At 42.1% G+C, this 60,948-nt stretch overlaps 2 protein-coding genes and 1 long non-coding RNA gene across 3 annotated transcripts in view; 2 read left to right on the top strand and 1 right to left on the bottom strand.

The window, feature by feature from the left end:
* The first annotated feature begins 550 nt into the window (after positions 1 to 550).
* LOC114642379 (probable N-acetyltransferase CML1) lies at positions 551 to 27,043 on the top strand. Its single transcript, XM_028791301.2, has 2 exons — positions 551 to 629; positions 25,998 to 27,043. The coding sequence occupies exon 2, from the start codon at positions 26,006 to 26,008 to the stop codon at positions 26,855 to 26,857; it is 852 nt and encodes a 283-aa protein (XP_028647134.1). The 5' UTR covers positions 551 to 629; positions 25,998 to 26,005; the 3' UTR covers positions 26,858 to 27,043.
* Positions 27,044 to 38,229: 11,186 nt separating this feature from the next.
* Positions 38,230 to 41,183, top strand: LOC127526567 (uncharacterized). Its single transcript, XR_007934058.1, has 4 exons — positions 38,230 to 38,364; positions 39,386 to 39,813; positions 40,137 to 40,318; positions 40,788 to 41,183. It is a non-coding gene; the product is annotated as an uncharacterized LOC127526567 (long non-coding RNA).
* A 16,195-nt stretch (positions 41,184 to 57,378) lies between these two features.
* thtpa (thiamine triphosphatase) overlaps positions 57,379 to 60,948 on the bottom strand; it is a 7,953-nt gene continuing 4,383 nt past the window's right edge. Inside the window, exon 4 of the mRNA XM_028793690.2 lies at positions 57,379 to 57,644. Within this exon, the coding sequence (XP_028649523.1) occupies positions 57,538 to 57,644 (107 nt within the window). The 3' untranslated portion in view covers positions 57,379 to 57,537. The remainder of the gene's footprint in view (positions 57,645 to 60,948) is intronic.

Raw genomic sequence — 60,948 nt, 5'->3', positions numbered from 1 at the left:
AAAGGTGCCAGAGTCTTACCTTAGAACGATGCATTAGGGGGATCATTTTTGGTTCCCAAAAGACCCAACCGCATGAAGGTTTATTTTTTTAAATTTATTTTAAACGGATTGAATAATCCTCGTTCGAAAATGAGGACGGGACAAGGCCAATGAAAAGCTCTGCGTGTTTTGCCTTGGCCGTTTGGTTCCCTGAGGTCAAATCATCAACGGGGACATGGAAGACAGAATGGCAACCACAGAGACTGCTGCATGTTCAAGGCTACCGACAAGGCACCTCAGCTGCTCCAGCATGCAGTCTGATGCGATCGTACAGCACAATTGTACACTGGACGCGTCTTTAATACAGAATTACATTTTAAAAAATACATCGCAGGTGCTCTTGTCAAAATTTTGAATATGACTCATTAAAGACCAAGCGTGAACAATTCTGAAGTCCCAGAAACTCATTTGAAAAAACACGCCCACATCTGAGCAACTGACATGCTGTTCCACCAATCAGATGGCTTGTGCTGTCAGACTGCTATTCTCACCCTTCCTGTTTTACAGTCTCAGGCCGCTGATAAATGCGCGCACTGTAAAGCCACGACATCTGCCGGGCGCTCAGACTCTCTGCACACCTAAATCTTTCGGTATGTAAATATATCTACTTTATACCACCACCTCATTCTATAGATAGATAGATAGATACTTCTATACTCAAAAAGTTATCGCTGGCCTTAAGTAAAAATGCGATATGAATTTTTGGAAATGCGGAGTCTTGGAGTCTGATATGCACATTTTGAATCTTAATATAACCAATTTGAAATTTGATAATGTTTCATGTCCTCAGGAAAGACCCTTAGGGCTTCGAAATGATCACAGCGTTTTGAATTCTGATAAAGAGGTGAATTCGGAGCTATAACAGACGGAATGATTATGCCTTTGTTATTTTTCAGAACCACGATGGTTTTAAGATGAAGGTCAAGTTCATGCTGACTTGTAGCTGATGTTAAATGAAATTCGAATGCCTTAAGTCTCATTCCTAAGGATCCTCAGTGGCTGCATGTTTTTTGTTCCTATTATATTTCCCAATCAGTGAGTCTTTTTTACCTCAGACTGTTGTCTTTTGATTCACTGGTATTTTTATATTCTGTTATTCTACGTTTACAAACTCCCAGCAGTGTTACATTTATATTTATAAGACATTCAGAAATATTTGTAATTTTGCTTCAGCGTTACAAGCTTATCTCCATTGTGTTGTTTAAGTTGCCCTTTTTCAGTGTACAGTAGTAATAATGATAACAAGAAGCAGAACAGCGCTTGTAAATTAGACACTCGACTTGAACAAGTCTTGCTTGCCAGGCTCAGTCGGTTCCACGAACGCCAAGTGTTCGTCAAACTTGTGGAGTTTGCATGTTCTCCCCGTGTCTGCGTGGGTTTCCTCCGGGCGCTCCGGTTTCCTCCCACAGTCCAAAGACATGCAGGATAGGTGGATTGGCGATTCTAAATTGGCCCTAGTGTGTGCTTGGTGTTTGTGTGTGTCCTGCGGTGGGTTGGCACCCTGCCCGGGATTGGTTCCCTGCCTTGTGCCCTGTGTTGGCTGGGATTGGCTCCAGCAGACCCCCGTGACCCTGTGTTCGGATTCAGCGGGTTGGAAAATGGATGGATGGATAAGAATCTGAAAAACTAACACCATTAAAGTTCGATAAATTCTGAAAAGAATGATACCAATCATATATATTTAGGTTTTAAAATAAGCCTGATTTAAAGCGTGACAAAAACGTCACATAAAATCGTTGCACAAAATCGTTGCACCTTTAGGCTTAGGATTTTATTTACAGTACAGTCATATGAAAAAGTTTGAGAACCCCTCTTAATTTTTTGGATTTTTGTTCATCATTGGCTGAGCTTTCAAAGTAGAAACTTCCTTTTAATATATGACATGCCTTATGGAAACAGTAGTATTTCAGCAGTGACATTAAATTTATTGGATTAACAGAAAATATGCAATATGCATCATAATAAAATTAGACAGGTGCATAAATGTGGGCACCCCAACAGAGATATTACATCAATACTTAGTTGAGGCTCCTTTTGCAAATGTAACAGCCTCTAGACGCCTCCTATAGCCTTTGATGAGTGTCTGGATTCTGGATGGTGGTATTTTTAACAATTCTTCCATACAAAATCTCTCCAGTTCAGTTATATTTGATGGCTGCCGAGCCTTGGACAGCCTGCTTCAAATCATCCCATAGATTTTCAATGATATTCAAGTCCAGAACATTGTACTTCTCCCTCTGCATGAACGCCTTTGTAGATTTCGAACTGTGTTTTGGGTCATTGTCTTGTTGGAATATCCAACCCCTGCGTAACTTCAACTTTGTGACTGATGCTTGAACATTATCCTGAAGAATTTGTTGATATTGGGTTGAATTCATCCGACCCTCGACTTTAACAAGGGCCCCAGTCCCTGAACTAGCCACACAGCCCCACAGCATGATGGAACCTCCACCAAATTTGACAGTAGGTAGCAGGTGTTTTTCTTGGAATGCAGTGTTCTTCTTCTGCCATGCAAAGCGCTTTTTGTTATGACCAAATAACTCAATTTTTGTCTCATCAGTCCAAAGCACTTTATTCCAAAATGAATCTGGCTTGTCAAAATGAGTATTTGCATACAACAAGCGACTCTGTTTGTGGCGTGAGTGCAGAAAGGGCTTCTTTATCATCACCCTGCCATACAGATGTTCTTTGTGCAAATTGTGCTGAATTGTAGAACGATGTACAGATGCACCATCTGCAGCAAGATGTTCTTGCAGGACTTTGGAGGTGATCTGTGGGTTGTTTGTAACCATTCTCACAATCCTGCACATATGCCACTCCTGTATTTTTCTTGGCCTGCCAGACCTGCTGGGTTTAACAGCAACTGTGCCTGTGGCCTTCCATTTCCTGATTACATTCCTTACAGTTGAAAATGACAGTTTAAACCTCAGAGATAGCTTTTTGTAGCCTTCCCCTAAACCAGGAGACTCAACAATCTTTGTCTTCAGATCTTTTGAGAGTCAAAGGGAAGCACAACTTGCTATTGACCACCTTAAATACCTTTTATATCTCATGATTGGACACACCTGTCTATGAAGTTCAAGGCTTAACGAGCTAATCCACCAATTTAGTGTTACAAGTAATCAGCATTGAGCAGTGACAGGAATTCAAATCAGCAAAATGACAAGGGGACCCAAATTTGTGCACAGCCAATTTTTCACATGTGGCTTAATTACATACAACTAAATACTGCTTCACTAAAAATCTTTGTTCAGAAAACACCGCAGTACTCAGATGTTCCTAGGAAATGAAAGACATACCACTGTTATCTTTTTTGTTGAAAGGAGAGGAAATTATTATGCAGGCTGAGAGGGGTTCCCAGACTTTTTCATATGACTGTATAGAGAGTAGACATTGCGCATTTAGCGACCAAAAGGAAAACTGCAGCTTCTGTCAAATCTTAAGTTTTGCCCTCGTCAAAATGTCTGATTGCACAATACATTGGGCCCGAGATGGCAATGTCTCTTGAAATGATTGACCTGCACTCTGATGCTCTGACTTGTAGTTTGCACACTCAGCCTGGGACTTTAGTCAGTTGTGTCTCTGAGGTTTGGGAAGCTTAAATACCTTTATCAAGTGTGACGGATACAGCTTTGGTTAAATGCATTTTACATTGATTCACTTATCAAAACAAAAAAAAAAAGACAAATGGTGCAGATGGTTTGCTTGATGGACTTCGCATTGTAGCCTGTGACTTAAACTAATTGCATATAAAGATTTTTTTTTTAATTTGTTGTTGTCGGAAATGCCAGGGTGTCAGTGCTGTTATGCACAAAAGGAGCTCGTTCATTCATGGAGTTTTCAAAAGAGTACACACGCCTTCAAGGTTGCTGATGGCAATCGTACATTCAATGCATTGAATGTCAGAGGAGGATTTAATGATTTGGGGACTGAATCCCATTGATTTTCTGTACTTATTAGTGTAAAGCAGGGGTGGAAAGACTTTTTGGAAGCAGGAGAAATTGTTAATAATGACTCATGCAGTGGGCTTATAAAATCCAGGTGTGTCTGTGAACCTTGGCAAAGTAGCAAATTAATCTCAAACATTAATTTTAAAAGTAGTTGTTTTAAACAAAAGGTTTGAATTCTAACACTTACTAAAAGCTGTTAAAAGCAATGCTCAAACAGTAACCAGTAACAGTAATTTATGCTTTTTCTGGTCATAAAGCCGCTTGCTTTTGCACAAATAGTGACTATCAAGTGAAATGCTGGAAGCTGGAACAATTTATTGAAAAAATGGGTATTTGTTAGTACACTTCTTTGCATGCTTTTAAGTAATTTCATTTGTTAAAAGACCTGCATACAATTGAAAATGATGCCATGCCAGTATGTTTGCAAAGCCTTAGGAAAAAAAATATCTAGCAATGTGCACAGTGTTTCGAAATCCTGAAAAGAAACTTTATTTTGAATGTGCCCTGCTGCCGGGGAGTTCAGTTACTTTCAGCTGCAAAACGTTTTGTCCACATTAACTGCAAAAAGAGATGAAAAAATTGAAATAATTGTCTCACGGCTCTCAAAGTCCATCCATCCATCCATTATCCAACCTGCTATATCCTAAATACAGGGTCACGGGGGACTGCTGGCGCCAATCCCAGCCAGCACAGGGCGCAAGGCAGGAAACAAACCCCGGGCAGGGTGCCAGCCCACCGCAGGATGCACACACACACACACACACACACCCACACACCAAGCACACACTAGGGACAATTTAGAATCGCCAATGCACCTAACCTGCATGTCTTTGGACTGTGGGAGGAAACTGGAGCACCCGGAGGAAACCCACGCAGACACGGGGAGAACATGCAAACTCCACACAGGGAGGACCCGGGAAGCGAAGCTCTCAAAGTCCTGAAATGAAAATTCAGACTCTCAATGAAGGATGGCAATCTGAACTGCATGTCTGACAAGTACAGGAATAATCCATTACTATAGATCTGCTTTTAACCTGCCCACATTTAATATTAGAAAACGGCGCTCTTTATGCTCTATCCCTCATGCTACAGTATGTGCAAAACTAAGAGGGACAGAGCTTTTGCAACTGCATCTGTGGAATTCTTTATCTTCCTACATTAAGGAGTCAACTTCAATGAAACTGTTTCAAAGTAGACGACCGAAGACGCAGTTCTGTTCTCTAGCTTCCTGTGACCTTCAGTGATTCCCTCCATTTGGTCATTTGTTTGTTTCAATTTACTGCTGTTTATATTGGTTTTGTTGTATTTTATTCTATTTATTTTATTTATATTTATTTTATGTTTTAATGTAAAGCACTTTGGCTACAGCATTACTCATGTTGTTTAAATGTGCTCCATAAATAAATTAACATTGACATTATTTTATGCACAGAGGAACAGTGACACCTGAGGTTCCTCTTTCAGGGTGCTGCTACCAACAAAATACATCATTGATAAAAATCACCCAGTGCAAACTAATATCCTTTAAAAATATGCATGCAAGACAATGAAAAGCAAGCAGCTAAAAACATTGACCTTTATCCCTCAGCAGACTTTCCCAGTCCCTATGGTAAAAGCTTGGTTTCTTTGGATGACACTGCTTGGCAACTTACCTCAGCGAAGTGCAGCATTATTTTGTTAAGGGCACCATGTGAGTTATGGAATATTAAAATATGCTGGCTGTTTGCAGCTGCACCACAGATCGTATGATAGAAATAATACAGAAGTCAAATTCATTTAATTATTGAAGTGTGTAATTGAATCTTAATATATGTTACTCTTATTTTACAATGCACATACACATACTACTATCATGACTTACATCAAAAATGACAGTGGGCTTCCTTTTTTAATTGTTATTTGTTTTATCCTCACAGGTGGTGCAGCGGTAGTGCTGCTGCTTTGCAGTAAGGAGATTGTGAGTTCGCTTTTCGGGTCCTCCCTGTGTGGAGAGCGCTAGTGTGGAGAGTAGTGAGAAAAGCGCTATGTAAAGAATTACTATTAAAAGCTTTAGAACGCGAGGGCAGGAGCACAGCTTGGTTTTCTTGTACCTTACATTCCTATGAACATCTTTGTGTTACTTTTGATTATGTCGTGCTACATAATTTTGTGGCGAATTTCAGTTGTGGCCTTACTGGAGGGATGTGCTGTGTGTTCATAAGAGCTAACAATCAATGGCTGCTCATCTTCTAGTTCAATGCATAGAATTTAGCGAGGAATTAGGAGCACACATGTTTTGAACCTCACCAACAGAGAGGCTTGTCTTTCAGATGTATCTTGATTTACATACTAAGACAGAATGGAAAAATAAAAATAAGGGTCGAAACTGATCCTTAGTACCGTGCAATGAGCTGGTGCAGCACCCAGGGAATGTTCCTGCCTAACGCTCTATGCTTGCTAGGACTGGCGCCACCCTGGTTGGATGGGTAGAATAATTAAACATGTACAACAAAGATTTTTCAGTATTCCTTAAAGGTTTTGAAGAACTGATATTCTAAGCTTACAGCTGGTTTTACATTTATTACAGACACTTATTGTGTAGTGATTGGTTATGTGTAGAAAGAAAACGGAAGGACAGGAAATGGGGGCTGGTAAGTTTGACAGAGACAGTACTGCTGCTTTAAATTATTCATTTATCCCTCATTGCTCATCTCTATCCCCCTAATGTTTAATACATGCTTTAATGCATTTTATTATGAATTAAAAGTGAAAATAAGTGTACACGTTCAGAGAGCTGTAATATCATGAATGTAATGCTTTCAGTGTGGCGATCACTACCTGTGTCCTCCTGTCAGCATTAGAGAAAGCTCATTTAAGAATCACGTAATGATTAGCGACTGGGCTGGGGAACACTTAGAATACGAAGCATTTAATGTGCTACTGTAGTTACAATAGGTTTGAGAAACTCTAGTCAGCATTGATTGTAAGATAAAGTTTACGATGTTCTACCTTAATGACAAAATAAACTATAAAATTAAAATGAACCTTTTGTTCCTCACTGTGCCCCTATTTTTTTTTTCATCTTTGTGGCCCTCATATGCTTCCAATACTCAGACGTTCACCTTTTCTCCAACCATTTTGACATCTGACCACTTCTTTTTTATTTTGGGTTCTTTTGGGCACTGTGCTACTTTCTGAACTTGAACGTTTGAGTGCCACCCCGTCAATTTGCTTTTGTTGCTCATATCACTGCCTGAGCCTCCAATAGTAAGTTTTTCCTTGCCTGCACTTCAATGTGTAGGACCTCCATTTTGCATTCACTGAAATTCTTCTTTTTCACACGTGCTTTTGCCATTGTCTTTTAACAAAACACTGAACCGAAGGGGCTATTTATATTGATTTGCATATTTAAAGAGGAATCGGGATGGGGCTGTTGGCAAGTGCAAGTGTGTTAAAATTTGTGTTGATTGGGATTTACTGTATAAAGGGGAAGTGTATGGGACTTTGTTTAGGCACAGTTTTATGCATCTGAATTTTTTTGTCTATACGCCATGCTTTAATGTGAATTCTATGCACAGCGTTATACATGAGGCTCCTGCTGTATGTACGGTCGTAGATGTACAGAGTGAAGAGAGAAGGAGACAGGACTGTTCCTTATGGTGCTTCCATGTTGCTCACACAGTCTTTGAGCTATACAAACTGTGGTCTGTCTGACAGAGAGTCCATTACCCAGGACACCATGGGCACATCCACCTTCATATCTCTGAGTTTACCCCTTAACACTGGTAGGTGGTACTGAAGACACTGGAGAAACCAAAAAACATAATTCTCACAGTTCTGCCAGCATTGTCCAGGTGTGAATAAGCCTTGTGGAGCAGACAGATAATTGTATCCTCCACTCCAATCCTTGTCCGAAAGTAAAACTGCAGTGTGCCCAGGTGGTCTACCACAAGAGGACTCATATAGTTTAGCACCAGTCTCTTAAAGGTCTTCATGATGTGAGACGTAAGTACCACTGGTCTGTAATCATTAGGTGAAGAGGTGCCTGCCTTCTTTGGAACAGGAACAAAGCAGGATGTTTTCCACAGCAGTGTCACTTTCTGAAGCCTTAGGGACAAAATAAACAGGTGACAGGTTCCACCACAAAGCTTGTCAGCACTGCACAGATATGAGCTGTAGTACAGTAATGCATTCCTTTTAAGATATGGCAGGGTGAATGATGTCATGCTTGATCACCAGAGGTTCTGATTTCTTGAAAATATTTTACTGTAAATAGAGAGTTGTTGGGGGAGGTGGGACATGGGACTAAATAAAAGTAAGGAAACCAGTATGTAGGAAAGATGACCAAAAAAATCTTTTAACACAGTTACCCCAAGGCAAGTATAACAACGTCAAGTTTGGCTTAATGGCCTTGACATTGGACATTTGTTAACTGGCAATTCAATTTGTGGTTGACTGGACCCCATTAAGGGTAGGCCCTGTTTTACAGCCAAGGCTTTGACATCCCCCATAGTCTATAACTGGGCTTAATGGTTAGAGAATAAGTGGATGGCAATCAATATGTATGTAAGGAGCTGTAATGCACCTTGATAATATAAATCTCCACAAATTTAGTAGACATAATTTTCCCAAAGTTAGCATCTAATAAAAGTAAACTGGTTATCTCATAAAATCAGTCAGATGTGCTGCTAGCTGTGGGTACAGATGAATGGTCATAATACAGATGCAATGGTCATTATATCTATTTTTTTTACATACATGTGTCACAACACTCCAGTATTTCTTCTGCCTTCTAGCTAGGGGGAGTCAATCCAGTTTCACTTTCTTGTTGGTGATGACACAAAAGCAGTGTGTCGAGGTATTTCCTTACTTCTTCTGGTTAGTGGAAACAGAGAGCCAGGAACTAACCAAGCTGCCTCATTATTGGCTCCAGATGGGATGCTGATCCATCCTGGAAAAACGAATGCTGATGTGATCCCTTAGAGTGATGAATGGTTCCTGCTTCAAGGTTTAAACAGTGAGGTAGATTTTCAACTGGATGTGTGTGCTGAAAGCAGATCGAGGCTGTGTTTACATATACAGTACACAAACTAGAAAGCAGCGTGGTTAGTTTCACAGCTCCAAGACACTGGATTTCAAATCACCTCTCCTTTATTGTCCATGTGGAGTTGACATATTTTCACTTTGTTTTTGTGGCATTTCCTCCTACATATCAAAGACGTCAGGTAGGTTGACTGGTGAGCTTAAATTGAGCCAGTATGAGTTAATGTGCCCAGTGATGGATTGGCACTGTACAGTGATTACTGCTGTGACAGGCTCCAGGTCCCAGTGCCCACAAAAGCTGGATTAAAGGGAAGCAGTAAATGTATAAATAGGCAGGCACAGACAGACTGCCTTTATATTATTAGCAGCATGGCATTGTGTACTCGTGCTAATGTGGAAAATTTTAGGAATGCTATAAATCTACTTTGAAAAGCACCATCAAAGGATTTCTTTATCTTCCATTACTCTCTTTCAATGCTCTATTACTGGCTGCTGCACTTGGGTCACAATATCAGCTGCTAGGTCTTGTGACCATTTATTATGAACCAATACTAAAGTAGTCAATTATATACCTATTCCACATCTCATATTACATTCTAAGTAGGTGGACTTTGGGGGGAGGTGGCACTGGTGCTCAGCCAGGTCCGCCCTTGTATTAATTTAACTCTTATATTGCTTTGTCATCAGTGAGGTAAAATTAACCCGTCCTACGATGGTCCAATCACTCGGCTATCAGTGCATGAACAATCCAGCACTTGCTGAGTTTTACAGAAATGGCAAGAGCTGATCAAATAATGACAGTGCTAAATGCTTGGGTAGTTATCCTTGAAGAAATTTTCTGACACCTCCTGTTATAAAAAAAGTAGATAGATGAGAACTGAACACCAGGGTGTGGGTTGAGGCGACGATTGTCTCAGGCCATAGTTTAGTAATGGCAGCATTTTCATGTAGCTTTCTTAAACATTGCAAAATAATTTGTTGTATTATATAAAAGTTAAGGGTGAACCTTAATCAGGCGGCACGGTGGCGCAGTGGTAGCGCTGCTGCCTCGCAGTTAGGAGACCTGGGTTCACTTCCCGGATCTTCCCTGCGTGGAGTTTGTTGTCTGCGTGGGTTTCCTCCCACAGTCCAAAGACATACAGGTTAGGTGCATTGACAATCCTAAATTGTCCTTGGTGTGTGTGTGTGCCCTGCAGTAGGCTGGTGCCCTGCCTGAGATTTGTACCTGCCTTGCATCCTGTGCTGGCTGGGATTGGCTCCAGCAGACCCCTGTGACCCTGTGTTAGGATATAGTGGGTTGGAAAATGACTGACTGAACCTTAATCATTACAACACTTCCATTGCCTTATTATTTAAAAAATGGTTAAATTATTTTCATTTTTATAGTTTCTAATTTTACATGGGGTAGTTCACAATGGATTTCAAAGCCACATATCAGTACATGGTATTGGTGTTCATTTTCCTGATTTTGACATATCGCCATAGGCACCATCTGTTCAATCCAGAGCAATGCTAGAGAAAAGATGGTAAAAATAATTTGAAAAACCCAATCCTGTGTTTGATTCGACATATTGCTATAGCCTACTGTGGCTAAACTCGGAAAACAGTTAAATGTCTCAATTTGTGTTGATTTTCAAATGAGTAACTTGCCCTTTGAGTATGAAGAAATATTTCGGACAAAATTACTGAATTAGGCATGAGCAATCTACAGAGGACGACTCACCAATCAAAACACAGTTTGCGCTAGAGCCCACCCTCTCAACTTTGACGAGTGTAAGTGACAGTTTTATATCAAGCTCTATTTCATGATGCATTTGGAAGAATATGATGGACAAAATTAAATAAATAAATAAGCAACAAACATATTTCATGCTAATTTATTTATTTATGCTCACATTTCACAGCACTTTTATTTATTTGCGCATTTTTTTATTTCATTTTGCCTGAAATATTCCTCCATATTTGAGCTCCTTTTAAATTAGCATAGTAGAGCTAATTAGTTAAATATTCAGTTTGCATATTGGTAGTGTACTGACTTGTAAAGTGCATTGAGATCCAGCATGCTATTAATGGTGCTATTAAAAATTGAGCGTTATAAAGTTCTTGTAGTGGATATTTTGAAAGAAATCAGAGTAAATTATCTCCCTATGAATAAAATGGTCAAAATCATGCTTTACTTTCCCAAAAAGTAAATCTCGAATCAAATGTTTCTACAATGAAAAATTGAAAGCAGAACTGCAGAATGAACACAAAAATGTTCTCTTGAACAGCAGACACAAGTAGGAACTGCTTCACGATTTATAATATACCATAACAGAGTCAATCCAAACACCACTGGGTAGAAGCCAGAATGTAGCCCTGGACAGGTCACCAATCATTTCCTGGGCCCACTCACACACACCTAATCTCATACATAACTTGTCTGGATGAGCCAATCAGCCTAACCTGCATGTCTTTGGGGATTTGGGGGAAAAATCTGGGTACGTGGAGGATGGGCCACACAGACAAACATCAAATTACTACAAACTAGCTGTGTTACATGGCTTCACCCAGTAAATTTCCTTTAACAATGGCACCTCAGTTACAGTGCTGGGGGTTAATTGGATATATCAGAAGTGGTATGTAAGTAACTGAATTCATTTCTGTATATGATATATATATATATATATATATGTATTGTAACAAAGGCACTATATAGGCGCCGACCCGACACAGACTGACACCGGAGGTATGTATAAAAGCAAGTGAACTTTCATTTTTCTTCACCTGTGGAGCACATCTTCCCCAAGTCCCGCAGGCACAACACAGTCCCAAAACACACCAGTGAACACAAAAGCACAAACACTCTTCCTTTCCTCCACTCCTCACGGCAGCTTTGTCTCCCTTCTCCCAAATCAGGCTCTTGGAGTGGTGGCTGCTGGCCCCTTTTATAGTTCACCCAGAAATGCTCCAGGTGCTTGATTGCTGAGTTCCGGCTGAGTGTGGTGAAAGCACTGCCCATAAGGGCTCAGGAGTCCTAGCTGCAGCACCCCCTGGTGGCGCCTGCGGGACCCAACAGGGCTGCATCAAACTCCAATTCCCATGGAGCCCTGTGGGAGACTGAGGCACCGCTCCAACCCAGGGGTGTTGTATTCTAGCATCCAGGGGGATATATTGAATAGTCCATGGCTGCTTCCCCTGAACATACTGTATACTGACAGCATGGGCCCCGGCCATCCGTCACAGTATATATATATTTTTTAACTTCGGGGTTCACTGGAGCTCCTTACTCTTGAAAATGCATTTGCTTATGAGTAAAACATTCCTTCTGTAGACCAATTCTTGCTTTTCTCATTGAACAACTTTGGCTTTTGTTAATGGTCATTGGTAGAACACAGTTCTCAGTATTCTTTTGAATTCAAACAGGTGATTAGTAGGAATAATAGAAATTGTATGTATAAATATCATTTGTCACTGTGAAAATGATAGTTTTGTTCTGTAACCTTGTATTATTATAAGGTTTCAGAGGGTTTAGATCAGAAGCAGTAAACACTGAATCATGGTTTCCTTTAATTTATTACATACAACATTGATGTTTACATGCTGCACATTTAATGAACATAACCTTTTAAACATTGTTCAGTACTTCCGGGTATTACTTAAAAGGAGCTGCTTCCCACTGCTTGAGGAGCCAGAGTCGGGAAGACTGACCAAGAGAGAGACAGAGAGTGAGAGAGAAGACAAAGTCTTGATGTGTGCTTACTAATTGCTGGCTGTATTGTGCTTGGGGCTGTGGGAAACACTTATTGGAAGAGTTTCCCATGACTAAACCTTTTTTGTACTTTTAAACTTGTGTCTGAGTCTTTGTGCACAAGGAGCTGGAGCACATGCTGGTGGCCACTATATATATATATATATATATATATATATATATATATATATATATATATACGTATATATATATATATATATATATATATATACGTATATATATATATATATATATATACGTATATATATATATATATATATATACAGTATATATATTGTGACAGTTTCAGGTCTCCGTGACCCCTTGAACCCTCAGACTAGACGTCAGACACCAGATAAAAGTCCAAATAATTTATTATTAATAATAATAATAATAATAATAAATGTGCACAAAGCACCCTCCACTCCACAATACTCAAATAATCTATACTAATTAATAAAAGGCAAAGCCCTCACTGACTCACTGACTGACTGACTGACTGACTCATCACTAATTCTCCAACTTCCCGTGTAGGTGGAAGGCTGAAATTTGGCAGGCTCATTCCTTACAGCTTACTTACAAAAGTTAGGCAGGTTTCATTTCGAAATTCTACGTGTAATGGTCATAACTGGAACCTGTTTTTTGTCCATATACTCTAATGGAGGAGGCGGAGTCACGTATCGCGTCATCACACCTCCTACGTAATCACTTGAACTAAAAACAAGGAAGAGATTTACAGCACGAGTCAAACGCGGGAACGAAGGTAAATGACGTTAATTTTTGAGTGTCTTTTAATACTGTGTAAGCATACATATTAAAACATGTGCAATTAAACGTGTGCATTTATGGGGTGATTTCTCAGGCTTAAAAGCTCGCCTTTTATCAAACGCGAGAACAATGGTAAATGACTTTAATTTTTGAGTGTCTTTTAATACTGTGTAAGAATGCATATTAACACATGTGCAATTAAACATGTGCATTTACGGGGTGATTTCTCAGGCTTAAAAGCTCGCCTTTTATTAAAAAGGTAAATGCTAACTGTTTTCATTCTGAAGGGCACAAACCACGTTGGATTTTATAATGATAGTTGATTAGTAAGGTCTATTAAGGGATACGTACAGAATGATTAGTAATGCCTGTGAATGCCGATGCAAGTAGGAGAATGGGCGTGAACTAAAGAACGATTAGTAACTTGTACAGTAAATATCTCTAAAGTCTGTCTATTAAAAAGTTATTATATCTTTCAATCGTGTGTATTGATTAAACTACGAACCTAACAGGATCACTACATGGTGTCAGAAGTGGCGGATTGGAAGAGGAATGTGAAGGAGGTTCAGCTTTTGAACGAGTCGCGTGTCTGTGAGTAACCCGAAAACGTGATCAGAAAGCGCTAAGACGTTCTAGCAAAAGAGAAAAACAAATATGTTAGGATTACAGCCCCCACCAAATCTCCAGTTAAAGGGAAATGTAGCTGAAAATTGGAAAAGATTTAAACAGAGATTCGAGTTGTATCTTGCTGCGATTGAAGCAGATAGGAAAAGTGAAAAAATTAAAGCGTCTATGCTTCTACATGTAATTGGTGAAGAGGCGCTAGAGGTGTATAACAATTTTCAGTTTGAAGAAGATGGAGACAATATGAAATTGAACAAAATAGTTGAAAAATTCGAAACGTATTGCAACCCAAAGCGCAATGTGACGTTTGAGCGGAACAAGTTTTTTTACATGTTTCCAGAAAAGCGGAGAAACAATAGACCAGTATGTGACGGAATTGCGTAATAGGAGCTGTTCTAAGAAGAAACCGTCAAGACATCAAAGGACCAATAACCTCTAATCAGAACACTAACACCAGCGAAACAAATATTAACGAGAAAACAAGTATAAATCAGGAAAGAACATCTCAACTGCAAACACAATTAACCAGAATATCAAAATGTCAAGTAAAACCACCAGAACGACTCATTGAGACATGTTGAGGATTAAAGGAACATTTTCAATTAAGAAATGCTGAATTCCTTTAACAGTTGTGCTTTTTATACATAGTTTGAATGCTGGATGTATGCCTGAAATGTTCTGGATACTTCAGTTGTTTGAAGTGATCAAGAATTAAACGTGTGCATTTACGGAGTGATTTCTCAGGCTTAAAAGCTCACTTTTTATTAAAAAGGTAAATGCTAACTGTTTTCATTCTGAAGGGCACAAACCACGTTAGATTTCAGCCGTTAAACGCGCAAAAATGTCGGTACACCAGATAAATAAGCGCAACATATTATCAGTTGTATTGTATGCTTACAATACATATAGAAATGTGTTAATCGTTAACTAATAGTATCGGATGGTGTTTTTCGACTCGCAGCTTGATTTAAACGATTGCATGTCTTGGTGGGTTTGCATAGCTTATTGTCAATATCTTTACACCTCTTTTTAAGACTTATTGACTGAAACGGGCTTTCATGAAAAAACTTAGGGCTTTGCTACAAGATACACCCTCCACAAGTTAAGGAAGTAAAAATAAAAGGTATATATTTCTGTTTTATTTAAACCTTTTAAGTTCGTATGCATAGCCCCATTTGGTTGTTTAAGTTTTTTTTTTTTTCTTCAGTAATATTTAATCTCCTTAAAGAAAAACGACATATGCATTTTACTTTTTTTGTATCTCTTTAGTAATATTTTAGTGTAAAAGGATAACGAGTATTTAAACCTTTTATGTTACTTTATAAAGTTATTTTACACAATGTTGAAAAATTAATAAGAAAGCTACATATTTTGGCAGCTGCTGCTTTAATTTTCAATGAAATGAAAAAAGCTCTCCAAGAGAAGACCTCAATGAAGAAGAAATCTAAAAAGGAGAAACCCTCATTTATAAAGGTTTGCTGCAGATGACTTAACTGAAAATAAATGAATAGTTCCTATGTGTATAATACATATTTATCTATTTTACTTATGCCTTTATTCCAGCAACTTGCAACATCTGAGGTACAATTTGTTACATTACTTTGGTTTTTTGCAGCACAGGCAGGTGAAGTGACTTCCTCAGGGTCACACAGTGGTGTCAGTACCACGATTTGAACTGACAAGCTCCGGGTTTGCTTAAATATTACTGAAGAATGAAAAAAAACGAAAACGGGCAAATGGGGCTATGCATACAAATGTCCATCCATCCATTATCCAACCCGCTATATCCTAAATACATGAGCCAATCCCTGCCAACACAGGGCACAAGGCAGGAAACAAACTCCGGGCAAGGTGCCAGCCCACCGCAGGGCGCACACACCCACACACACCCACACACCAGAGACAATTTAGAATCGCCAATGCACCTAACCTGCATGTCTTTGGACTGTGGGAGGAAACCAAAGATATGTGTATATGTGGATATGTATATATATGTATATATGTATATGTATATATATATATTTACATAACCTCTTTAACATACTACTTCTCTGCTGCGAAGCGCGGGTATTTTGCTATAATAATAATAATACACAATAACAATAATCCTCCTCACTCCCAGACGCGTTGCCACCCTTCCACCCAGCTCAGCTCAACGTCAGGGATTTCCCATTGTCCTTTTATATTCCCTGACCCGGAAGTGTTTCCCATCATTCTCTACAGTCCATGTGATTTCTTATCACTTCCGGGTCAGATAAAAAGTCCTTTTCTTCAACCCGGAATTTGCCTACGACGAACTTCCGGGTTATAGGGCACAAACAACTCTCTGGGCCTCCCTGCAGCGTCATCTGTTGGCCCCTGTGATATCCAGCAGGGCTGTAAAGGAAAACTCCATTGTCCATAATTCCCTGCTGGTCTTCGGGGCACTTCCATGCTACAGGGAGGGCTCCATCTAGTGGCCTGGGGGTATTGGCCGGGGTAAATGGCCGGCCATCCCTCACAGTTCCCTCCCCTAAGCGAAGACCACTGGGGCGGAGCGGACAGCCCCGCGAGGGGCGTCTTCCTCCAGAAGAACCCTTCAGTCGGGCCTTGGCTGCGCTGTCTAGACTCCCCAGAGAACCTAGGGGGAACGGTGTATCGGTTGTCCCTCCGATCCCCTGTCCTCCGAGGACAACTTCGCCATACGTGGCCCGGCTGACGACAGTTATAACAAAGGCGTCTCTCTCCTGGTTGTCTTCCTCGGCAAGACTGGAAACACCTCGGAAACTCCGTCAACTCCGCCCTTTTCTCCGCCAAGGGAGGTTTTAAGGCCGACTCAGTACACTCCGCCCTTCTCTCTACTTTGTCAGGAGACTCGCATTTTATTTTAAGGATCTCCTGCTTAATCTGGGGTTTGTTCACAGTTTGGGTCTCTCTATTAACAAAAGAGAGCCCTTTCACTGTCTGAACACCCTTTGACCTTATTTTATTCCACGGCGGCGTCTTCAGCACCACATCGCCCCGAGAGACAGTACTTTCCAACTGCTCCGGTTTGATTGGCATTTCCCCCGCCCCTTCTGTTACCAAGGACAACTCCCTTACAGCGTGCATCAGGGTCTTGAGGTCCGCCTCGCTCCGAGAAGCCATCTCGTATAGCTGCCCCAGCTCGATCGGTCCTTCCCCCAACCACTCGGTTACAATTTCACAATCTTTTGATAGGCACGCAGTGCTTTGGCACCCGCTACTTATTAACTGCGGCGCCGGATCACACTGCATCCCTGTATGCTGTACAGCACAGGTTTTATTTACCTGAACCGCTCTTTTAATCTGGGGCATATCCACAGTTTGGGTCTCTCTATGTGTATGAGAAAGCCCCTTTACTGTCTGAACACCCTTTGATTTTAAATTAACCCAAGGCGGCGTCTTCAGCCCCGCATCGTTCCAAGAGCCAGCACTTTTCAGCTGCCCCAGTTCGACCGGCGCTTCCACCACCCCTTCCGTCATTGTACCACAATCTTTTGTAGGGCGCGCAGTGACTTGGCACCCGCTACTTATCAAATGCGGGCCCATTTCATACTGCGTCCCTATTTCATTATATACGGTACCAGTTTTACCCACCTGTACCGCCAAATCAAACAATACGGGAGGCTCTCGACCCAACCGCCGCAGGTACTTGTCTACCTTTCTTAACGGCGCTTCAGCTGCTGCTCCCAGCTCTCCAACGATCTTCTTATTGATGCCAAAATCTGCAAGAAACTGTGCACGGGCTGAAGCAACTTCTCCAGCTCGCGCACATCAAAAAAGTTATTTAATTCAGCCGGAGGCAGGCATAAGCCATCACTAGCCAAACCTCCCGGCTGGGAGCCAAAGAGCACGCCCTCTCTTGGCACGTGCTCGATTGGGTTGCGCACAGGCTTCTGGGAATTGGAGTTCTTATTGTCTGAGGACCGGGTTGCCTTCTTCGGCGGACTGCGGTCTGTCTTTTTTAATTTGTCGGCAGACCGATCAGCCATTTCCCGGCCCTCCTTACCTTCTTGCGGGGTGAGCGGTGCTTCGCTCGCCTCCCCCATTCCCTTCGGAAAGTCCAAGTCTGTCTCTTCAGAGACGAAGGCGCAAACAGCGGGACGCGGACCTCCTCCTTCCGAGAACACACCGGGGTTGATCACGTGTCCCTTGCCAGCACCCGACCTGCGGAAGTAAGTTGTGTTGTCCATCTGCCCGCACAAAAGCGCCACACCGTCTTCGGGAGATTCTCCTGCATCCTGCAGAACCTCCGGATGATCTTTTCCGAGGTATGTGCACAGTACAAAATGAGTTATTTTTAAATAAGTTATCTATTATATCTCCGGCACATACCTCGTTGTAGTTTTCTTCGTCCGGAGGCCTCTCCCAATCCGTGTAGCCGCCCTGTAACTCATCCCGAGTGTCGGCCATGACGAACATGGAATCTCCGCTAGCGTTGTTGCCCTGCTTTGCCTTCTTCTTCCCCATGACAGACTTGAAAATAGGGTTAGTGGCGATTTTTCTGCGTGTCTTGATGCTGCCTTCTTGGGGTATTCTGCCCACAGTAAAATTTATTTAAATTCAGGTCCTCTGCCAACTGACGGCCAGAGAATCCTGCCGACTACGCCAACTGTGACAGTTTCAGGTCTCCATGACCCCTTGAACCCTCAGACTAGACGTCAGACAACAGATAAAAGTCCAAATAATTTATTATTATTAATTATTAATAATAATAATAATAATAATAATAAATGTGCACAAAGCACCCTCCACTCCACAATACTCAAATAATAATAATAATAATACACAATAACAATAATCCTCCTCACTCCCAGACGCGTTGCCACCCTTCCACCCAGCTCAGCTCAACGTCTGGGATTTCCCATCGTCCTTTTATATTCCCTGACCCGGAAGTGTTTCCCATCATTCCCTACAGTCCATGTGATTTCTTATCACTTCCGGGTCAGATAAAAAGTTCTTTTCTTCAACCCGGAATTTGCCTACGACGAACTTCCGGGTTATAGGGCACAAACAACTCTCTGGGCCTCCCTGCAGCGTCATCTGTTGGCCCCTGTGATATTGTCCATAATTCCCTGCTGGTCTTCGGGGCACTTCTATGCTACAGGGAGGGCTCCATCTAGCGGCCTGGGGGTATTGGCCGGGGTAAATGGCCAGCCATCCCTCACAATATATAGTATATATATGTATATGTACTGTATATATATATATATATATATATATATATATATATATATATATATATATATATATATATATATATATATATATATATGGTTGAAATAGTTTACTGTCAAATAATGCAAAGAGTACGCGACACGTGTTGCATTATTTGACAGTAAACTATTTCAACCATTCTATGATCTGCTTCTCGCAACTGAAAGAGGGCACGTGGCGGATGTTAGCCGACTTGCTGACCAACCACAAGCGTTACCTGGTAGGTAACCACCCATACAATCAGATGCAGTTAATACATTTGACTTGACCATACTCCAGCTTGCTGCTTCCTGAGTTGCTCTTCTTTTCTCCACCCTAGAGCCCTGTTTCTTCTCTTCTTTCATCGGCATCTTTTTGCGTTAAAACTGATTAAGTCAGTTTTTGTGTTGCAATTACTTAGTACGTTTTCCTTAATTTTTTACTTAAGCTGGCACTTAAGCCTTCAATCTGCCTCAAGAATAATTTAAGATATGAAGAGGAAGTGACGGCGAAGGTGGTAGCGATGATGCCCTCTAGCTATCTGCCTCAAGAATGATTTGAGGTATGGAGAGGCAGGGGAAGTGATGGTGAAGGTGGTAGGGATGAGAACGGCCCTGCTGCCCACTGCTGAGAGTTGATTCTACAATAAAATAAAAATAAAAAGAGTAATAATTCAGAAACTCTTCGCTTTTAATATAAAGCTGTAGTGCAGAGATTAAGCAAAGTATATGTGTACCAAATTTCAGGTTACAGGTTATTTGATTTTTGACCTTGACCTTTCTGGGTTGATCTTTGACCTTGGAGGTCAATCATCACCCTGAAAGCGGATAGTAGATGTCACGTAGTATATGTGTACCAAATTTCAGATCAATAGGTGAAACGGTTTGCAAGCTACAGGTGATTTAAAATCCTGGACAGACAAACGGACAGCCACGGTACCATATTATATAAGAATATATACAGTATATATTTGTGACAAGAAGAGACCCAAGACATTGCAAAGGTTTGGGGCAGCCACCCGTATAATCTGTATCCTGGCTGCAAAAAGTAAAAGTTGCAAGCAAGTAGTAGTTACAAGCCAGAGTCCAAAACAGAACTGCCCTTCAGGGAAAGAGAGTGAGGTTTTAAAGGAGGTCTGGGGGAAGTGATGTCGTCCTCGGGCCTGGGACTGGAAGTGGTGTGTCCTGAGTCAAGGCAGTGGTTCATGGTAGGATTTCCTGGGAAACGTCTACAGGGAACTTAGAAAGAGCATTAGTGCACCCCGCCACCCCCTGGGCAGATGTGTTACCATCATTCTCCAAGCCCTTCAGCTGCCTCCTGTTCACACGTGTGTGACAATATATATTATGAAAACTGGTCCGAACACCATCAGACAGACACCAGTATACGTATAAAAACACACATGTCTATTCTTACAAAGTCCCGCACTACACACCCCTAATCACGGGCCTTTCAAACGTCCATGGGCCGCCTTTCTTCTCTCTGTCACTGGAGCTTCGTCCACCTCCAGCTTCCGACTTTCGCTCCTCGACTATAGGAAGGCGGCCCCCTTTATAGTCACCCGGACGTGCTCCAGGGGCACTTCCTGGCGTGGTCCCCTTGCTATCCAGGGCAGTTGCCCCCATGTGGCCCGGGGGATGTATAGATCCCCTTCCAGGCGTCCTGGCTGGGTCTGCCCCCCAGCCTCCTGCCACAATATATATATATAAAAAGTCATAAAGTTCCCGGAATTGTGATATAGCAGGAGCGTGAGAGATCAGATTATGCACACATTGTTGCTTCAGATACGCTAGTGGCACTGCAGTGCGGAAGCTGATTTCCCCAATTTGCACATGAACTTGATGTTAGCATGTTGTTCAAACTATGCACATGTCTAACTTAAATGGTAATTAAAACAATACTACACGCAAAACCAATCCAGACCTGTTGTAACTGGTCTACAGACGTGCTGCATCCTTCAACAACAATGTGTCCATAATCCGATCTCTCAATCTCCCGCTATATCACAATTAAGGGAACTTTTTGACTGCCCCTCGTATATATACACAGACACACACATACACTGATCAGCCACAACATTAAAACCACCTACCTAGTATTGTGTAGGTACCCCTTATGCCACCAAAACATGTCTGACCTGTTGAGGCATTGACTCCACAAGACCCCTGAAGGTGTTCTCTCCAATCTGTCAGCAAGACAACAGCAGCAGATCCTTTAAGTCCTGTATGGTGGGACCTCAGTGGATTGGACTTGTTTTTCCAGCACATCCCACAGATACTTGATCAGATTGAGATGTGAGGAATTTGGTGGCCAAATCAACACCTTGAACTTTTTTTCATGTTCCTCAAACCATTCCTGAACACTTTCTGCAGTGTGGCAAGGGAGTATTATCCTGCTGCAAGAGGCCTCTGCCATCACGGAATACTGTTGCCAAGGGGTGTACGTGGTCTGAAAAAATTTTTAGGCAGTTGGTACATGTCAAAGTAACATCCACTTGAATGCCAGGACCCAAGGTTTCCCAGAAGAGTATTGCCCAGAGCATACTGTATGTGCTGGCTTGCTTTCTTCCCATGGTGCATCCCGCTGCCATCTTTTCCCATGGTAAACCACACAGACGCATCCAGTCACCCACATGATCTAAAGGAGAACGTCATCTGTCAGCCTAGATCTCCTTTTACCATTACTCTATGTTTCAGTTCTAATGCTCACATGCCCATTGTAGGCATTTTTGGTGGTGGGTAGGCCGGCCTGCAGCTAAGCTGAGATACATTGTTTATTCTGACACCTTTCTCTCATGGCCAGAATTAAGTTTTTCAGCAATATGTGCCACAGTAGCTGTTCTATAGGATTAGACTAGACAGACTAGCATTCTCTCCCCCTGTGCATCAAAGAGCATTGGCTGTCCATGACCCTGCTGCTGGTTTACTGGTTGTCCTTCCTTGGACCATTTTTAGTAGGTACTAAACACTGCATACTTGATTGAAACGCCCCACAAGATCTGCCATTTTGGAGAAGCTCTAACCCAATTGTCTAGCCATTACAATTTATCCCTTGTCAAAGTTGCTCAGTTCCTTACTATTACCCATTTTTCCTGATTTCAACACATCACTTTCATGAACTGACTGTTCACTTGCTGATCAATATATCCCACCCCTTGACAGGTGCTACTGTGACGAGATAATCAGTATTATTCACTTCGCCTGTCAGTGGTTTTAATGTTGTGGCTGATTGATGTATATAAATATACATGAAAATAAAATGATGTGCGATTTGGAAATGCATGGCCTCAACTCAGAGTTTCACTTAAAACCCCAAGGACACACTTTTAGACTCCGGCTTGAACAACTCAGGTATTATAGGCTGCTTGTTGTGCTAACAATTGCAAACAGTTGTAATGTTGCCTTAGATCGTGTTTATGTCATAGGGGCAATATTATCAAAATGTACAGCGTGAAATTCATACTTGCATTTGCTCATCGACATGAAAAACACTGCCACTCTCCAGCACCATTATTGGTGAGTATTAATAGCTCACTTCAAAATTTTTCTCTTCCTTATTTAAAATAACTGCTTCCCTTAAAGTTATGTGATAACTATAGGGGTGTGCCAGCCACCCAACCTGACACAGACAAACACAAGAGTCACACTGATAAAAACAAAAGTTTTTTTTATTTTTCCTCACCTTGTGGGAAACGCCTTCCTCGTTTCCCACAGGCACAACACAGTCCAAAGCACAAAACACTTCACGATACTTTCCTTCTCTTTTCTTTCCTCCTCCACTCCTCCTTGGCAAGCTTCGTCCACCTTCCACCCAACTCTGGCTCACCGAGAACTGTCTGCCGGCTCCTTTTATATGTTACCCGGAAGCCCTGCGGGGGTCCAAGGCACCGCTGCAACCCTCGGGGGCTGCCATCTATCATCCCGGGGGAGGTACTGTTCTGACCATGCTTGCTCTCCCGGTCCTTTTGATGAAGAGGCGTCCTGGCTGGGCAAGGATCCTGGCCGTCTATGACACTGCTCCTCCCTTAGCTGAGCCATGTGGGGTGAAGTGGCCTGTCTCGCGAGGACTGATTCTCTCCAGGATGGGGGAAGTGCCGTCTTCTGGTCCATGGTTCTGCCCTGCAAAGACACAACCACAACCAGACTGGGAGGTGCTGTACCAACGTCATTTGTCAACTCCTGACATCCTCCATGGACAGCACCTCCAGCTGTGGCCAAGGCGACTGCAATTATAGCAACGCTGCTCCCCCACCAACTTGTACCCTGCAGAACTGGAAACAGGATGGAAATTTCTGCCCCTAAGTATGCCCAGCTGAGGTGGGCTTATCTCTCTGCCCTTTTTTAGCAAAGCCCTCCACTGCCTCCAAGCAGATGGGCTCAGGCTGTACACTGTTAGGAGACCTGACCTTCTTATTCCGGGTCCTTCACTTGCTCTGGGGTACAATGACGGTCTGGGTCCCCTTATGGGAAGAAAAGAGACCCCATGCCATCTGCGCCCCTGTGGAAGCCTGCGAAAGCACCACTGGCACTTGGGGCGGGGCGCTTTGGCAACAGGCAGTTACCGCCTCCATCACGTGATCAGTCAACACAGCTGCATCCCATGTAGGGGTTGTGGCTACTTGGCAACTGGAACTGACGAATACCGGCGCCGTTTTGCCCTGCACCCCTATTTCTTTTACAGTACAGGTATCACCTACCTGTACCGCCACATCTCTCTGACTGGAGAATCCAGTGCCACGCCACCTCTGCCACTCCTGCACTGCCTTCTGGACCTTCTTCTCCAGCCTTTCAGTGGTCTGCTGCAGCAGACCCAGGACCTGTAAGTGAAACTGCAAGGGTTGGAGTACACTCTCCAGCTCCCGCACAGCCGAAAATGGGTTCATTTCTTCGATCGGTGGTGGACTTGGGCTTACCTCATCCAACCCCGCCGACCAAGAACCATTGAGGCCCTACGCCTTCCGCGCAGGCCCCTTCAGGTGTTCTCTTGGATCAGGCTGGAGGTTCGCCGTCCCCACCTGTATTGTTTTATCAGCGAGATGCTGACACACACCCTCCACCCCATTACCTGACACGTGGAGGTTTTCCTGCTCCTCCATCACCCCCTTCTCCATTGGAATAAAGCTGTTGGGGAGACATTCCGGGTGCTTTTCCTCCCACCGTTGTCCTGTGGCAAATTGTGGGCCAGACCTGTTTCTCTTGCACTCGAGCTCGCCTCGTTGTCATGTTACGGATCGATGTCTCCAGGCCTCCAATGCAGATCCGGCACTTCGGCATCTAGGAGGTAGGCACACGGAATAGCCGAATAACACCCCCAGGGCCTATCATCCCGGGGCCTGGCACCTAACTCCTTGTGGTTCCCGTCCTTCAGAGCATCCACCTTCTGGATGACCTGTCCTTGGAGCATGTCGACCCGGGCTTCTTCCTTGACAGTGTGTGAGTGTCTGCCCACCAACTTTGGAGTTCGTCCGGCTTTTCTTTTCCCCATCAGGCTGGCGCGGTGGTTCAGAGCCTCCTTTTGTGTTTATGGTTTCCTTGCCGCATGTGTGCACTTGTCTGTGCTGCCACAGGTCGTCACACAAATTAATGCAGGTCCCTGTCCTTACAGTATGGCCAGTAATCCTGCCGACTACGCCAATGTGACAACTTTAGGGGCATGCCAGGCACCCAACCCGACACAGACAGACATAAGAGTCACACTGATAAAAACAAAAGTTTTTTTTATTTTTACTCACCTTGTGGGAAACGCCTTCCTCGTTTCCCACAGGCACAACACAGTCCAAAGCACAAAACACTTCACAATACTTTCCTTCTCTTTTCTTTCCTCCTCCACTCCTCCTTGGCAAGCTTCGTCCACCTTCCTCCCGACTCTGGCTCACCGAGTGCTGTCTGCTAGCTCCTTTAATATGTTACCCGGAAGTGCTCCAGGTGCTTGATAATCTACTTCCAACAGCAATTCCAGGTGTGGTGAAAGGATCGCCCATACGGGCTCAGAAGCAGCTGCAAAACCCCCTGGCGGCGCCCCAGATCCCAACTCCATCTCCTATGAAGCCCTATGGGAGTCCGAGGCACCGCTGCACCCCAGGGGGGCTGCCATCTAATGTCCTGGGGGAGGTACTGTTCTAACTACGTTTGCTCCCTTGGTCCTTTCTGCGAAGAGGCGTCCTAGCCGGGCAAGGATCTCGGCCGTCTATGACATTAGATATTAAAATAGAAAGTGAAAATATTCAGGGCTGTTAGATTTTATCATGTAAGAAATGTACGTATCCTTCAGAACTTGAGAATATAATGGACAACCTGAAACTACCATTGTAGTCTCATCTGTCAATCCGTTTTCTATACACGCCTTGTTCAGTTCATGGCTGGGCTGGAACCTTTCATGCTAACGTTACCTGAACAGCACATCAGTCCACCCCAGAGGACACTCAGTCAGGCAGGGCCAGTTTAAATTCTTCAGTCAGTCTGCAAACAAAAAATAAGGCATCCTACTGATAGAAAGTGAGCCAACCCTAAGTCCTCCTCATATGTCAGAGGCAACACTCCTGTCAGATTAAATATAAAAACATAAGTTTAACAAGCAGAAAGAGACCATTTAAACCATCAGTGCTCATCGAGTGGAAAATCTTGTGGTTTGCTCTGAAGTCTGCCATAATTTTTGTTTGTTGTTTGCAGATTTGAAGATGCCAGTTGAAGATGAATGTGATGCCTCGGATTTCCAGATCCGGGTGTTTGAACCTAAAGACTATCCAGCTGTCAAAAGGCTGTTCATTGATGGCATCATGGAGAATGTCACTCCAGCTTTCAAGGAAGCACTACTTCATCCAGTCAACCTGGCTGTCCTGGCAGGCATTGCCGCTCTTACATATGCCCTGCCAGGCCATCTCAGATGGCTAGGATTTGTGGTGGCCACCGCCTGGATCGCAGCTGTCTACTGGTGCTGCCACATGTTTTATGCCATTTATGTTAATGACAAACTGGCATCGGAGATGAAAGACATTGAGAAGCACTTTTTGTCATTACCTGGTAATTGTTATTGGGTGGCAGAACATAAGAAATTAAAAGTCATAGGTGGAATGGTGGCAGTGAAGAGTTGTGCTGGTGCATCAAAGAAAGAAGTAATCACACGTGACCGAAAAAGTAAACTAAGCAAGAGCACACCTGCGAACATTATATCTGCTCAGGAGGAGATGGGTGATGAAGGTCCACGACAAAATAATGCACAATCTGATACCAGTCATCACAAAGCAGAATGTCAAGACACTGCTGAGAGCTGTGAGATGTTCCGGATGATAGTAGACAGGCAGTACCGTCGCCATGGACTTGGTGTTCGACTGACTCAAACAGTGCTGGACTTTGCTCAGGAACATGAATATAAGACGTGTATTTTGGGGACGTCGAAAGCCCAGAAGGCTGCACAGAAGCTGTATCTCAAAGTCGGATTTCAGCTTATTAAAACATATACCCCCGACATTAAGAGATTTATCAGTGTCCTAACTGGGGCGAAGGAACTTTACTTTGAAAAGCAGCTTTAGTGGGAGCCCCTCAGCTCATTCCACCTTCCTAGAGCTTCTGCTTTATGATTGTCTATAAAATTGATGCGTCCAGTGTTGTTCTTACACCCAAAGAGCTCCTCTAGCACAACACCATTTTCTTCAAGCACCGAATCTGGAGGATCACTGGGACCACAATTTTATTTTATTCCACCCAGTTTGACAGTCAGAAATCCACTTGTGAATTCTACTGATCTCCTGGCTTCTCTAATCAGAAATGTATACTAATCATTACGTGTAATTTACCATTTAAAGAATTTTCAAAAATGTGAATTTTCTGGTTAGTGTTTGTTAGCAAAAATAAAATGCAGTTTTTTTTCTTAACATTTTGCGCGCACAGTTGCCTCATCATGCTTGTTGTTTATATCTTATTTTTTGGAGGATTTGCTCCTTTGCTTTTCATTCTAATTTGCAGTTTCAGAATAATGTTGAAGAGAAGCAACTCCATCAGTGACTTTTTGACAGCTGTCTGCTCTCTTGTAAGAATGTTTTACTACAGAATTACTCATTTACATTCCAAACTCAGATTGTGGATGGCTATACCAGCTGCAGGTTTTTGTTTTGTACCCTTTTTAGGTTACCAACCATTACTGCTGCCAGTGGAAATGTATATTTTCCTTTCATTTTAATTCATTTCCTTTTTGCTGCTTTTTTTTTTTTTTTGAATGACAAAATGAAGGTCTGAGACTTTTAGAAAATCAGTAGGATTAGAAATGCCAGTCATAATTAGAAATTATTAGATTAGAAAATGCCAGGATTAGAAATGCCAGATCTAATAAAACACTTTATGTGGCTTCCAATTAAGACATCCATCCATTATATCCTAACTACAAGGTCACGGGGGGTCTGCTGGAGCCAATCTCAGCCAACACAGGGCGCAAGGCAGGAAACAAACTCCGGCCAGCCCACCACAGGGCACACACCAATCACAATTTAGAATCGCCAATGCACCTAACCTGCATGTCCTTGGACTGTGGGAGGAAACCCAGGCAGACACGGGGAGAACATGCAAACTCCACGCAGGAAGGACCCGGGAAGCAAACCCGGGTCTCCTAACTGTGAGGTAGCAGCGCTACCCACTGCGCCACCATGCCACCTCTAATTAAGCCATTACTGTCTTAAAAATTGTGGCCCTCCAGGAGCTGAGTTTGAGACCCTTGATATAGATGGTTTTCTGTTGCTATGCTTTGGTGGTTAAGGAAAAAAATGATTAAGGTGGTCTGAGAAATTTGAAATGAAGACAAAAGACATTTGCTTTCTTAGCAGCAGTAACTGGGTAAAAATGAACAAAGTGGGAGCTTTTGCTAAGATTTAACTGATTGATGAAAAGCGCCCATGCTTTTATTTTACGAGTGATGTAAGAGAGACTTATTTTTTACTTTTTAGTACACTTTTTAACTTAATATAAGCGTGTTTTTTTTAAAGTATTGTATATATATATATATATATATATATATATATATATATATATATATATATATATATATATATATATACTAGCAAAATACCCGCGCTTCGCAGCGGTGATGTACTGCTTTAAAATTTTAAATAATAAACTGAGGGAAAATATACCAATAATTATTTGTTAAGGATCTCTTTGTATACCACGTTGTTCGTTCGCCCCTCCGGTTGTAATATGACCAAGCTGTGCGCTGAGCTTCTCTTGAGCATGCAACGTATAGTTGGCCATGTGAAAAGCAATCTTGCCTCAAATCAATGCCAGCCTTTTTGTAGGGTCTGTCCCTGAGACTTATTAATTATCATTGTGAAGCAGAGCCTTACTGGAAATTGGAGGCATTTGAATTGAAATGGGAGATAAGAGGGTATGCGAGGAATAAAAACTCTCTCCCCTGAGCCACCGCCAGTAAAAATAGTTGCCTCAATTAGGTTCTTTTGCAGGCATTTGACCTGAAGTCTCGTGCCATTACAAAGTTTCGGTGGCTGTAAGTTTCTCAGTAACATTATTGGTGCCCCAACCTTCAAAATTAGATTATGCTCAGGGGTGCCTGGAGGATTCAGAGTGTGGACCAAGCTGCAGGCTATGGACGTATATATGTACGTAAGTAGGATTCAGCTAGCGTTGGGAACCTGCGTACCAAATTTCTTGAAGATGGGCCCATTAAGTAACAAAGACCGTTGGAAAGTTCAATATGGCGGCCGACAGTGGTGTCATACTACCGAAATAAGTACGTACATCTGTTTCGGTTAGCGCAGGGAAGCCGCCTACCAAATTTCGTGAAGATGGGGCCATAAATAAGAAAGTTTAACATGGCGGATATTGTCGACCGTTATGACAGTTACGTGTAGAATTTCAAAATGAAACCTACTTAACTTTTGTAAGTAAGCTGTAAGGAATGAGCCTGCCAAATTTCAGCCTTCTACCTACACGGGAAGTTGGAGAGTTAGTGATGAGTGAGTCAGTGAGGGCTTTGCGTTTTATTAGTATAGATGTATATGTGTATGTATACTGTATATGTGCTGTGTGTGTGTGTATATATATATATATATATATATATATATATAGCTGTACCCGGCCACACGTTGGTGTGGCTCAGTCTGGTTAAATGGAAAAGAAAGAAAAGAGAAAGCGCACGTTTCTAATATGCTTAATTTCACAATGCTTGTGGGTATACAATATTTTTTGTTGTTCCATTGTCTGTGCAGAATGTTAGACTGAATAATATTGTTAAGTTTGTAGACGTCTTTGTTTTTGGCCGCAAGAATAGCTTGTTCACTCAGCCAATCGTGATTCTTATAATTGGTTTGAATATTGGGAAATACTTTTTCAACCAATTCTTCTTTTGACGTCACTAAATTGCAGAAGTTATGAGGCAGTGAAATTCGTCCTGAGGTCAGATCAACCGGCACCTTTCCATTCCCAATTTCCAGATTTCTCCAATCCCGTTATTGACAGTTTGCATTATTTGATCGTAAATGCCTTTTTGCTGAAGCGTTATCTTAGGAATATTTGATTGCACATACGACAAAAGATCACCCGTGTTGTAATTTTGTTCACGACGCAATTCTACATCGAACGAAGCAGCAGCAGATCAATTCGGTGATGGCATTCCCAATTGATTGAGAACTTTGTTCGCGATTTCTAAGCACAAATCTTCAATCATAATCACCACTTAGTTGTAGATTTCTGCTGTGAAATCCATGTTTATATTTTAATTTTACTTGCATATTCGACGGAAAATATCTTCAGCCATGTGCGATTTATATCTCTCCCATAAATGTGTTGAAGGTGAAGGAGAGCAGGTGGTCAATATGATTGTAAACAATGCACGAATTTGATTTGGATGTGACGTGTTGCATGCGTCATTAATGTATACATCCCAGTGTCGGTCGTTCCCCAATAAATTCAGAGCTTGACATGTACTTTGGAAAGTGGCATGTGTAACGCCGTTGACAATTCTCAATTGCTGGAAAGACGTTGGACCGGGCACATTTACCAACAGCATGTGAACAAAGAAGCATTCATCTTGATTGGGATACACGGTGTACAGTCTGCCTATCGTAGTTTCTTTGAATATGCCAGGTTGTCCGTTGACTCGCTCTCCTCGTTTGCGTTGTTCAAATGATTTTCTACTCGCATTCCATGTGTAATACGTAGGCACTTCCGAATACAGCAGTGTTTTCGCAAACGCGTCATTTTGACATAACGTAAAGAAAGCAGTTAACGTTGTAGCCTCTGGATTCAGGGCTATTTGTTGCACATTTGCAGCTGTGAAATAAACGCGTTGTCCATTTTCTAGATGTACTGCTAAGAGAACAACATCTGGACTTCGTTCATGTATGGGAAATGAAAGAATTCGCCATACAGCTTCATTGCTGCTTATGTTTCTTCCAGCCTAATACTGTGTGATTTCATCGATATGCATTCCTATCACTTCTTTCTGGTTGCACGCCAAGAACTGCCATGTCGCTGCCTTTATTCACGTACTTACAAATGTATTTGATCGAAGCATTGAAATCCATCCATCCATCCATCCTCTTCCGCTTATCCGAGGTCGGGTCGCGGGGGCAGCAGCTTGAGCTGAGATGCCCAGACTCCCTCTCCCCGGCCACTTCTTCTAGCTCTTCCGGGGGAATCCCAAGGCATTCCCAGGCCAGCCGGGAGACATAGTTTCTCCAGCGTGTCCTGGGTCTTCCCCGGGGCCTCCTCCCGGTTGGACGTGCCTGGAACACCTCACCAGGGAGGCGTCCAGGAGGCATCCTGATCAGATGCCCGAGCCACCTCATCTGACTCCTCTCGATGCGGAGGAGCAGCGGCTCTACTCTGAGCCCCTCCCGGATGACTGAGCTTCTCACCCTATCTTTAAGGGAGAGCCCAGACACCCTGCGGAGAAAACTCATTTCAGCCGCTTGTATTCGCGATCTCGTTCTTTCGGTCACTACCCATAGCTCATGACCATAGGTGAGGGTAGGAACATAGATCGACTGGTAAATTGAGAGCTTCGCCTTGCGGCTCAGCTCCTTTTTCACCACGACAGACTGATGCTGAGCCCGCATCACTGTGGATGCCGCACCGATCCGCCTGTTGATCTCCCACCCCATTCTTCCCTCACTCGTGAACAAGACCCCAAGATACTTGAACTCCTCCACTTGGGGCAGGATCTCGCTCCCAACCTTGAGAGGGCACTCCACCCTTTTCCGGCTGAGGACCATGGTCTCGGATTTGGAGGTGCTGATTCCCATCCCAGCCGCTTCACACTCAGCTGCGAACCGATCCAGAGAGAGCAGAAGATCACGGCCTGATGAAGCAAACAGGACAACATCATCTGCAAAAAGCAGTGACCCAATCCTGAGTCCACCAAGCCGGACCCCCTCAACACCCTGGCTACGCCTAGAAATTCTGTCCATAAAAGTTATGAACAGAATCGGTGACAAAGGGCAGCCCTGGCGGAGTCCAACTCTCACTGGAAACGGGTTCGACTTACTGCCGGCAATGCGGACCAAGCTCTGACACCGGTTGTACAGGGACTGAACAGCTCTTATCAGGGGGTCCGGTACCCCATACTCTCGGAGCACCCCCCACAGGATTCCCCGAGGGACACGGTCGAACGCCTTTTCCAAGTCCACAAAACACATGTAGACTGGTTGGGCGAACTCCCATGCACCCTCCAGGACCCTGCTAAGGGTGTAGAGCTGGTCCACTGTTCCACGACCAGGACGAAAACCACACTGTTCCTCCTGAATCCGAGGTTCGACTATCCGACGGACCCTCCTCTCCAGAACCCCCGAATAGACTTTTCCAGGGAGGCTGAGGAGTGTGATCCCTCTGTAGTTGGAACACACCCTCCGGTTCCCTTTCTTAAAGAGGGGGACCACCACCCCGGTCTGCCAATCCAGAGGCACTGTCCCTGATGTCCATGCGATGTTGCAGAGACGTGTCAACCAAGACAGCCCTACAACATCCAGAGCCTTGAGGAACTCCGGGCGTATCTCATCCACCCCCGGGGCCCTGCCACCAAGGAGTTTTTTGACCACCTCGGTGACCTCAGTCCCAGAGATGGGGGAGCCCACCTCCGAGTCCCCAGGCTCTGCTTCCTCATTGGAAGGCATGTTAGTGGGATTGAGGAGGTCTTCGAAGTACTCCCCCCACCGACCCACAACGTCCCAAGTCGAGGTCAGCAGCGCACCATCCCTACCAAATACAGTGTTGACACTGCACTGCTTCCCCCTCCTGAGACGCCGGACGGTGGACCAGAATCTCCTCGAAGCCGAAAGTCGTTCTCCATGGCCTCCCCAAACTCCTCCCACACCCGAGTTTTTGCCTCAGCAACCACCGAAGCCGCATTCCGCTTGGCCTGCCGGTACCTATCAGCTGCCTCCAGAGTCCCACAGGACAAAAGGGACCGGTAGGACTCCTTCTTCAGCTTGACGGCATCCTTCACCGCTGGTGTCCACCAACGGGTTTGGGGATTGCCGCCACGACAGGCACCAACTACCTTACGGCCACAGCTCCGGTCAGCCGCCTCAACAATAGAGGCACGGAACATGGCCCATTCGGACTCATTGTCCCCTACCTCCCTCAGAACATGGTCGAAGTTCTGCCGGAGGTGGGAGTTGAAGCTACTTCTGACAGGGGGCTCTGCCAGACGTTCCCAGCAGACCTTCACAACACGTTTGGGCCAAACAGGCCTGACCGGCATCCTCCCCCACCATCGAAGCCAACTCACCACCAGGTGGTGATCAGTTGACAGCTCCACCCCTCTCTTCACCCGAGTGTCCAAGACATGTGGCCGCAAGTCCGATGACATGACCACAAAGTCGATCATCGAACTGAGGCCTAGGGTGTCCTGGTGCCAAGTGCACATATGAACACCCCTATGCTTGAACATGGTGTTCGTTATGGACAATCCGTGACGAGCACAGAAGTCCAATAACGAAACACCACTCGGGTTCAGATCGGGGGGGCCATTCCTCCCAATCACGCCCTTCCAGGTCTCACTGTCATTGCCCACGTGAGCATTGAAGTCTCCCAGCAGAACGAGGGAGTCCCCAGAAGGTATGCCCTCTAGCACCCCCTCTAGGGACTCCAAAAAGGGTGGGTACTCCGAACTACTGTTCGGTGCATACGCACAAACAATAGTTAGGACCCGTCCCCCCACCCGAAGGCGAAGGGAGGCTACCCTCTTGTCCACTGGGGTAAACCCCAATGTACAGGCTCCAAGTCGGGGGGCAATAAGTATACCCACACCCGCTCGGCGCCTCTCACCGGGGGCAACTCCAGAGTGGTAGAGAGTCCAGCCCCTCTCAAAGAGATTGGTTCCAGAGTCCAAGCTGTGCGTCGAGGTGAGCCCGACTATATCTAGCTGGAACCTCTCAACTTCGCGCACTAGCTCAGGCTCCTTCCCCTTCAGAGAGGTGACATTCCACGTCCCAGGAGCCAGCTTCTGTAGCCGAGGATCGGACCGCCAAGGTCTCTGCCTTCGGCCACCACCCAACTGACACTGCACCCGACCTCCTTGGCCCCTCCCATAGGTGGTGAGCCCATGGGAAGAAGCGTTGAAATAGAATCGTAAAATATTTAGTATAGCGTGTTGCTTTTACGTCCAACAGATGGCGCTGTGTTTTTTTTAAAAATAGCATGTTTTTACCTGTCACAGGTGTGACATCTATATAATATTATATAAAAACACGCGCGTATACGAATGCAACGTTGTGTCAAAATTTCAAAGCAATCAGTGAAGAACTTTCAGAAATTTAAGGTTTTGAACAAACGAACATTTACATTTTTTCTCGGGGTCTTGTTCACGAGTGAGGGAAGAATGGAGCGTGAGATCGACAGGCGGATCGGTGCGGCATCCGCAGTAATGCGGGCGCTGCATCGGTCTGTCGTGATGAAAAAGGAGCTGAGCCGCAAGGCGAAGCTCTCAATTTACCAGTCGATCTATGTTCCTACCCTCACCTATGGTCATGAGCTATGGGTAGTGACCGAAAGAACGAGATCCCGAATACAAGCGGCTGAAATGAGTTTCCTCCGCAGGGTGTCTTGGCTTTCCCTTAAAGATAGGGTGAGAAGCTCAGTCATCCGGGAGGGGCTCAGAGTAGAGCCGCTGCTCCTCCACATCGAGAGGAGTCAGATGAGGTGGCTCGGGCATCTGATCAGGATGCCTCCTGGATGCCTCCCTGGTGAGGTGTTCCGGGCACGTCTAACTGGGAGGAGGCCCCGGGGAAGACCCAGGACACGTTGGAGGGACTATGTCTCTCGACTGGCCTGGGAACGCCTTGGGATTCTCCCGGAAGAGCTAGAAGAAGTGGCCGGGGAGAGGGAAGTCTGGGCATCTCTGCTCAAGTTGCTGCCCCCGCGACCCGACCTCGGATAAGCGGGAGACAATGGATGGATGGATATGTATATATATATATATATATATATATATATATATATATATACAGTGGTGTGAAAAACTATTTGCCCCCTTCCTGATTTCTTATTCTTTTGCATGTTTGTCACACAAAATGTTTCTGATCATCAAACACATTTAACCATTAGTCAAATATAACACAAGTAAACACAAAATGCAGTTTGTAAATGGTGGTTTTTATTATTTAGGGAGAAAAAAAAATCCAAACCTACATGGCCCTGTGTGAAAAAGTAATTGCCCCCTGAACCTAATAACTGGTTGGGCCACCCTTAGCAGCAATAACTGCAATCAAGCGTTTGCGATAACTTGCAATGAGTCTTTTACAGCGCTCTGGAGGAATTTTGGCCCACTCATCTTTGCAAAATTGTTGTAATTCAGCTTTATTTGAGGGTTTTCTAGCATGAACCGCCTTTTTAAGGTCATGCCATAGCATCTCAATTGGATTCAGGTCAGGACTTTGACTAGGCCACTCCAAAGTCTTCATTTTGTTTTTCTTCAGCCATTCAGAGGTGGATTTGCTAGTGTGTTTTGGGTCATTGTCCTGTTGCAGCACCCAAGATCGCTTCAGCTTGAGTTGACGAACAGATGGCCGGACATTCTCCTTCAGGATTTTTTGGTAGACAGTAGAATTCATGGTTCCATCTATCACAGCAAGCCTTCCAGGTCCTGAAGCAGCAAAACAACCCCAGACCATCACACTACCACCACCATATTTTACTGTTGGTATGATGTTCTTTTTCTGAAATGCTGTGTTCCTTTTACGCCAGATGTAACGGGACATTTGCCTTCCAAAAAGTTCAACTTTTGACTCATCAGTCCACAAGGTATTTTCCCAAAAGTCTTGGCAATCATTGAGATGTTTCTTAGCAAAATTGAGACGAGCCCTAATGTTCTTTTTGCTTAACAGTGGTTTGCGTCTTGGAAATCTGCCATGCAGGCCGTTTTTGCCCAGTCTCTTTCTTATGGTGGAGTCGTGAACACTGACCTTAATTGAGGCAAGTGAGGCCTGCAGTTCTTTAGACGTTGTCCTGGGGTCTTTTGTGACCTCTCGGATGAGTCGTCTCTGCGCTCTTGGGGTAATTTTGGTCGGCCGGCCACTCCTGGGAAGGTTCACCACTGTTCCATGTTTTTGCCATTTGTGGATAATGGCTCTCACTGTGGTTCGCTGGAGTCCCAAAGCTTTAGAAATGGCTTTATAACCTTTACCAGACTGATAGATCTCAATTACTTCTGTTCTCATTTGTTCCTGAATTTCTTTGGATCTCGGCATGATGTCTAGCTTTTGAGGTGCTTTTGGTCTACTTCTCTGTGTCAGGCAGCTCCTATTTAAGTGATTTCTTGATTGAAACAGGTGTGGCAGTAATCAGGCCTGGGGGTGGCTACGGAAATTGAACTCAGGTGTGATACACCACAGTTAGGTTATTTTTTAACAAGGGGGCAATTACTTTTTCACACAGGGCCATGTAGGTTTGGATTTTTTTTCTCCCTAAATAATAAACACCATCATTTAAAAACTGCATTTTGTGTTTACTTGTGTTATATTTGACTAATGGTTAAATGTGTTTGATGATCAGAAACATTTTGTGTGACAAACATGCAAAAGAATAAGAAATCAGGAAGGGGGCAAATAGTTTTTCACACCACTGTATATATATATATATATATATATATATGGTTTTGGCAGCCAAGCGCTTTTTTTCCAACCTAGAAGACGTCTCTTGAGATCCGTTTAATCACCTCGTTGATTGCATGTCTTCCAAGGTACTTTCAATACCCATTTCCTGCACAGATTCATCTCCCCTTTTATGAGTGACTGTGTTAGTGGCCATACTTCGTACAGGTCTGTGAACGCACTGAATACTTGTAACTGGTGTCGCCCGTCGGCTACTTTCGACAGGGAATGGAAGCAATTGTCGAGTAACAAAAATTATTTGTAAGTGATTTCACATTGAAGAAATAGTAAAAACTTGATCACTCGGGTCAATACCTAAAGAAATACACACAGCAAATGCAATTGAGAATACACCCGAATCTGTATGATTTAATTGTTGCTGTGCGTCTTCATAAACTATGGGAGGTTTGTAAGGAAACAAAGCATGAAGGAAACGAAGCTGCTCTTAGGTGAGGTTGAATTTTTTATTAGCGTTTAAACTGTCATAGACATGAATTACAGCACCATCATAATAGGTACACAACCAGTGAGTCACTCGTTCAGTCGCTGCAGAAGGTAATATTTGAATATGTTTTGCATTTTGTGGAATGGGCATTATAGATATGTCAGGAGTCCACATTAGCAGAACCTCTTGAGGTTGGAAAATTGTATGCGCAGCTGAAATTTCATTGAATTTGCTCATGTGATCTGTTGATAAATAATCATTATTTACCAACTCATTCATTGCAAAATCTGACAGTGGTAAGATCACTCCTTCCATAACACTAAACACAAACACTAAGTAGACACTAACACTAAAAAACGGCAACACCGCCGGGAAGAACACTAAATGAGATAAAGTAAAAGTCTACTAAACTTCTTTATTATAACTGCTTTATTGTAGCAGGTGAGGGGACGCTGGCGCACGCTTGTTGTTGCCGCTCCTCCCTGTTAACAACACTTTTTGCAAAATTCGCCTTAATTCTGCACTTTCTTACCCTTGTTTTATTTCGTTTATTGTACGTATAGTTCGTGGATACAGCTGACTCGAATTGCATGGATTTGGCTTAATATTTACAGATTTTATAGACTCCACTTTACTGAGAACAGCTGAGTCTGTGGATCATGGGACGAGACCTACGAACATTTCTTTGTACCTGGCGATCTAGCACCTCGGGATGATCTGTCTCCGTGATTATATTCGCTATGCTGATCTGCTCCCGTTTCATCTTACAGTACTCTACGACCGGGAACTGATCTGATGTTCATACTAACCTGGCTTATGGCTCCGGGGCGATCACGCCTGAAATTATCAAGCGTTACTGTTTATGGCTGTGTATTGGAACATCCAAATCCTGCTACCTCCTCCTGCTGTGCTTTCTGCTGCTTGCTATCGCCGCTCACCTACGTTACCACCCCCGCCTGTCCTACCGGCTCCGTCGTGCTGTGCTGCTTCTACACTGCTATCAGCTAAGTATTACTCACTATTTTAGCGCTTTGAGTACCGAGAAAACCGCTATATAAATGTAATGAATTATTATTATTTATTATTAAACACTAAAGTACAAAAACGAAGTAGAAAGTAACACTAAACCGCAACACCGCCGGGAACACCTGCACACCGCGTCTACTAAACACTAAGAAACACTAAAGGAAAAAATACTATTCAGTAAGTACTGCGTCTACTAAACAGTAAATCAGTAAAGGAGAAAGGACTAACCACGTCCAATTGTATCCGGCTGCAGGTCGCAGACTCGGCTTTCCAGAGAAGGGTCCGGCTGCAGGTCGCAGACTTGGCCTTCCACGCCCCCGACCTTCCACGCCTCCTGCCTTCCACAGTCCGCCCCACAACCGCCTATAGTCCGTAGAAAGAGAAGAAAAGCTGCTGTACAGTTTTTCCAATTCGAAAAAGAAAAGGAGCTGAAAACGTTTTCCGACACAGAACAATGGCACAACAGAACCAGGTATGGACTCACAGAATAAAAAGCTCAGTATATTTAAAGAAACTTTAGATCCATTAAACAAAACTAATGAGATGTACGATTATATACAGTATAGCGAATCCAAGTGTTCTCTGTTTATCGTCATTACTGACATATCCTATTTTTAAGCATATCGTTTTAATTATTTTTTTACCTCTTGTATTGTTTCTTTTTAATATTTGCCGTATTATTTCATCTATATTAACTTTTTCACTTATTTATGAGATGTTATGTAGAGAATCTGCAATGTTAGTGTACAATATGAAAGGTATTTATGTTTATCGTCGTCATTAACGTATGTTAAATATCTTATCTTAACTTAGTTAAGTTAGCTATTTATAAAAGCACGTTAGCGCTTTCTGCCAAATTAGTATTACATATTATTTTTGTCTTGATTTCCACAGTCACATTTCTCCATAAAGGCAGAGAATATAAAAACAACTTTGATAACATTGATTAAATATCCAAATGAATCCAAGTGCCCTCTTTGTAAAAAGCACAGAGACTACAGCATCCTGCTACGTCACCTTCAGAGTCATGAAGGCCACATTGTCAAATATGCAGGTAGTATATATACAGGGTATGCTAAGAGTGTGTGCTTGCAAACAATACTGACGTTTACATTTCTGAACTGGAACTTTTTTTAAATACAGGTTAAAAAGCTGAGCATTTTCCGTTGTTTAGCAGATTTTACTATTTACAGATGTAACACAGGGTGTGTCCCAAGTGGCCAATTCCATTGTTGTTTTTGTTTAAAAGTCATTGTCAACAGTTTATTGTATGTCAGTATTTAATATTTTTCTTTGATTATATTTTTTTACCAGCAGACCCCCGTGACCCTGTAGTTAGGATATATAGCGGGTTGGATAATGGATGGATGGTTGTATTAGGGCCTTCCAAGTCAGATGAATAGCCATGGCTGTGGACTTTCCATGTTGATGGTATGACCATTTCATATTGTAACTATCATTTTTTGTATGTCTGTATTTAATGTCGTGTCCAGGTTTCCAAAGGACCATTTTGTGGTGTCTCTGTATTTCATCCTCGAGGCCCCCTTCAGTTTTAATGAGTTGTGTCTCAACTTTAGTCCTCTCTTCTTTCATTGTAGTATTTGTAGAGGGAGGATTATATCTGGTTGCTGGTTCCCATTTTTGTCACCTTCTACAATTTGTGTTATGTTTAACTTATTTTATTATATTTGGTTTTTTTTTAATTTCAACATACTGTCCATAGTGGTTTTGAAGTTCCAGAAATGCCTACCTTTCAAAATCCAGATCATTTAAATGTATGTTTATAATGGTTTGCATAAATATTTTTGTAACATTAAACTCCTTTTAACAACGTGACTCTACTCAGTCCTCTTTAGAATGACATGCTGGCTTTGTGGAAGAGCTGGTGTAGAATGTTACTTGAGAACTCCAGCACCAAGGGGTAAATGAAATTTAAATTTCCTTTAATAACTCTAATTTAGTTCTGCGGCAATATGGCAAATATACTTAGCCATATTGTAAATCAAAGACGAATAGTCCAAATGTTTACCATTATAAACTTAGTGCTTCTTTTTGAAATCACTGAAGTAACTGCTCACATCAGACTGAGCGAGCAAACGCCTTTCTAAATGAAGGCCAAGAACCAAACAAAAAATTAGAAGGTACAGAAACAATGGACAGCCAGGACAGGGTCATTTTTTGTGCTTGTTCTTTTGGTTCTTTTTTAACATTTCCTTAGGTAAATATTATTTTCTATGTTTTTAGGTTTAGACTTTATTGAGCCATTAATGAGAAGACAGAGTAAAGACTTGGCACTACGTCTGAAATGAACAAATGTCTTGCTATTCTGTTCCATAGCACTGCATTCTGCAGATTTCAGATTTTTTCTTTTAGAAGAAACGTCAGCGTCCCTTCTCCAACATCCAGCACAGGGCACTGATGAGCAGGTACAGACACATCATTTTATAAACTTTCATAAGAAAGATAAATTACATTTTGTTGATGCTGGCTTACAATGCCTGTGGTGTAGTGAATAAAATGTATAAAAAGACTTAATGCTTGTCTCAGATGCCGACTGTTAATCGTTAAGCAGTAGGAGTCAAAGCCCAAAAGACTAAAAACCTGTTTTATATCTTCTGACAAACTGTAGTACTAGTACAACTCTTAAAGGCCTTAAAACATTTGAAATGCATTGTGTGCTGTATTAATAATAGTGTATTGTAAGAAACATTGAAGACTTGTAGAATCTGTGATCGAAAGCAGTAATGTTAATAATGTATAATAAATTAAATTTACTGTACATTATTTTTTTTACTTTCCTTACATTCCTTGTAAATGTAGAGGAAAAGGCTATGAGCTTTATGATGACCATTTAAAGAATTTTCTTTCTTTCTTTTTTAATATAATGTATTACAGCAGCATGGAATCCTTCAGCATTTCACCGAGGCACAGAAGTGGTGTGCTGAGAACATTTCTGTGTTCAGAGGATGAATCTCACTCCCTGCATTACTGTCAATGGACAAAGACGACACTGAGGAGGCCCTTCAGAAATTTGATTTGCTATCTGAATTTCCAGAAGAAGAGGAGAGGGAATATGTCTTTAGACATATTTTTTTCACATATGGAAGACATGCATCTGTTTTTAGATTAACGTGAGAGGAAAAAGGAAAATGACTGAGTTTTGTGAGAAAATGTAACAAACATACATGTCCCTCATTGTTCAGTTACAACCTACAATTGTTGTTCTATATTTTATATATTCTTCAACTTTTTTGTAATAAATGTTGCAAACCAACTTCATCTTTACAGTCCATTGTCTTAGTGTTATGTATTAAAATAATGTTTTATAAAGCAGGGCAAGGCAATATTTATTTATAAACCACATTTACAACAAAAGGGTAAAAGAAGTAGTTCAAATATACCGTATGTACACATCAGAAAACTGCAAGAATAACCAGCCATTACATAAAAGATAAACTTCAAATACCCATATATACATATTTATAATCCTGAATGTACGTGAGCCAAAATATACAAACAATGTCAACCTTTTGGAGGGTCAAATGGCAGCAAGAACAAATAAGTCTTTAATGATGACTTAAAAATGGCCTGTGATGGAGCAGACCTAATATAATAAGGAGAGCCATTCCAGAGAAAAGGAGCAGCCACCACAAACACCCGATTCCTCCTTTGCTTCAACCTCGACCTCGGCACAACTAAGAGCATCGGGCTAGTAGACCACAGGGATCTTGTTGGCACATACAAGTGAAGAGGTTCCAAGAGGCAAGATGGGGCTGATCCACTCAAACATTTGAAAACAAGAAACAGAATTTTAAAATCAATTCTGAAATGGACCAGAAGCCAGTGAAGTGAGGTCAGTATTGGTGAAATATGGCCACACTTACGAGAGCCTTCAATAAGTGAACAGCAAAGTTGTGGAATAGTTGTAGGTGTCGTAACAGGGCTTGACCAATACCTACATACAAAGAACTGCAATAGTCCAAACGAGATGTTGTAAAAGCTTGGGTGGCCTTTTCAAGATCACAGAAAGAAAGAAAAGCCTTTACCTTGAAGTCTCAGCTGGAAAAAGCTTCATTTAACTTCACAATCTATCTGTCTGTCGAGTTTGAATGAGCTGTCACAGATCACACTTGGGCTAACTGAAGCTTTATGATACGTATATGGAAAGGGGTCCAAGAGCAATATCAGAGACACTCAAACTTTCTTAACTCTTGGACACCATGATCACAGTTTTATTATCATTTAGTTTAAGAAGATGCATTGCCATCCAGGTTTTAATATCATTCAAGCACACATGGAGAGTCTGTATTTTCTCACTTTGATTTTAGTGGCAAATATATTTAAGTGTCATCAGTATAGAGAAGCCATACTTGTTAACAATGGAGCCTAAGGGTAACATGCCTATCAAAAAGATAGCTGGTCCAAGGATGGAACCCCACAAGTAAGAGGAGCTACAGAGGATGAGAACTCACCCAAATGAATAGAAACGCTCCTATTTCTTAGATAAGATTTAAACCATTTCAGGGCATTACCTTGGATGACTACATACTGTTCAAGGCAGGATATAAGAATCATAAGATCCACAGCATCAAAAGCTGAGGTAAGATCTAGCAGTACAAGAATGGCAGAATCTCCAGGATTAGTAATTGGGAAGAGGTTACTGTTAACCTTTAACAAGGATGTTTCAGTGCTGCAAGAACATCTGTATCTGGATTGGAATTTTTCCAGAATACTATTTTCATCTAGAAATGTTTGAGGTAGGACAACTTTTTCAAAGACTTTAGATAAAAAAGGCAGTTTAGAAATTGGCCTGAAATTTGACACATTAGAGGGTCCTTATTTTGTTTTTTATAATACGTTTCTGCACCACAGCGTGTTTCAAGGCAGCAGGAACACAACCAGAAATCAAGCTAGCATTTATTAAGGTAACAATACGTGGTCTGACAGAATCAAAAAACCCTTAACTAATCAAGAGGGGACACTGACCAGGGGGCACTTTGTAGGATTCAGGCGTTACACCAAATCAGACAACAGAGACGATGACACACACAGGCACAAAGTGGTCAAAGACAGCTGAACACACTATGGGAAGAATCCTGAGCAGGCAGTGACACCGATGACCTAATAACGGTAATCTTATTTACAAAAAAGTACATCTCCGTTTGGAGAGTAAGTTGGGGTATGCAACAAATGACAAATTCCTAATACAAGAAATGTTATATGGCGATTAAATGATTTAAAATCACTAAAAAATTGATTTGTAATTATTGTATTGACCCAAACGAAACATTTTTAAAAGTTAAGTTTAAAATCTGTTAGTTCAGTTCCAAAATAAATAAAAACGACGGTTTATGGAAGTGCAACTTTCAATAATGCAAATGTTTGCATTTCTTTAGAAAAACAAACGATATAATATCTATTAAGCAATTTGAGAGATTGCTTCACTTTTTTTGATAAGTACATATTTATAAGTTAGGGTCCCAGGGAGAACAATTATGCATTAAAACTAAAAACCAGGTAAACGTTTGAAAGTTTAATAACTCCACTTGAAATTTATCAACATTATAGCAGCAGCGTAGAACAAAATTAAGAAAACACAATTCAAGACAGACAATGGAAATGAAAGTATGAACTGTATTAGTAAGCTGGATCATTTAAAAAATTGTTCAATATAAACAATTTTAAAAGTTTCTTTTGAACTCGAAAGTTTAGACCTTTATTTTCATGCCTGTTGATTGCTTTGTTGTGTTATTGATCATCATTTATTTTGTAATATAATAAATTAATGTCATTAACGGAATTTTCCTTTATTGAACGAGGCTCCAGAAATAATGTCAGACATGCCGTTTAGTACAAAAGTACCATAAAAATAATTTCAAATATTTTGAATGATAGAATTCAGTATAATAGCAGTTAGAGCATCCACATTCAAATTTAGTATGGGGTTTCCTTAATCTAAAAATATGTTATGCCCTCTTTCTTTTAACAATCGAATCCTGACTCATAAATTATAAAACTGTTTTTTAAGTAAACACGACAGTAATACCATAAAGAGAAACTCGGATTCTTGCCTCGTGATTGCAGGAAGTCATATTAATATCGTCTTTTAGGGTTCCATGGTAAATCAACGTTACTAGTTTTTCAACGAAAGCGATGTTACAGAGGACGGACGCGAATGCTGGGGGCGTGGTGTGGAAGGCCGGGGGCGTGGAAGGCCGGGGGCGTGGAAGGCCGAGTCTGCGACCTGCAGCCGGATACTCTTGGAGAGAAAAGAAATGAGGTGAATGGGAGGGGAGATGATCACGTGACTCCAACACCCACCTTAACTTTCCGTCTCTCCACAAACACAGCCACACGGATCCCAACTCTCCTTTATATATATAGATATCACTGTATTTTCAACTTTTTAGTCTTGTTTAGTTATGTCAGTTTTGTTTTAGTATAATTTTGTAATCAATATTTTAACACTTCCTTTAATATTTCTATCCGTTAATAGCGCCATCTATTGTTGAAATCTTTAACTATACTTCATATGAAAAATTAATTTGTTAATTAACATGGATTAATTGATCAATTAGTGAAACGTATTATTGATTCATGTATTGTCATCGGAAGTGAGTGAGTGTGCAAAATGTCAAGTCATTGGGTTAGTACTAGGGTGTTGTACCGTGTTAGCCATTATGAATGTAGAGAAAAGCCAAGCAAAATGACACCTTTTATTGGCTAACTGAAAAGATTACAATATGCAAGCTTTCGAGGCAACTCAGGCCCCTTCTTCAGGCAAAGTTAATAAAGTAAAAGTTAATAAAGTATCTATCTATCTATCTATCTATCTATCTATCTATCTATCTATCTATCTATCTATCTATCTATCTATCTATCTATCTATCTATCTATCTATCTACAGTGCAAGTAGATAAGTATTCACACTTCATCACTTTTTCCACATTTTGTTATGTTACAGCCTTATTCCAAAATGGATTAAATTCATTTTTTTCCTCAGAATTCTACACACAACACCCCATAATGACAATGTGAAAAAAGTTTACTTGAGGTTTTTGCAAATATTTTAAAAATAAAAAAATTGAGAAAGCACATGTACATAAGTATTCACAGCCTTTGCCATGCAGCTCAAAATTGAGCTCAGGTGCATCCTGTTTCCCCTGATCATCCTTGAGATGTTTCTGCAGCTTAATTGGAGTCCACCTGTGGTAAATTCAGTTGACTGGACATGATTTGGAAAGGCACACACCTGTCTATATAAGGTCCCACAGTTGACAGTTCAAGTCAGAGCACAAACCAAGCATGAAGTCAAAGGAATTGTCTGTAGACCTCCGAGACAGGATTGTCTTGAGGCACAAATCTGGGGAAGGTTACAGAAAAATTTCTGCTGCTTTGAAGGTCCCAATGAGCACAGTGGCCTCCATCATCCGTAAGTGGAAGAAGTTCGAAACCACCAGGATTCTTCCTAGAGCTGGCCGGCCATCTAAACTGAGCGATCGGGAGAGAAGGGCCTTAGTCAGGGAGGTGACCAAGAACCCGATGGTCACTCTGTCAGAGCTCCAGAGGTCCTCTGTGGAGAGAGGAGAACCTTCCAGAAGGACAACCATCTCTGCAGCAATCCACCAATCAGGCCTGTATGGTAGAGTGGCCAGACGGAAGCCACTCCTTAGTAAAAGGCACATGGCAGCCCGCCTGGAGTTTGCCAAAAGGCACCTGAAGGACTCTCAGACCATGAGAAAGAAAATTCTCTGGTCTGATGAGACAAAGATTGAACTCTTTGGTGTGAATGCCAGGCGTCACGTTTGGAGGAAACCAGGCACCGCTCATCACCAGGCCAATACCATCCCTACAGTGAAGCATGGTGGTAGCAGCATCATGCTGTGGGGATGTTTTTCAGCGGCAGGGACTGGGAGACTAGTCAGGATAAAGGGAAAGATGACTGCAGCAATGTACAGAGACATCCTGGATGAAAACCTGCTCCAGAGCGCTCTTGACCTCAGACTGGGGCGACGGTTCATCTTTCAGCAGGACAACGACCCTAAGCACACAGCCAAGATATCAAAGGAGTGGCTTCAGGACAACTCTGTGAATGTCCTTGAGTGGCCCAGCCAGAGCCCAGACTTGAATCCGATTGAACATCTCTGGAGAGATCTTAAAATGGCTGTGCACCGACGCTTCCCATCCAACCTGATGGAGCTTGAGAGGTGCTGCAAAGAGGAATGGGCGAGACTGGCCAAGGACAGGTGTGCCAAGCTTGTGGCATCATATTCAAAAAGACTTGAGGCTGTAATTGCTGCCAAAGGTGCATTGACAAAGTATTGAGGAAAGGCTGTGAATACTTATGTACATGGGATTTCTCAGTTTTTTTTAATTTTTAATAAATTTGCAAAAACCTCAAGTAAACTTTTTTCACGTTGTCATTATGGGGTGTTGTGTGTAGAATTCTGAGGAAAAAAATGAATTTAATCCATTTTGGAAAAAGGCTGTAACATAACAAAATGTGGAAAAAGTGATGCGCTGTGAATACTCTCCGGATGCACAGTATCTAGAAATTGAGCCAAGCCTGACTCCTTGTATATTAAAGACAGGACTACTATCAGAAAAAAAACAAAAACTTACAACATAACACATTTAACGAGCAAGAAGAGGCCATTCAGCCAATCAGCACTTACTGAGTGGAAGATCTTGTGGTTTGCCCTGAAGTCTGCCATAATTTTTGTTTGCTGTTTGCAGATTTGAAGATGCCAGTTGAAGATAAATGTGATGCCTCTGATTTCCAGATCCAGGTGTTTGAACCTAAAGACTATCCAGCTGTCAAAAGGCTGTTCATTGATGGCACCATGGAAGGTGTCGCTCCAGCTTTCAAGGAAGCTCTACCTCATCCAGTCAACATGGCTGTCCTGGCAGGCATTGCCGCTCTTACATATGCCCTGCCAGGCCATCTCAGATGGCTAGGATTTGTGGTGGCCACTGCCTGGATCATAGCTGTCTACTGGTGCTGCCACATGTTTTATGCCTTTTATGTTAATGACAAACTGGCATCAGAGATGAAAGACATTGAGAAGCACTTTTTGTCATCACCTGGTGATTGTTATTGGGTGGCAGAACATAAGAAATTAAAAGTCATAGGTGGAATGGTGGCAGTGAAGAGTTGTGCTGGTGCATCAAAGAAAGAAGTAATCACACGTGACCGAAAAAGTAAACTAAGAAAGAGCACATCTGCGAACATTACATCTGCTCAGGAGGAGATGGGTGATGAAGGTCCACGACAAAATAATGCACAATCTGATACCAGTCATCACAAAGCAGAATGTCAAGACACTGCAGAGAGCTGTGAGATGTTCCGGATGATAGTAGACAGGCAGTACCGTCGCCGTGGACTTGGTGTTCGACTGACTCAGACAGTGCTGGACTTTGCTCAGAAACATGAATATAAGAAGTGTGTTTTGGAGACGACAAAAGCCCAGAAGGCTGCACAGAAGCTGTATCTCAAAGTCAGATTTCAGCTTATTAAAACATATACCCCCGACATTAACATATTTATCAGTGTCCTAACTGGGGTGAAGGAACTTTACTTTGAAAAGCAGCTTTAGTGGCAGCCCCTCAGCTCATTCAGCCTCTTTATAACAGTTGTTTTCAAACTGGGGGCTATGGACCCCAGCGGGTCTATCAGGCTGAACTTTGCTGGCTACAGCACTCCTGGCGAGGTTGACATTCCAAAAAAAAAAACCAAAATTCAATCCAACTTTAAAGAGAGTCTTTGTTTTGACTGTGTTTTTAAATAAATATAACTGAACATGTTCTGCAGTTGTTGCATGAAAGTTGTCCTGTGTCAATGTATTTATAGACAAGTGCTGCAGTGTACCCAAAAGGGTGGGTTAGTGGGCATTAAAAAGGGCCGTGAGTTATACAACAGCATTACCCGAGTCCCCATATCATGCTAGGCTGCATTTTACTTCCCCTGCTCCGTCTCACAGCACTCCTGCAGCGAGTCTCCATTCCAGTCTCTTTCACTCGTCCTTGTTCTCCTATTCTAAGTCCACCACCCACAAGGTCTGAGACTACAGCCCCATCTCGCTGCCCACCACTTTCAGCCAATCCATGCCAGGATGGAGACTGCCTGAGAATGACACGCCACGACTGGCGGAGTTTTGCAAAAGTGTGTTGTAACAGGTGAGTGGATCTCGATTCAGATATAACTGTATAGTTTTTTGTAAACTCAGCATTGTACAGTCAATCATCCTACTGTTTTTACATCAAAAATTATTTGTTAAAAAATTATTTTGCATATGCATGGAAAATTAGAAACATAGACCCACAAAAAATATCAGTAATCCCTCGTTAACCCTCTTGGGGATGGGGTTTGGTTAAAGAAATGTCCCCTTTACTGGTGCCTAGCAAGAGTTCAGGTAAAATTTCAGGTTAAAAAGTGGAAGTACTTCAAACTTTTATAATTGCAGGAGGTGGTACACCAAGAAAAACGGTGGAGTATTCTGGCCTAGAGACGTGATACTGTATTAGGTCATGTATTTGTTAGTAGTCTGCTACAGTTAAGCATTTGCTGTTAGCAGAAACCAAGATCCAGGAACATGGCCTGGCTTTGCAGGATTGGGTTTATATGAGTGGGGTGCCCTGGCCAGGTGGTTCATTTTTGGGGGGTGTCTTGGCTTAAACTTTGAGAACCCCTGCTCTAGATTTTCTATTTTATGTTTATGCCTATAACATTGACCTGACCTGTGTTGTTCTTAACATACTGCACTTCTACACCACCAGTTTCTGCAAACAGGAATCCAGTTGAACAAACACTGGTGCCACATTTTTTTTTTTTTTTTATCCAAACAGGTTCATATTAACAATTCAACTGATGTCTTGGTTTGTTTAGCAGACTGGCTGTGCTACTCTAAGATGGGTTGACGTTTCAGTAACAAACATAGTCCTCAGCGTTAACAATATGTTTCTGTTATATGCCAGTGGTATGGGATTCATAAAAGTAGTGTTAATATTTGAGATGTGCCATATGTTGAAATGACAAATGCATTGCATTTTATTATAACAATTGTTTGTGATGTGCCATCTGTTGGAATGACAGAGACCTAGCAACTGGACATACACAGACACTTGTCCTAGGATATGTACAGTATCTCAAACATTAACACTGTTCTTACAAATCCCATACCAAATGGCATATAACAGAGGCACTGCAAACATTAACACTGAGGTCTACGTTGATTACTTGATTTCAACTCATCTTAGACAGACAGCACAGCTAGCCCTTTTATTAAGATGGATTTTCTGATCTAATTTCCCAGTCAAAAATGTACCATTACATGTGATTTACTATTAAAATGTTTTTTTTTTTTTTTAATTTTCTGGTGTGTGTTTATAAGACAAAATCAAGTGCTTTCTTTTTCTTAACTTTTAGCACTCTTTGTGCCTGTACTTCATAGCTTTTTTTCTGAGCCATTTGCTCCTTTGTTTTTATTCTAACACTGTAAATGAGAATGAACACTGCAGAGGAGCAGCTTGGCGGTGACATGTTTTTAACTTTGTGCTCACTAGCATGCAACTTTGGCCCACAAAGTCACTCCCTTCTATTCCTTCAGCTTTCCCTTACACTCATCCATGACAGATTCTAGAGGGCCACACTTGCTGTAGGTTTTTGTTCCAGATACTTTTTAAATTAGTAACAAGTAGAATTGCTTATTTCGCTTTAATTTTAATTAATTCCCTATTTAAAATGTTCTTTTTTTAAAAGATGAAGGCCTAAGTCATTTTGCTAGTGCTCACAAAAAACAGAAAACGAACAGTTTAGAAAATGCCTGGTGTGACAGAATGAGAACTCTAAGAAGCCATAAAGTTAAATAATGAGCTTCATTAGCAGCAAGCACTTGCTTCTAATTCGAGTGAGAATAGTGGACCTCCAGGAGTCAAGTCTGAGATACCTGATTTAGCTGCTGTGGCCCACCAGGCTGGCAGCGCCAGCTTAACCCAACACAGACAAACGTGGGACACAAGTTCAAGGCACACAGGTTTTATTTTTTTCTTGTGGGACACACCTTCCCTGTTTGGACAACACAGTCCAAAGCACAGCACACAAACAATACTCCTCCTCCTCCACTCCTCTGGTCAAGCTTCGTCCTCCTCCTCCTCCTCCTGACTCTGGCTCCCGGAGTAGTGGCTCCTTTTATAACGCACCCGGAAGTGCTCCAGGTACTTGATTACTCGTTTCCGGCAGCACTTCCGGGTGTGGCGAAGAACTGCCTATAAGGGCACAACAGCTGCTGCTGCAGCACCCCCTGGCAGCACCCGCGGATCCCAACAGGGCTGCACCACACTCCAACTCCCATGAAGCCCTGCTGGAGTCTGACGCACTGCTGCAAACCAGTGGGGTTGCCATCTAGCGTCCCTGGGGAGGTAACGCTCTGGCCTTGCTTGCTCCCCCGGTCCTCCCAGCATGCTACACTGCTAATCTGATGGCAAGCTTTGCTGGTTGAGGAAAAAAGCCACAATTAAAGGGTCTGAGTCATAAAATGCAAGTCAATTAAAATTTAAGGCAAAAGACAACTGTTGAATTTGCAGCAGTAATTGGCTAGAAATTAACAAAGTGGTTTGAATGAAAACCTGCAGCCACTGCTGCCCTCCACGATCCGCGCTTGCCACCCCTGCTCTACCACCAGTGAGCGAGGCGGGCAGACTGACAACTTCATTATTGCAAGCAACAGGAAATCATTACGGGGATGTTAGGATTTACCTTTTGCACATCCTATCTCTGACACACTAACACTGAGAGGACTTCCAGCTAATGAATTATCCATTATGGGGGGGGGCGCTCCTTTATATAAACAGCAATACACCTGCATACTGCCTCACTGGGAGAGGGCCTGCCAAGTCAGAACTTTTCTTTCTTTGGAATTTTCTTGCTTTATAGTCATTCTGGTGTGTGTTCGGACCATAGTGTATGAGTATATATATTGATTTATCTATCTCTTTATGTGTGCATTTATTGAAAGAGCTTATGTAAAAAGCCTAATTTTCCCCTGGGGACAAATAAAGTTCCATCTAAAGGGCGAAGATCTGGAGCAAGAATTAAAGTAAAGTGGAAAGGATTCAGAACTGGCCTGACTCCACATAACGAGAAATGCTTCATTATTTTATATAAGTTGTATGAACTGTTACATCTCATGAGGAATCACGACAAATACAAACACTTTGACATTTTGGGTACCGTGGATAACTGGCTTAATCCCCTTCTTTCAGATGCTGTTTTAATGTTCAATGGGTTTCATCACACTGTGTGGGAAAAGCAGGATGAACAGTATGTGAATGCACAATGGTGAAAAAAGGGAGCACAATTATTACAACTAAATGTGTGATTCAGATGTTGAGATGACGATTGAGTCTGTCCATGTTACTGCCCAGGGAAAGAAGTTTCATCATCCAGGCTGACTCGGCCACAGAAATGATTCACCGTGTCTAGGTAGGAATATCTTAATGGTGAATCGCTCTCAGTGTTGGTGACTTCAAACAAGACAACAGACGTCTGTCAGCATTTTCCACTCATGGACTCTCCAAGCTGGACCTGCTCTACTCCATGTTATTAGATAGATAGATAGATAGATAGATAGATAGATAGATACTTTATTAATCCCAAGGGGAAATTCACATACTCCAGCAGCACCTTACTGATACAAAAAACAATATTAAATTAAAGATTGATAATAATGCAGGTAAAAAAAAAAACAGACAATAACTTTGTATAATGTTAATGTTTACCCCCCAGGGTGGAATTGAAGAATCGCATAGTTTGGGGGAGGAACGATTTTCTCAGTCTGTCAGTGGAGCCAGGACAGTGACAGCAGTCTGTCGCTGAAGCTGCTCTTCTGTCTGGAGATGATACTATTTAGTGGATGCAGTGGATTCTCCATAATTGATAGGAGCCTGCTGAGTGCCCGTCGCTCTGCCACAGATGTTAAACTGTCCTGCTCCATGCCAACAATAGAGCCTGCCTTCCTCACCAGTTTGTCCAGGTGTGAGGCGTCTTTCTTCTTAATGCTGCCTCCCCACACATAGAAGAGGGCGCTCGCCACAACTGTCTGATAGAACATCTGCAGCATCTTATTGTAGATGTTGAAGGACGCCAGCCTTCTAAGGAAGTATAGTCGGCTCTGTTCACTCTTGCACAGAGCATCAGTATTGGCAGTCCAGTCTAATTTATCATCCAGCTGCACTCCCAGGTATTTATAGGTCTGCACCATCTGCACACAGTCACCTCTGATGATCACGGGGTCCATGAGGGGTCTGGGCCTCCTAAAATCCACCACCAGCTCCTTGGTTTTGCTGGTGTTCAGGTGTAGGTGGTTTGAGTCGCACCATTTAACAAAGTCATTGATTAGGTCCCTATACTCCTCCTCCTGCCCACTCCTGATGCAGCCCTGACTTTAAATACAAACCTGAGGTACAATCTGAGCCGCTCTGACCTTATCTTACTGCCTTCTACAACCCAGCAGCTCACTATTATCTGTACTACAGGTTCTTATGTGTTTTTTGGTGGGGGTTATTTTATACATGTATTGAGCTTCTGTAACTTCTCCTTGGGGACAAATAAACTCTAATCTTTTTAGGTAGAGTTGCTGCTGGAGAGTGAGATGAGCTAGTTATATATGTATGTTTAAAGAGAAGGCCCTCCAAATGGCTCCCTCAAGAGGTAATTGGCACAGACCACTGGGAGGAGATCCAGGACACACTTGAGGGATTACATGATCTGCACCACTTGGAGGATTCACCAGCAACTGGAGACGGTTGACCCATTCATGTATCATACGAAATATGAAATTCCCATCGGGTAACGTCACCTGAACATGCGTTCAAGTGGTTGCTCTCGGTGGGACACTTTTCTTACCCTAATTCAATAATGTTGACCTCTAATTTCATTTCATTATATCTCTCTATTAAATAAAAAAATCCTTCAACGCAACGAGACTTTTTGGAGGAGAGATTTTTTCAAGTCCTTCAAGACGAGACTTTTGCCTTCACGTCCTCCTCTCAAACATTTTCAAACAAGACCATGGTCCTCTCAACTCTCATTCGTGTGAATGTTTTTATCCTGCTCTCTCAGCTCTTATACATTTTTACGTTTTCCTCACTTTAAGTTTCCAATTAAAGAAGATGTATTATGTCCAAATCTTATTGAAGAATTTCATCGCAAAGGGTTATCAACATAAAAAATGAGTACACGGGCAATCCTAGCAACGAGAAATGAGGAATGTCGATTTATAACACATCAAATAGGTTAAATGCGACTAAAAATGTTGAACGGTTAAATGCGTATTAATAGACTATGCTGAGATAGTTGGTGGTGCGGAAAATGAAAACAACAACTTACAATATCCCAAGGGATATCTACAACTGTTAACACCGTCCAGTCTTACAGTGCATGAACTACTGTAGAAAGAAGGATGTATCTAAGAAAGGTAATGTAGTACATCTTCTGTGGATAACAGACACCAATGGAGATCTTGATATGCCATTCGTATTAAAGCGTTAACAGTTTCCCGTTAGAATAGCTTTGGCAAACATAATTAACAAATCTCAGAGCCAAACATTCGAAAAAGTTGTTTTATTTAATAGAGAGAAAGAAACGAAATTCAGTCATGGACAGTTATACGTTGCGTTGATGCATATGTAACAATTCCCATGAAAATAAAAATCTGTTTAAATTGTACATCTGCATCCCCATACGCGAGCGGCAGAACCACAAAGAGGCTAACGTGTAGCGCAGGCCGGGGGGGTTGGCGAGCAAAGCAAGCAGGGGGTGAAGCCCCCTAGTACAATTAAAAAAGAATTACAAATCCAAAAAGAGACACAGCATTGTTGTAGTTATGCTGTTTTTGTTGTGATATCATACACACGTATTTCATTTAATCAGCTTTTTATTTTCACGAGTATTTTTTTTTTTGGCTTTTTAAGTGGATTGAGCAGCACACTGACGGTGGCCTTACTCTGCTCCCAAAACACCAACAGGAAATTTAAATGAAGAGAGCAGAATGGGAAAGTGACAGATTGTAGCTTCTCCGCTAGGGCATAATGAGGCTCTTTAGGCGGTGGTGGTGATCGCAGTGCTACCAGGTTAAAATGAGAATATTTAGTATAGCCCTCAGAGTCTCTTACATACTCAAATGTTACACACGTAGGCAGCTATCAGATCATTTTCACTCACCCTGTGACATTTCTGAAGTTCGCAGCTTCTCTGAAAGACAGTTGAGATGAGCCGATGCTAAGTCTGCATTGACAGCATCTCTGAAATTTAATTTAAAAGTGTATTAAAAAATGTATAGTAACGAGCCAGAGGCCAAAATGTAACATTAATTATTAACAACATTAATAATTGTAAAAAAAAAAAAAGATAGCAAACCTCCTTATTTCATTAGTGAGCGACGCAACACCACACATGCTCCTCAATTCATCCGTTTTATCCACAATGTCATTACCACAGTCACCACCCAAGGCTTATGACCATTCGTGAGGGACTACACTCCTAAATGGTTTTTTAAATGGCACTACATGGTTCTTTACTGGGTTGTGTGATTCCTCTTAGAACAGGGGTCCCCACCTCCGATCCTGGTGGACCACCGTGGCTGCAGGTTTTCATTCTAACCCTTTTCTTAATTAGTGACCTGTTTTTGCTGCTATTGAACTTCTTTTGAATTCATTTTAACTGACTTGCTGTTGAAGGCTCCGGTCCCTTAACTGTTTCTTTTTCTTTAACTACCAGCCAAACAACAATGAGATACAAAATGAACCAAAACATGACCATCAAACTGTGACCATCATACAATATCTGAAAATAAAGGAAGATGAAGGTCTCAGGAATGCTAATCTTCTCAGGTCCCCAATACTTTTTAGCAGCGCTCTTAGAAAAGAGAAAATCAACAATGAGAGCAGCAACAAGCCATAGAATTAAAGAACGGGTTTAATTAACAACAAGACTTGGCGCCTAATTAAGCAACTGGTTTGAGGCCCTGACTTAGCTGGTTTGGGTGCCATTTAAGGAAAGAAAAGAAGCAATTCAGAGGAATGATGAAGAAATTCAGGGGAACAAATCTTAAAAAAACAAGTCAATTAAAATGAAAGGAAAAGGAGATAATTAGCAGCAAAAACTGGTCACTAATTAAGAAAAGCGTTAGAATGAAAACCTACAGTCACTGCGGCCCTCCAGGACCAAAGCGGGAGACCACTGCCTTACAGCCAATGACTGACAAAAAATCATTTCATTCTGGTAAGAGTTCTTTGCATATGAAGTTGGATCTTTGTGCTTTGAAAATCTTCCTAATATGTAGAAAAAAAATGTAAACTGTTTGTATGGTGGGCTACCCAGCTGGACACTTAACACGTTAAGAAAACCTGCGCTGCTGTAGGCAGGAAGAGTCCTTTTACAATCATGAGCCACTGGTATTTCACAAATCTGTTATCATCTATTCATGATTATTTATGAAGCCTGTTACAGATGTAAATACATAAAGGTTCATTCTGGAACCAAAAATGGATCCCCTATGGCAAGGGAGGACAAACTACGGCCCATGACGTCAAATTGTACAGCTCCCACGTAAGTTTAAAACTTTTCTGATTTTATTAACAAAAATGACAAATTAAATACAGTATATAGTCAGTGCATGTTTTGGAACATGTGACCAAATGAGCAAGCTCGTTTAGAATGTTGCATGTGTATAACCATAAGCTCGTATTTATGGTATAACTGGAGTTTGTCCTGCATGCCACCGTACGCGCACACTGACGTTTTGATCATATGCAGTCACAAGTCCGGGTGTGATGTGAGCACACACAGTCTCATGCATGGGTTTGAATCGCTCCGATACATTCAGCCATCGTCATCCAAGCACTGAATTATATTTCAAATGAGTGCTGCTGTGAAAAAAACGTAAAATTGAAGAATGCCGTGTTTTTAACAAGGAATGGACATACAAGTTATTATTTTTTTTGTTTTTTACAAATGTTGAAAGTAAAGCAGTGTGCCTAACGTGCCATGACAGTGTTGCTGTTTTTAAGGAGTTTGAAGAGACATTTTCAAGCTAAGCACAGCACGTATCAGAAAGTGAATTACAGCAAAGAGTTGTGTACCAGAGTTATAGTTATTTGGCTAATAAGTGTATTTCTGTGTGAAAATAAGTTATTATTTAGTAAATTTATATTTTTGTCACATATGGCCTGCCAGAGACCTTACAGATGTCCATGTAGCCCTCAGGGAGAAAAGTTTGCCCACCTCTGCCCTATGGCATTGCTCTGAAGAGCTACCCTGGCACTTTCATTTTTAAGAGTGTAGTGCTAAATTGTAAGTCACCTCTCATCTCTGAGGACTTTAACTAAACGTCTGAACAAAATGTCCCAAATCTCCTCTAGCTGTGGTACCTGCAGAGAACCCGGTGCTCTCTTCTAGAAGAAAACTAAAAATTCAGCCTTGGAAATGTGGATTCACTTCTTAACTGCCCTGTGGTTTAATATAAAAAAAACGATTCAACAAAAATTAAGTAGTAAGATCCATTAAAAACATTTTTTTTCATTAAACAGGACAGTGAAAATATTCTGTCAGAAGTCTTTACTAAGTGTGTGCTGGCCTGGGCTGACATCATACACGAAGAACACAGGACAAGAATTTGCTCCATCTGTGTCCTGCGTTTGTCCTCCTGGATTTTTGTTCGGTTTCTTATCACATTCCAAAGGTGAAATGGCTTTGGTTGTAAGCAGGTATGCCAATGATGGACGGACACCACTTCAAGTTTTACTGTTTATTCATTTAATGATCAAATAAACCCAAGTGCTGTATTGTGGAGAGCTGATATCAGTATTGTTATCACAGTTCACAAAACACGAACAGACCCGTCCAAACCATCAGTAAGGTGATTATTATCATCGTGTCACTGGCACATTACAATGTAAATCACTACACATATAATAAATTTAGGTATTTCCCAAAAACGTACAAAGTTAACAGGCAACAGGGGACAGAACTTCAAAGACCACACAAAGCTCAGTAGTACTGTTTAGCTTTAGGAATAAATAATTAATGGGCATCATAACCAAAACACGGAGGATGAAGCAGCCTGGAGATGAGGAAAGCAGTGGGATAAACGGCTCAAGCAGCCCAGATGATCTTATGAAGATGTGCTTAAACATCAGTGGACGTGAGCTGTTCAGATGGTCAGGGGTCACTGGATGGGGTTTGCCTTGCGCCTATTGCTGACACTCAATGATCCTGTACTGCAATCAGTCAGCTTTGAAATATCAATGAATAATTAAGTATAACTAGAGTCCAAACAAAAGCAGATGTAGATTTCTGGATATGATGTGCTGGCAAAAAAAAATGCAATTTGAGGACAACTGTTCTAGAGTTTTCTTCTGCCTCAAATGTGTATTTTTTTCCCTCCCTAATATTAAGTGTTTGACAAATGCACAGAATTCATGCACATACTCTTGTTATGGATGATTTTATTGGCTGTTTACATGCATTCTTTCAAAATAATAATCTGTCAAATTTTCCACTTCTTAAGAATTTAGTCTTTATAAGAAAAAAAAAATCATCACAGGGTTATGAAGGGTATGGGATGGTGAACAGCAGACTGTCATTTCTTTATCTGTGGAGAACATGTGCGTCAAGAAGCCTCTGGTAATGGTCTGGACAGAACCGCTGCAGGTAAGCGTCCATTTTCCCAGGAACCCTCTGAGAGTTGCTCACACCTGAGGAGAAAGAAAACAATTTGGCTTAATATGGGGTGTCATGATATGCACATCTGCTGCTCGGGAAAGGTTCACCACACGGCATCAGGTTAGGCGAGTCAAGCTGCATGTCTGGGTTTTTAGCACAGTATCGCCACGTTTATAGACAGATTGCTGCTCCCAGTGCTAACTTTATAATACCATTTCACCCAGTAATACAAAAAGCCGATTCAGGAAACGGACCAATGCTGATTTATGGATAGAATGTGGTTGTTGTGTAGTGTATGTGGGGGTAAACGTTAACACTATACATTGTACTGTGTTTTTATCACTCTTTAATTTAATATTGTTTTTATCAGTATGCTGTTGCTGGAGTGTGAATTTCCCCTTGGGGATTAATAAAGTATCTATCTATCTATCTATCTATCTATCTATCTATCTATCTATCTATCTATCTATCTATCTATCTATCTATCTGTCTGTCTGTCTGTCTGTCTGTCTGTCTGTCTGTCTGTCTGTCTGTCTGTCTGTCTGTCTGTCTGTCTGTGTCCACTAGTACACAGCGCTCGTATGCCTGCAGCACTGAAAAGCCATGTGAGCAGGGTGGTCTAACAGGATGAAGTTGGCGTTGTATCTGACGATGAAGAACTTCAGAAAGAATATTATCATGGAGCAGGTAAAGTATAACCATCACATGTACGCTCAGGAGAAAACTGAAAAGTCAAGTGAAATGTATCCCAGTATCCATTTAGCAAATCTGCTTAATCCCCCTTAGGGTGGTAGGCCCCAAGTCTGTCCTGGCAGAAACAGGTGCGGGCATCAGTCCATTACAGGGGGTTCACTATCCACTAGTTTTATGTGGCTAAATGTACAGATTTAAAAAAAGAAGAAAATGATTGCAGTAGATCTCCCCACCATCTTTTGACAGCAGTTAGAGTTGAGATTGTCAAATAATCAAGAACTTCATATTAGAGTTGCAGTTGTTTTTTCTTCAGCCTGCAAGAGACTGCAACCTTAAACCAAAGGAAACAGATTATTAAATGCACTATGGATAATAATTGAAGATCAACTTAAACGACTACATGATTTTTTTACTGCAGGTGGGTGTGATTTTATTAGAAAAATGAATTTAATCAAGAGTTTTATGAGACTGATGTGAATTTTTAAAATACTGCCTTTACGTTTATATATAATTGTAACTGACACCATAAACAGTATGAAACCCAATCAATAGATGAAGTTGACAGAATAATTGTACCATTGTAAGCTTTCACAGTTAGAGTCTTTTCAAAACTTAAGAATCGATTAACGTCATCCACTATGGACTCTAAACACTAAACTGAACAAACAAGCTGCACGGGGATTGCATATCGCCAGGCAGTTCCAATCTTTGAGAAGCGCTGGCTATGAATGTGCTGCCTGCCACACCTTTCTCGTCACAAAATTTTAGGAAGAATTGGCATTTATTGATTTAATGACAGTAAATAATTTGTACAATATGATTACTGAAATGTAGTACTGATGGATCTGTACTATCTTGGAGAGAAGGAGAAAATTTTAATGAAAAGACCGGAAAAAGTAGAATAAAAAAAAAGTGTACCAAAAAGACTAAACTGACATTTCGCCAAACCCAAATCACAACGTTTTAAATGACAAGGCAGATAATTAAAAAGCAACAAAAAGCGCTAATAAAGAAGTTGCAACAAAAAGTTCTATATAATCCATTATTAGATGATTCGGGATAAGATGTCAAAGGTTGCAAAACCTCAAGGGATCCTGGGAATAATTACCATTGAAACGGGCGCGCTTAAAGGGTAAAGAAAAATGGCATTAGGTTACAGCAGAAATTATTTTCAGTCTTTAAATGGTAACAGAAATACTTGGGTGATTACATCTTGCCTGAAGAAGGGGCCTGAGTTGCCTTGAAAGCTTGCATATTGTAATTTTTTTAGTTAGCCAATAAAAGGTGTCATTTTACTTGACTTCTCACTATAATGGTAACAGAAAGAAAATTATTAACGACGTAAATTAATTCCTTAAGGTAAAAAAAAAAACAAACCTGAAAGGACACAAACAATGTTAAATAAGAAAGCCAATCAGAACAGCATCTCAATACAAATACATTTTTTTTCCATTAAAAAGTTTTTTAATCACTGAAAACCTGTAGCACAGCAGCCTTTTTCAAAAATTCTCATTGACATTAAGTTATTAAATTCGCTTTCCCTTAAAGTGTACGTTTGAACGGATAACCAACTCACACGAGGCCCGTTTTTCCCGTACTGTGCCCGAGCACGACTGTCCTCCCTCCCTACTCCCCCGCTGGCCTGCACTCACACTGCGTTTAACATTCAGGGCCCACTCACGCTTTCGTCATCAACATGTGACTTCATGTAAAGCTAAAACAAGATCCGAACAACAAGCGACAGCGTGCATTTCAAAATGATTTTCCTTATTTTGTGTAGGACAGGATAACGCTGTACCCTCTTACAGATTTATTGAGTGTGCAGCACAGCGCTTTGCTGTCAATCATGCAGCACGCACGAGAGACAAATGATGTGTAGGTTATTGTAATGTGGCACGGTGGTGCAGTGGGTAGCGCTGCTGCCTCCCTGGATGGAGTTTGCATGTTCTCCCCGTGTCTGCGTGGGTTTCCTCCGAATGCTCCAGTTTCCTCCCACAGTCCAAAGACATGCCGGTTAAGTGCACTGGCGATCCTAAATTGTCCCTAGTGTGTGCTTGGTGTGTATGTGTGCACGCCCTGCGGTGGGCTGGTGCCCTCCCCGGGGTTTGTTCCCTGCCTTGTGCCCTGTGGTGGCTAGGATTGACTCCAGCAGACCCCCGTGACCCTGTAGTTAGGATATAGCGGGTTGGATAATGGATGGATGGATGGAGGTTATTGCAATGATGTTAACTGACTTGTCGCACCATTGACGTCATGTCTATGCTCTGTGCTCAGGTACGTTTAGCGATCACACTGTTCCCAAATCCTACTGAACCGTGCCTGGGCCCACCTCTTCTAAGTGAACCAGGGCGCAGCACGGTTGGCCCAGCATGGAGCGATCACACGAGTCAAACGAACTAGACTTTGGGGTTACATGCGGACAAATGTACTCAGGCACGGAACAGACTGCTAGTGTGAGTACACCCTTAAATAAGACACCTGGAGTGTCGCCTGTCTGGCTTGCGATTTGCTGTCTAACCTTAATATTCTTAAGGGCAGCAGGTTGCTGGTGCTCATCTACCATTGCCACTTTACCAGATCACACCCAAGGAAAGGTAAAAATTAAAACATAATAAACCAGCCTTAACAACTGCTTATTGCGTC

This window comes from Erpetoichthys calabaricus, chromosome 2 (assembly GCF_900747795.2).
Source record: "Erpetoichthys calabaricus chromosome 2, fErpCal1.3, whole genome shotgun sequence".
NCBI lineage: Eukaryota > Metazoa > Chordata > Cladistia > Polypteriformes > Polypteridae > Erpetoichthys > Erpetoichthys calabaricus.
This window is presented reverse-complemented; position numbering and strand designations above follow the sequence as displayed.

Coding starts and splice junctions, on each gene's coding strand:
- LOC114642379 (XM_028791301.2), top strand. CDS start 26,006: ATGCCAGTTGAAGATGAATGTGATGCCTCGGATTTCCAGATCCGGGTG.